Source organism: Nicotiana tomentosiformis, chromosome 2 (assembly GCF_000390325.3).
Source record: "Nicotiana tomentosiformis chromosome 2, ASM39032v3, whole genome shotgun sequence".
In the NCBI taxonomy this organism is placed as follows: Eukaryota; Viridiplantae; Streptophyta; class Magnoliopsida; order Solanales; family Solanaceae; genus Nicotiana; species Nicotiana tomentosiformis.
The window spans coordinates 109,618,523-109,690,611 of NC_090813.1; the positions used below are offsets into that span (position 1 = coordinate 109,618,523).

The 72,089-nt window shown below is 38.0% G+C and overlaps 5 protein-coding genes and 1 pseudogene across 9 annotated transcripts in view; 3 read left to right on the top strand and 3 right to left on the bottom strand.

Moving 5' to 3' along the window:
- The first annotated feature begins 4,791 nt into the window (after positions 1 to 4,791).
- Positions 4,792 to 6,289, top strand: LOC117277392 (uncharacterized tatC-like protein ymf16; annotated as a pseudogene).
- A 12,481-nt stretch (positions 6,290 to 18,770) lies between these two features.
- On the bottom strand, positions 18,771 to 19,874 carry LOC104098927 (uncharacterized). The gene has a single exon (XM_070193898.1). It carries the CDS (start codon positions 19,872 to 19,874, stop codon positions 18,771 to 18,773), a length of 1,104 nt encoding a protein of 367 aa, XP_070049999.1.
- A 147-nt stretch (positions 19,875 to 20,021) lies between these two features.
- On the bottom strand, positions 20,022 to 20,690 carry LOC138905380 (uncharacterized). The gene has a single exon (XM_070193899.1). The coding sequence runs from the start codon at positions 20,688 to 20,690 to the stop codon at positions 20,022 to 20,024; it is 669 nt and encodes a 222-aa protein (XP_070050000.1).
- A 3,820-nt stretch (positions 20,691 to 24,510) lies between these two features.
- On the top strand, positions 24,511 to 25,497 carry LOC138905381 (uncharacterized). Its single transcript, XM_070193901.1, has one exon. The coding sequence runs from the start codon at positions 24,511 to 24,513 to the stop codon at positions 25,495 to 25,497; it is 987 nt and encodes a 328-aa protein (XP_070050002.1).
- A 33,003-nt stretch (positions 25,498 to 58,500) lies between these two features.
- Positions 58,501 to 64,225, top strand: LOC104119853 (phototropic-responsive NPH3 family protein NPY3-like). Of its 3 annotated transcripts, none has more exons than XM_009631447.4 (5): positions 58,501 to 58,885; positions 59,587 to 60,086; positions 61,508 to 61,577; positions 62,037 to 63,212; positions 63,396 to 64,225. In XM_009631447.4, exons 2-5 carry the CDS (start codon positions 60,025 to 60,027, stop codon positions 63,969 to 63,971), a joined length of 1,884 nt encoding a protein of 627 aa, XP_009629742.1. In that variant the 5' UTR covers positions 58,501 to 58,885; positions 59,587 to 60,024; the 3' UTR covers positions 63,972 to 64,225. The 3 variants fall into 3 exon arrangements, with proteins under 3 accessions (XP_009629742.1, XP_009629743.1, XP_009629744.1); XM_009631448.4 differs by having other exon boundaries at positions 58,501 to 58,685; XM_009631449.4 differs by lacking the exon at positions 58,501 to 58,885 and adding an exon at positions 58,943 to 59,088.
- Positions 64,226 to 70,545: 6,320 nt separating this feature from the next.
- The window catches only part of LOC104119854 (probable N-acetyltransferase HLS1-like), a 2,369-nt gene continuing 825 nt past the window's right edge, over positions 70,546 to 72,089 (bottom strand). For 2 of the 3 annotated variants that reach the window (XM_009631452.4, XM_070195958.1), the window contains exons 2-3: positions 71,992 to 72,089; positions 70,546 to 71,668 (exon numbers count right to left, since the gene is read on the bottom strand). The exon at positions 71,992 to 72,089 is cut by the window's right edge and continues 114 nt beyond it. In XM_009631452.4, the coding sequence (XP_009629747.1) occupies positions 70,804 to 71,668; positions 71,992 to 72,089 (963 nt within the window). In that variant the 3' untranslated portion in view covers positions 70,546 to 70,803. The other variant, XM_018778929.2, reaches the window with a different exon arrangement.

Consider the following 72,089-nt stretch of genomic DNA (forward strand, 5'->3'; position numbering starts at 1 on the left):
TGGAAACTACTTTCTAAGACTAGGTAAGCCTATCAATGCGGAATAATAATAAATATCTGAATTAATTAAACTACAATTCAAATAATTACAACTCCCAAAACCCGGTAGAAATAAGTCACAAGCTTCTAACAATTTATTCTCAATGTATCTATATATCAAGGTCTAAAGAAAAATAAGAAAGCAACATAAAAATGATAGAAGGGAACTCCGGAGTCTGCGGACGCTGGCAGATATACCTTGAAATCTCCGTGCACAGGTAACTCACTGATGTCTAGTCTGATAAGATGTACCTGGATCTGCACAAAAAGATGTGCAGAAGCGTAGTATGAGTATACCACAACGGTACCCAGTAAGTGCAAAGCCTAACCTCGGTAGAGTAGTGACAAGGTCAGGTTAGGCCCTACTGAAAAATAATAATTTCATAGTAAAATGTTTAACAATATAGTAAAATAAAATGACAATGGAAATGAATCAAGTAGCATGTCACCATTTAATTATACAAAATAATGGCAAATAATATCTCGTGGAATCAAAACAGAATTCCTTTCAACTTTATGAAAATCACAACAATTAATCGAAAGCAACTATGGCCATAAATCAATATCAACAAGGGCACTACCGAGGTACCGACTCGTAGTCCCAATTAATAAATAAATTCACAATATCTCATTTCCTTATCTTACCGCGGGAGCCTTCACAATTTATTTTAAAGAAAAAAAAAATTTCGAAATAGCATCCCGCGTTTTAGTCATCCTTATCACACCCATGACTTCTAGTAGTTCACCCTACTAGCCACGCGTATCAAGCCACCCTTATCTCACCACATGCGTTTCAATACCCAGACCTTATACCACCGCATGCGTATCAATATCACAACATATCACAATTTGCACCTCAAGTGCCCAAATATTTCAATTTGTCAAAGTAAATCAACAACAATATTTTTCCACAATAAAGAGCTCAAGGCTCATGCCAACATAAATTATCAATAATATTTTCCACAATAAAGAGCTCATGGCTCATGCTAACATAAATCATCAATAATATTTTTCACAATAAAGAGCTCACATATCATGCCAACATAAATTATCAATAATATTTTTCCACAATAAATAACTCACGGCTCCATCACAATGAGTACAAAAAATCTTACAAAAATTTTCGAAAATAAATAATTTAGCAAAATAATATTTCAAAATCTTTAATACGTTGCTTCTATACCAAATTTTAAAATGTCAAATACTTCATATAAATAACATTTAATTTAAAAAAAATCAATTTCAAATAATGCATAGAATAAAAGAAACCAAGTTTAAACTAAACAGGTAAAACAATTAGCAGGAAAAGGTCAAGCAAATTTTAAGTATACAAATCAAATCAATGATGGCGAGTATAACAAGATTTAATAATTTAATTAATGTGCAACAGTGATCTTCACAATTTAAAAATATAATCCTTCATATTTAGTCTGTATACACATTCGTCACCTCGTGTACATGACTTTCATCACAATACAAATAATACCAATCCTAGGGGAAATTTTCTCCACACAAGGTTAGACAAGTCACTTACCTCGACTTGCTCTAATTTAACCAAGTAGTATGCTTTTTTCTCAATTTTTTGATTCCGATCGACTCGTATCTAGTCATAATTAATTTGATATAGTCAACAAAAATTATAGAATTAATTCTATAAGAAAATACTACATTTTTCAATAAAAATCCGAAATTAACTCAAAAATGGCCTGTGGAACCCACGTCTTGGAATCCGGCAAAAGTTACGAAATATGAACATCCATTTAATCACTAGTCTAACCATACCAAAATGACTAAATTCCAATAACAATTCGACGCTCAAATCTATCCATGAAAGTTTTTCAAATTTTTCAACTTAAATCACCAATTAAATGTTAAGATCAGTGATGGATTCGGGTAATCTAACCAAGATTTAGTTAAGAACACTTACCCCGATATTTTCTCTGAAAATCTCCCAAAAATTGCCTCAATCCGAGCTCCAAATCGTTAAAAATGGAGTCCCATTTTCTGAACTTAAACATTATATCCAGTGGTTTCTTCTTCGCGAAACCAGAAAAATTGCAGCAACAGATATCAGCTATCTCACCGAGGCCAAAAATGATCCGTTAACCATCCGGAACATGCCCGAGCCCCTCGGGACCTCAACCAAATATACCAATAAGTCCTAATACATCATACAAACTTATTCAAGTCTTCAAATCACATCCAACAACACTAAAAACACGAATCACACATAGATCCAAGCCTAATAAACTTTAAAACTTTCAATTTCTACAAACGACGCCGGAACATATCAAATCAAGTCCGATTGACCTCAAATTTTGCATGCAAGTCATAAATGACATAACGGAGCTGTTAAAATTTTCAGAACTGGATTCCGACCTCGATATCAAAAAGTTAACTCCCCGGTCAAACTTCCAAACTTAAATTTCTAGTTTAGCCATTTCAAGCCTAATTTCACTACGGAATTCCAAATAAAATTCCGATCACGCTCCTAAGTCCAAAATCACCATGCAGAGATGTTGGAATCATCAAAATTCTATTCCGGGGTCGTTTGCACATAATTCGACATCCGGTCACTATTTGAATATAAACTTTTAATTTTTCTTCAAAATTCTATATCTTGGGCTAGGGACCTCAAAATTTGATTTCGGGCATACGCCCAAGTCCCAAATCACGATACGGACCTACCGAAACTATCAAAGCACTGATCCGAGTCCGTTTGCTAAAAATATTGACCAAGGTCAACTCAGTTGAGTATTAAAGCTCTAATTCATATTTTAATTCATTTTACGCATAAAAACTTTCCGAAAAATTTTACGGACTATGCACGCAAGTCGAGTAATGATAAATAGTACTTTTCGAGGTCTTAGAACACATAATTAATTATTAAACTTAAAGATAACATTTTGGGTCATCACATTCTCCACCTCTAAAACAATCGTTCGTCCTCAAACGGAGTTAGAAGAAATACCTGAGCCAATGAATAAGTGTGGATAACAGCTGCGCATATCATGCTCGGTCTCCCAAGTTGCCTCTTCGACCGGATGACCCCTCCACTGAACCTTCACGGAAGCAATCTTCTTTGACCTCAGCTTTCGAACCTTCCTATCCAAAATTCCTAGTTTAGCCATTTCAAGCCTAATTTCACTACGAACTTCCAAATGAAATTCCGATCACGCTCCTAAGTCCAAAATCACCATACAGAGTTGTTGGAATCATCAAAATTCTATTCCGGGGTCGTTTGCACATAATTCGACATCCGGTCACTATTTGAATATAAACTTTTAATTTTTCTTCAAAATTCCATATCTCGGGCTAGAGACCTCGAAATTTAATTCCGGGCATATGCCCAAGTCCCAAATCACGATACAGACCTACCAAAACTGTCAAAGCACTGATCCGAGTCCGTTTGCTAAAAATGTTGACCAAGGTCAACTTAGTTGAGTTTTAAAGCTCGAATTCACATTTTAATTCATTTTTCGCAAAAAAACTTTCCGAAAAATTTTACGGACTGCGCACGCAAGTCGTGTAATGATGAATAGTGATTTTTGAGGTCTTAGAATACAGAATTAATTATTGAATTTAAAGATGACATATTGGGTCATCACATCACGACTATCCTTTCTGGGAATACCAGGCTTTATATGATCCAGTTCAGTGATCAGTATATTTTAATATTTTGGATCTGTATGTTCTTTTTTTGTTATACTAGCGGCGACAGATCTATTAGTAAACAGGAGCCTCTATCGCTCATCCAACTGGATGTCAATTTGGCGGATGGATTAGCGTAGTAGAAAAGAAAGGGTCAACTATAAGAGGAAGTCGAAGGAAAAAAGACGAGAGAGGAAGACTTAGGAGGCTTGCAGCTACCATGGCTGTAAGCACTCCACTCGTTTGTAATCCCCTTTAGAGATAGGGGTGATCCAGGAGCTTACTTCGAGTATTTATGACTCTGGTGGCAACACGTGACAAACGAATGACATGATTCTCGAGGATTTACACGACGGTCATGTGATGATGTATCAAATAGATACAAGGGTGGATGACTGAGTAGGTCCTTGTATGGACTAATTAGGTTCCCCACAGGGAGAGCTTTAGAGGAAATAAGAGTGGACATCTATATGGGCTTCATATGATTTGAAGCCAACAACTATGTATTGCAAGAAAGTCCTATGTATACCTAATGAAATCCAATAAGAGCCTCGTAACACTTACTTGCCTAAACCAATCAAGATTCACGAACCAATCCATTACGGCAAGATAGGATACGGCTTAGCCAAAAAAGGTGAGCGCCTAGTGCGAGCCTTGTTGAAAATGGCCTAGCTAACGAGCCATTTTTCTAACGCAAGGGTGGATCAGCTTCACAAAGTTGCTTTTTAGGACATATACGTTTTCTTGCTCGTTAGCGCTTGACTAATAAGATAGAAGGAGACTTTCTTTCTTATTTAGTATAGTCAAGCTTTGGCGGTAGGGTTGGGGTGTCTTGCTGGGGAACGAGTGCCCTTACTAGTTTTGGGGCTTTGATTGGCAAAATTGGTTTTTGCCTTCTAGCCAAAAGTTACCGTATTAGCCTTCAGACTTTCCTTAACCGACTTTATTTAGAAAGAAGAGAACTAAAGGTTGGACATCCATCATTGTTGTGATGACGCGGTTGAGTGTTCATTCGCTCCCGGCCGATCAAACCTATTCTTGGGTTCAATCCAGCAAGTGATTCCCTCCCCGAAACAGGGATAGTCATTAGGTCCTGAATGGAATGCGAGAAAGAGAGATATGCAGTTGGCGGGGACCATTCCTTATCGGTTCATATTGGGTAGATCTACCCCTTTCATCCTCTGATCATTTATCTATCATTCAATCTATTGATTTAATATCTTCTCGACTGGTCTATTATGCACTCGGGCCAATCTACTACACGCTAATAATGGTCCCGGAAACTATTCTAGGAGAAGTTTGAATCCGTTCCGTTCGGATATTGATTGGTCTTGGTTTGACATGGTTTATGCGTTATTGGTTCTCGGAAGAGATAATATCTCTATTAGCTAAACCTTGCCTTTGGATTCGTATTTTGTTCGTACAAAATCAATGGAGGCCTTCTCGACATATGTTGCAATGTCTTCAATAGCATGCTCTAATTTCGGCTTTCCCTTAATAAGTCATCAAATTTGGTGCTTTTTTATTCCTCATTGCTATGGGGAACAAAAGACGAAATACAATTGATTCCTCCATTTAAGTGGTTCTCGCTTTTCCTAACATCAACAAATTCGCTCATGATCAAGTTACAACCTAAGATCTATGACTATAATATGTTAACTGTTCGTATTTCATTCATTCCATCGGTATGCTCCCAGGTACCTATAATTATGATCTGTTCGCCAGAACCAAGGGGTCTTTCTGTAAAAACCTTCATGAATAATCGTCGTTGTTGTTATGGTTTTTTCGCTTCTCACACCTGCTCTTTCCACACGTACGGATATCTGGTGCCAAATTGTCGCCTCTTTCCTTATTTCTTTGGTAACATAGATGGCTATCTTCGTGGTATCAATTGTACAAGTTCGTGAAGAGCGCTGGATGAGTGGAATGAGGAAAAGTGGCTCGATCGACAAAAAATAAGATTAGCCTCCCTAGAACCTAGCAAAGTCATTATCAATAAATTCCCAAGCAATTCTCAACCAATATATGTGATTCATTCCCGTAAATATTATAACACAAAAGAAGACTCATTACCACTTTGTGGGGAGCGAGATGAGTGATACATCTAGCCAGTGCCGATGAAGAATGCAAGCAAAGCTGGAGCACAAGTATTGATATATTCCATCAAGATAAAGGAGGCAGACTGGGAAGAAGGCCGGCCACATAGGGGCCGAACCGAAAGACTCAGCTTTTCGGAGCAAACCAATCTATTGTGCCCCCTACTCTCTCTCTATAAAAAGAGACTGCGGGAAGCGCGAAGAGTTAAGCCACTAATGTCGCAGTGAAGGTTAGACCTCATAAAGTCAGCTAAGCTAAGGTTTCATATGTGTTATATCCTTTCGATCGAGCGAGAACTTATAAGGAAGGCCTTCATTGCCCTTTGAAAAGGTAAAAAAAAGTACTAGGGAAGAGAAAAAGTTGCAGAAGTGCTTCTAGATCTCATGGAATAAGGCAGAATTTCTAACAAAACTTTCCACCTCTTGCTTTAAGAAACAAAATAATTTAGGAGATGAAATCCCGATTACATTACTGCGGGCCAAAATTTTATTTGAAAGACAAAGCCAGAGAAAAGAAGTGTTTAGATAATAACTTTTATCCTAATCTCATCTACTAAAAAGGGGAGCCCTCTTGATCACCTGAAGAGATTTTTAGGCAGAATTGGCATAATTATTACCGTGAGTATTGAGATGCCAAAAGAGATTATCCTCCTTTGAGCTAGAAGAAAAGAGTTATGTAGTCCATAGAAAATTAAAAAGAAAAAAGTATTCCGAAGCCAAATGCTCTTGGATGGGTAGTTGAATAGGGGATAAATTATTTTTTCTTCTTTATATTGAATTTAGTCAATCACTTTGATGTCATGAGAACCTTGTGATTTGATATAAATTTTGACATGCATCTCTGAGGAGAGTGGCGCGGCCAAACATCATCCCAAAAGCGTATCAACTTACCATTGCCCAACCAAACTCTAGCCCAAGTTCTGCCTGAAAGTCTCTCTGTATAAAATAATACCTTTAAATATCCATTCTTTTTTTGGTAAAAACAATGTAAATAAAGCCATTAACTCACAAAACTATACACCTAAAGAGCACCCATCTTCCATATCCAGGAAGAGCAGGCCTCCGACAACTCAAGTAACATCTTATTACAACGTATTCTGTGTATTAAACTAAGATAACTTTTCACTTTCCTAGAGTTCTGAAATCTTTCTATTATATCTATAATCTCTCTTTTAATTTGCTCCAATACTATCTCAGTATTTACAGTTGTTCCCCTAAAGATCTTCCAATTTCTTGCTCTACATACATGGTATATCACTGCTCCCCAGATTGCTGCAATTAGTTCCTTTTGAAACTATTTCCATTGCCTCCTTTTGATACATTCAAGTACATCATGAACTTCTCCTTTCCTTATAGTGATCCTTGTCCATCGCCGGATTCCTTCTCGCACATTACTTATCCGGTCATAATTTGGAAATAAGTGCAGGGGAGTCTCCACAGCTTGTCTATCACAGAGACAGCATGTATCATCTGCTACTGGGATATGAAGGTGCCTCATCCTCACTTTAGTGAACAATCTGCCATGTACAACTAACAAGACCACAAACTTGTGTTTTGGTTGAGCTAGTGATGACTAGATTAGCTCAGTAGTCTTCAATCTTTCATGCTACCCCACCAGTGCATTGTAGGAGCTGGTGATCGAGTATTATCCATTTGGTGTCAAATTATATCTGCCTTGTATGTACTAGTCTTGCATGACTTCTTTTAGTGCATTTATCTTCTTCCAATACCAATTGCAGTCTTGAGGAAGTTTATGCATCCAAATGTTGATGTTGGTCTTCATATAGATGCTATGCACCCACTTCACCCACAGTGAATCTTTTTTCTCAGCTAATTGCCATAACAATTTACTAACAGAAGCCATATTCCAGCTTCGACAATTCTTGATATGTAGTCCCCCATATTTCCTTGGCCTGCACATTTTCTCCCATGCAACTACTGATATTTTCTTGGTATCATATGTACCACCCTATAAATATTCCCTACACTTCCTATCCACTTCTTTAAGAATACATTAGGGAAAGATAAAGGCAGACCCCCAGAAGCTATGGATGGAAAATAAGACTGCAAGTATGACTTGAAGTCTCCCAGCATAGGATAGATTTTTTGAATAAACAATGGTGATCCTATTAGTGATTTTATCCACTAATTGCTGACATTCCAACTTGTTCTATTTCTTGGAAGATAGAGGCAAACCAAGATATCTGATTGGAAAAGTACCCTGTGTAAATCCAGTTATGTTTAGAAATTGATCCCTAGTTTGGTCATCAATCCCAGACATAAAGATACTTGACTTATCCATGTTATCAACTAGCCCAGAAACATCACTGAATTGAGCCAAGGCCTCCATAACTCTTTTAACATAATTAGTGTTTGCTTTGCAGAAGACCATAAGATTATTTGAAAATATTAAATGTGAGAGCTTTACTTGTTTGCACATAGGATAGAAGGCAAAGTCTGGAAGATCACACATGCATTTTAGAACTCTTGACAAATATTCCATAACAAGGACAAAACATGAGAGAAGACATATGATCCCCTTGCCTAGGTCCTCTTTTTCCTTCAAAATAACCATGACCTTCCCCATTTACTTTGATAGTAAAATATAAGAGAAGTCACACAAGTCATCACTGTATGTATACATCTTTCAAGAAAACCATATCCCTTTAGGACTTCCTCCAAGAATTCCCAGCTTACCATGTCATAGGCTTTCTTGTGGGGTGCACCCTAAAAAGGCTGAGAAGAAGCTGTCGGCATGGACGTGTGCATTAGTTCGAAGGCGAGGAATAGAGCCCGACTTCGACTCAGACTCCGACTAGATGTTCAGGCAAGTTTTCTTTATCTTATGCTTATTAATTGTGTGTCATGGGGACATGCCACAACTTAAAGTTTGGGATGGGGGGGTAATTGTATATTGTATGTATATGTGTTAGCTTAGTAGGTTAGAGATAGAAATTAAAAAAAAAAAAAATTGAAATAAATTCGATTTATCCCGACGATTGATATCATTCGACGGGTTTCTCGAGGGAATAAAGTCGAAAGAAAAAAGACAAAAATATTTTCTTTTGTTAGGTAGTGTAACAATCTCCCCTTGATTTTTCTTTGGGCCGCAGTTCTTTTCAAGAGTTTTAGTTGAACCGAGTGTAGTTAATTTTTATTTTTGTTAGGAGTAGGAAACCTTGTGCTATGATTTGAATTGAAAGCAATATCTCTTGACTTTATTATACCTTGAGAATAGTGAGTGCTTTAGTTGTGATGCTTAGGCTCAGCTTTTGACTCTTGTATAAGTACCTTAAAGTGTATGATCTTAACTTTACTTAACTGCTTTGACTAGAGTGTCTTGATAGTATAATCCTGAGTGAGTTATGTGCCATGTGTGTGTGAGGTTTTGTGTATTCTGTGTATTGCATTTGATGTCTAGAACTTACCCCGTGTGTTTGCAAAGCGAAATAGTAGTTTTATTCAATCTTGGAAGTGATTTAGGCATTTCTTTGTTGAGCCAGTTATATGCTTTTACCCACCTAATTGTTATGTATCTTAGTTAACCCTGTTGAGCCTATAATCCTGTTTCTTTGGCAACCACATTACAAGTTTTACCTAATTGTTCTAATTGACCATCTATTTGAACCTTGTACCTCTCGTGAGCATTTAAAATTTGTTATGAACTTTGTAAAAGTTGAAGTGTGAGGTGGTTGGTTTAGCTTTTGAGTAGAACTAATAAAATAAGGAGAAAGGTGCACTATGTTAAAAAAGTAAAAGTCACTTGAATTGAAAAAGAAAAGAAAAATAGTTGTATTGTTGTGAAAAAAATAATACTTGATAGTGGTAACTCTTGATATATTTGTGCTTAAAGAAGTTGGGAGTTAACGTATATTGATGTGAAGGTGGAGTTATGGTTTGACATAAGTGTGGGGTTTTTGATATATGTATTAAAGTGCTTAGGGAGGTGTAGTCACTCTTATATCTAAATATATCCTATCTGTCCCGCAGCCTACATTACAACCAACTAAAGTCCTACTTGATCCTTGACTGAATGAGCTCAATTAGTAGAGTAGTACACTACGGGCAAGCCTATGGTGTATCTTTTGTGGCATATGAATGTTGCTTCTGAGAGTGAGTGAAATTTTTCTATCTTGAGTTCCTAATTATTCTTAAATTATATTGTGTGTGGAACTACTCTCTATTGTTGTGTGAGGGCGCTTAATTCATGAAGGAAAGGTAATGCTGGTGACCTCTATGTTAGAGTAAGTGAGCGGGTTATAAATAATGTGTGGTGCTTTTGAGTCAAATCTTGAGGCGATGATTTTACGTTAGACTGTTTAATCTATTTTAAGTATTATTGGTATGATGAGTTATGAGAGTTGTTTAAAAAGGTCATGTCAATATGAAGTGTAGTTTGATTGCTCGAAGATGAGCAATGATTTAAGTGTGGGGTGTTGATGGTAGGCTATAATATCGTGTTTCAGTCGCTTATTGCACTCTAATTCACTACACTTTATTCGTGTTTGAGCTTTAATTGATAGTGTTTTGTACTTATTATGTGTTTTATGCCTTGTAGGAGTGATTCCTATCTATGTAGATGTATGGAATGAATTCGAGCTTTTTGGAGCTTTGAAGTCTGAGTAAAAGCCCAAGGGATTAAGCAGGGATCGCGTTCGGGGGTCGAGGACCAAGTTTGGACATCAAAACGCTAGAAAAATCCGTACTCTGAAAAAACTTCACTAGTGCGGCGCGTGGTGCATCGCGGCTGCCTATTTTTCTGCTATCTGACAGATTTCAACTCTCTGGATTTCCTCACTAATGCCCTGCATGGCGCGTATCCCCATGCGGCACGTCTGCGCAAAATTTACAGAGGAATTTATTTATTTCACGTAGGAAAAGGTGATTTCATTTGGGTCCGACCCTACTTGATATAAATACATGGAAAAATGTTATTTCCTGGACTTTTTGACATATATTAGACCTAATGAGGCGAAGAAAGAGTGGGAGAAGCAAAAGCACAAGGAGTTCATCATTCAATCCTCACTCCAGACTCGAGTTTGGATCGTTTTATGTTTTTCTTTACTTTAAACATATTTGTGATGAATTACTCCATATCTATGGAGTAGTTCTCTTTAGGGTTTGATGGATTTGATGTATTGATATTTGTTTGTGGATTATAACTCTAGTTTATGTATTGAATCGTTTTGGATGATTTAGTTGTTGCATCTATATTCACATGTTCATGTAATCGAGAGAGGCATAACTTGTGATATCTTTGCATTATCTTGTTGGTTGAGTTCATTAATTCTTCTTAGTAATCGAAAGAGGCTAGTTGAATCATTGATTAAATATAGTTAGGAGGATAATCGAGAGAGGTTCTCCTAAAGACCAATCCATTACGTATTTTTGCATATCTTCAGAGAGCTTAAATTGGTTCATATTGAGAGGTTGAGACTTAATTGAGAGAGGAGTTTCTACTAAATAATTGTACTGAAAATTAAGTGAATTTGAAAGACTCACTTGAATATTACAAGTGAATTATCTAGATTTAAATCCCAGACAAATATCTTACACTTATCCTATCAAAACCCTATTTCCTCTTATTGATATCTTCCTTTGCTTAGTCCTTGCTTCGATTGTCATTAGTCAATTAGCTCTAGATTTTTAGTTAATTTTAGTATTAATCACATAAATCTAAATTGTTGATCATCTTAGATATCAATCTAGCTACAAACTACGATAATATTATTTAACTCCAATCATGTGGATACGATATTATATTATACTATATTCGACTAGCGAGCATATTTAAGTGTGTGTTTTGTGCTCGTCAATTTTCAGCCACAATTACACTAATTGCCTCCTTAGGCCTACTACAAATCATCTTAGATATGACCTTGTATAGGATATTGCAACAAGCTATAGGCCTATATTGACTTGCATTTCAGGTACTGCAATCTTTGGGATCAATGCTATATTTGTAGAGTTTATCTGTTTCAGAAGTTTGCCATTATGAAAAAATTCCAAGATGGCATCAGTGATATCTTTACCTACAATATCCCATGTTGCCTTAATAAATCCACTGTCATAGCCATCAAGCCCGGACTCTTGTTTTGATCAATGTGGAATATGGTTTGTTTAACCTCCCTTTCAGTGTATGGCTCCAATAATTTAAGATGATGTGTGGTATCCAGCACTGGCCCATTTCTCATGATACTAGCAAATGCCTTAATTATATGATTGTTCTTCCTTCCTAATAGTTCTTTTTAATATTCCACAAAGATGTTGGTTGTGATATCAGGGTCAGTCTGCCAGTTGCCTGCTGCATCCTTCAATTGAGTGGTATCTTACTTCAGTCTTCTGCGTTTAATCATTGAGTAAAAGTACTTGGTGTTATCATCACCAAGTTTCACCCATGTGGCCTTGCTTTTCTGTTGCAAGTGCATCTCAACCATAAAAGAAGATTGTATGAATTTATTGTATTTCTCCTTCTCCAGTTCCTGATAAGTTGCATTCAAAGGATTAGAGTATATTAACTCATGGGTTTGCCTAAGAGCCTTTCTGTCTATTTTTGATTTACTAAGAATGTTTCTAAAGGCCTTAGCATTTAATTCCTTTATCTCTCTTTTTAGAAGCTTCAGTCTTCTAACTACTTGTAACATGTTGCACCCTTGAATATGTACATTCCACCCTGCTTCTACCTTATCTCTAAATTGAGGATGTGTGACCCAGATATTGCAGAATATCAATGATCTCTTGAACCTAGGATTCTCATTTAGGAGAGCGATCTTTACTAGGTTATGATCACTTATACCTTCAGGGAGGACATTTGCTTTACTTAGTGGCATTATGTCTAACCACTCATTGTTAATGAAAACCCAATCAATTTTTTTAAAAAATCTCTATCCACTAATACTTATGTTATTCCATGTGTATCTCTGCCCTACATGAGGAAGCTCAATCAACCCACAAGTGTCTGCACAGTGAGGGAAGTATGCAATTTCTTACCAGATTATTGAATTTCCTCTCACTCGATCATCTCCATTCAAAACTGAATTGAAGCCTCCTGCAATTATCCATGGTTGTTTGCATGTTTTGCTATAGTTCATCAATATATTCCATAGTTCCTTCATGTCCTCTTTTATGTTAAATGCATACACAAAAGACATAACAAGATCCAATTTCAAAGGTATATTTCGCACAACACTGGTGACAATCTGAGCTGTTGTTTCTAATGGTACTACAGTATAGTAATCTGGCCTCCATGTAATCCATATTCTCCCGTTATAATGGGCTGCTAAATTGGTGACATAAAGCCATCCTCCAAATATTTTTTCTTCCATAATTTCAATCTTATTGCTCTTTATTTTTGTTTCTAGTAATCCCACTAAACCCACTCTCTCATTATTGCAAAGGCGTTTGACTTCCTTTTGCTTATTTGGACTGTTAAGCCCTCCAACATTCCAGCTTAGACAATTAACCATTCTCTTGATCGGGAACCTTTTGACTACCCACATTGACATCACTTTCTTTTGTTGGTTGTTTGTCACTATTGTTCATATTACCTACACTGCTAGCAGCACTGTTGGTACTCTCTGTTGGACTGACCACCTTCTGTTGCTGATGATTTCCTACTTGTTGTTGTTGCTGCTTACTTTGCTTACGCCCATTTTTCTAAGGGGTAATCCATGTATTCTCTTTGGTTCCTTGTTTCTTTGCATTTATCACATTTCCCTCATTTACATTTGTCACATTTCCTGTCTTCTCCAATGGTAATTGCTGAGTTACATTCTCACCATTTGTGGCTTTCCCATTCTTATCATGTGCTACATTGTGTTGGCCCTTCTTCTTCCTACAGTTGACCTCACCATGCCCGTACTTATCATAATACTTGTATAAGGTAGCATTCATTTCTACCTCTACCAAGAATCTAGAAAAGTTCAATCCAGACTTCTTCTTAGTATTTTAATCAACTATTAGTGGTTTTCCAACCAAACTTCCTATCTTGCTCAAACTCTTAGGACTCCAACATTTGAAATCAAGCCTAGAAAATTTGATCCAGATTGGTACTGTATACAATTCATCTCTTGTAAACTCTATTTCAGAGCTCCAAACTTTCACAATGAAGGGTTTATTATCAAAGTGATAGATCTCACACTGAATTACATCATTTTTCCCCACCTCAGAATCAAATCAGACTAGAAGAATTTTATTTTTTAACATGGCAATTTTATTGATTCCATGCTTTGCCCACATCCTTTAGATATACCCCTGTAACACAGCAAAAGGTGGGTGTGCACCTAGAACATAACACACCACTGCCGTCTTCTAATAATCAATTTCAGAGCTAATATCTTCTAATTCAATGTCAATGATCGGAGAATCACTATGCAGGGAAGGAGCAACATACTCCAATTTGAATCCGACATTTGACACCTTCGAGATGTCAAAATTATCCCAAATAGATTGTTTCTTCACTGGTTCTATCCTTTCTTCTTCATCCATCATATCTGCCCATGATTTTCTCCCACTACTTGTTGGGGATTGTACCCCAGCACTTGTTGAAGCTTGCACGACATTGTTCCACAAATTCTGAGCTTGAATTTGGGATATCTGCTCACTCTCTTTTGGACGAGTTACTATTTTATTGATTTCCGATCGAATCTCTTTCCTGTATGGCTATAGCTTCCTTATTCTTCTGCCCTCGAAGGGCATTACCTTGTGTAGACATCGTCTGAGCTTGAAGAGCTTTCTGCGACGGCATGCATGCCCTCTTCCATGGCCGACGCAGGTTAGCAAACGTGCGCCGAGATAGAATACATGCCTCTTATTATGAGATAAAGATAGTTAATTATTAAAAATGGCAAAAAGCATATAATCCCTATGCTTTCTGGAAAAAAATACCTTTAGTTAATTTAATTACTTTGTGGTATGGAAATACGCTTACAGTTCCTTTGAGGTTCTAAAAGGTAATATCTTTTCAATGAGGTATTTAAACAATAACAGATGGAAGCACGATAGGAAGTAAAATGCTAACTTTTTAAATTAGAAAAAGTTTTACCGTATTTTAACTCGGCAGGGAATGACAAAAAAATGCAAATTCAATTCATATGGTTCTTTGAAATCCCCTTATATTTTTTTGGAATTTGCATTTGAGGTCAACGTACTAATGGAAACTAAAAGGGCTAATGAACGTGTTTGAGACGTTTTCTGCTTATCACATCACAGCTGATATAAGACAAAGAATTGATAAAAATGTAGAAATTTCTTATCGGCAAAAGCAAATCTGTAGCTTAGCTTTGAAAGCTACTTTAATAGTACAACTAATAGGTAGTTAAACTTATTACGTATAGCATATTGCATTGAAAAGGTTTCAGAAATTCCCATATATTTCATCCCTCACGTCAAGCATCTTAGCCTTAAACATGTACTACGACATAGATAACATACAAATGCACTTTTTATAACTTGCACATGCCAGGGCACGGTGTATAGTTAGAAATCTTACACTTGTTTCTTCTTTTATCTTTTTTTCCTTTTTGGAGTGAGGAAGGCTCAAATAAGAGGAAGAAAATGAAAAAGGTTGGTGAGAATTGAATGTCGCACTTGTAAATACTTATTAGAGAACACGCTTTTTGCTTTTTCAAAGAGGGAGCGGTAAAAGTAATGATAGGAATATTAATAACCATTAAGGAAACAATCAAACTAAAATTTACTAATGAATTGAAGAATTGACTGTGTCCCATTTGAGTATTCGAGAGAATACCAATTTGGTAGTCAAATTTCTCGGATCGTGACACACGTTAAATGAATTGTAGCTGACGTGTATGGTGGGGGCAGCAAAAGTATTCAGTACGATTAGGAGCGACTTGAATTTAGACACACCTTTGAAATTTATGCTTTTATTCATGTGATTTTGCACCATTTGGTACTTGTTCTTTGAACACCGTCCCTTGTCCTTTCACATAAAACGGTCCTGGGCCCAATGAAAACCAAAGACAAAAACAGAAAAACAAGGCATCTATTACTTTCCATCGTTTTGGTGACTATTATTTCAAATGGATGATGAAAGATATGATGTTTGGTGGGCGAGATTCTTGCTTTAGTTAAATAGTACTCATGGGAAGTAAGGGGAGTAAATTGTAATGTTCCCTAATATATATCATCGCGTATAAAAGCTGTGCGGTGAAAAAATAGAAGAAAAAAAGTGATTAAAATGATAGCGGAGAAGTTAGAATAATGAACAAAAAAAGGTTAACACTTAAGTTTGATTACTTAAAAAGAATTTGAACTTTTGAAACTTGTGAAAATGTTATACAATGACATTATTTTAATTTATTGATATAAACATCTAAAACTATAAAGATTATAATGTAAATAAGAAAAGAACGTATAACACAATATGGTGCTAATTAACTACTCCATATACTAATTAATTAGTCCCTTTCTATAAGAGAACAGATATGAGGGGAATGGCAGATTGAGATTGTACTGAAATATTTTTTTCCAAATTTACTACTTAAAAGGGTAAAAGACAATGGGCTGGACTGCACCTATTCTGTTGCATCAAGTGGCCTAAGAGTACATACATCCAGCAACAACTAGCTAACGTCGATATCGTACGTGATAATGATATTGGGCTCTCTTTCCTGTTAATTCTGGTGGCAGCTGCTCACTTTTCTGCATTGGACTGCAGCTCTGTAATCCAAAAGCAAAAGCAGAACTACAACTTGATGCCTAAATCTAACGCTGCAAAATCAACTTCTTTATATGTAAAATGTGTAATTCTATGCAAATATGTATTGGATTGGAGTATGTCTGTTTTGGGCCTTGGCTTCGCAGGAACACACATTTCCCATTTCCCATGCCCAATTCGTTCTTCTCATGGAGGTGAAATTGCTGCAATAATAGCATGGGCTCAGAGTGGGCTGTAGTATGGATAGAAGCACTGCAATGTGATCAATACTGACCCAAGTGCACACGTTTTTTTAAAATCACTCGTGCTTTGATGCGTGAATTTAAGCTAGCGTTTGGATATAGATTTGGTTGAAACTTAAAAAAAAATATTTTTGAAGTTGTGTTGAAAAATAATTTTTGGAAGTTGAAGTTGTGTTTGGACATGCATTTCATTTGAAAAAAGTTAAAATTTTGTGAGTGGAAGAAAATATTTCACTCAAAAACTACCCTAAACAAGTTTTTGAGAATTTGAATTTATTTTTTTAATTTTTATATTTCATGAACAAACAGTGTTTTCGAAAAAAAATTTGAAAAAAGTAACAAAAATTTATGGCCAAAGGAGCTAAGCTATAAGAGTGACAGTGCTCACAATATTTACATAATCAGTTACTTAAAAAGTAGTTATATGTAAATCTATATTATAAACGTTTACATAGTAATGTTCTTACAGTATTAAACTAAACTACACTGATAGTGTTCTATATACTTTTTTTGTACCAATTTATGTGTCATACTTTTTTATAGTTTATCCTAAAAAGAATATCATATTTTCTTATTTAAAAATAATTTAACTTAAATTTTCTATTTTACCTTTAATGGGATGATTTGTCGCCATACAAATATCTATAGTTTGTTTTAGATCAAAAATTTCAAAAGTCTAATTTTTTAAAAATAGTTGTGCCGTGTCAAATACCGCCATTTAAATCCTTGATATGTAGTGCTTTTCTTTTTTCTATCACAATTCACAAGCTTTAATTTGTCTTGACTTCTGCCACAGATACTCCTCTAATACAGAATGTTTGTAACTTATTTTATGGATGCAGCAACTAGCTCAACTAAATCCAAAAGTTTCGATTATTGTAACAGCAGTATATGATTTTCAGGACCACATATCCACAAGGGAAAAGATATAGTCCTACTTGTGTTAGGGCGGTCCATACCTATGGTGTATAGGCCTTCTTTTAATAAGTATATACATATTAGCCCCAAATCCAAAGCCATTTTTCTCTCGAATGAGTGCGCAACTGCCAAAACTCCATAATCAGAATCCTATAACTATAAGATAGGGAAAGAAATTGACGGCACATGAATTACTTGGGAAAGTAAGTGTTTGATAGTATCAAACGATATTTATTTTTTTTCACAATAGATATGAGTTTCGCTCTTCCATATTACTTCCTCTGCTCCTTTCTTTGTATATGTAATAAAATTTAAAATTAGAAAAGGTTCTCTTTCCAGAAACTTTTTGGTGTTCGTAACCCCTGATCAAATATCGGCAAGCAATAATATTCTGCTCATAATCAAGGAATCTTCAACAAACTTATCTTATCTTAAACAGGCATATTCCCTCTAATTTGGGGTGTTAAGTTTAACCCAAAAAATGTATTTATTATCATTTTTAGCCCACACCAGACACTATTTATATCTGGTGGCCGAAAAAGTTTATAAAACTTGTATAATTTTTATATAGCACATACACAATGTATATATATATACAAAAAAATATATAAATTTTATATATTTTTTCGATTATTATTTTTACAGCGACTATATGGTGTCATTTTTCAAAAAATGTAATACATTCAACTTGTCAACACGTCCAAATTTGACCCATGCACCAATTTGATACCTAATGGTGATTATTTTGAGATGTTTTTTCTGACTTGCACAATTAAGTTGGATAGATTAAGTTACTGCCCGTTGTAATTCACTCACCTTAGCCAATTAAGACAGGTTAAATTACGACTGCTTATTGATTGAAAGCGTTTTAATCTGTACAAACTTGACAATGTATATCTGTTCAATAGACACCGTTATTTGTGATAATGGACTATTCGGTATTATCTCTAGCTCAACCATTCTTTTTGCAAGTTCACAGAATACATGACATCATGATCACTTTGTATGTTTAATGTACTGCCATGGTTTCCTTTTGTTAGCATGTGGACCCAGTGGCGGACCAAGAATTTTTATCAAGCGGGTTTAAAATACGAAAAAGTAAATATATAAAGAGGTCAACAAAAAAATATATTAATAAAATATATTATTACAACTGTCCTCTACGAGTTTTCATTTCCTGAAACGTATTAATAATAGTCTCATCAGAAATGGTGTTAAATATTTTTCTTTCTACATAAGGTACTAAATAACCGCTCATGAATTCGTCATTCATTCGTTTTCGCAATTCACTCTTGATCAACTTAATCGTCGAAAAAGTTCTTTCAACGGTAGCAACAGGTAGAAGCAAAGCAAATTTCACAGGGCGAAACACAAATGGATAATTCAAATGCTTCTTTGTCTTAACTAGTGTTTCAGAAAGATCAACAAGTTCTTGTAGATTTGAGAACCTTTCATCAACATCACGAGCATCAACAATATAAGTTTCAAGCTGATTCTTGAGTGTAACCGTTATATTCTCATCAAAATCATCAGGATATAATTCAGCCATCCTCAATATCTTGTTTATGTCAAAACTGGAAAATGAGTCAACTGGATTTAAGCAAGCTACTCCAACAAGCAAGTTCGCTGTCACCTCATTAAAACGAGCATTGAGTTCTTGAACTTGCCAATCAATAATCTTAAAAAATATATCAACACGATAGTGATGTAAAATAATATAATCAGCAACTTTACGTCGAGATCTTCCAGAGTTAACATAGAGGTCATCAAAGTTTGGTATCAAAATATTATACTTGACACAAAATGCAGATACCTTATCAATAAGTGAATCCCATTCTTCTTCTCTTAGCTTTTGCAACCGTCTCTTTGCCACTTCAACAAGTAGAATAGCATTTGCAATATCTTGCTCCTTTTTTTGTAAGGATGTATTAAGCTCATTTGTGATCCCCAATACATCTCTCATTATGTGCAACATGAAAGAAACCTCAAATGTTTGACAACTGCTAAGATATCCCTTTACCTTAGGTCTTTCTTCTAAAGTCCGGACATCAACAACGATAGTATCAAGAACATCAATAATTGAGCCAAACATAGAAATAAAGTTCTTAAAAGATTTGTAGTGCGAACCCCAACGAGTATCTGCAGCTCTAGCAAGACCAAGTTCTTGATTCAAACCCCTACCAGTTTCAAGTTTACCCATGTCTAATGCCTCTTGAACTTTTTCTGCTTGAGATTCTCGAAGATCATCCATACGTTTAAAAGAACCTCCCACTATATTCAATACATTATAAACCAACAATACAAGTTCTCCCACTTCAAGATACTTTTTGGATACCGCAACAAGAGTCAATTGAAGTTGGTGTGCAAAACAATGAATGGAATAAGCAGATTTACTTTCTTATTGAATCAAAGTTTCGAGGCCACATAAATCCCCTTGCATGTTGCTTGCTCCATCATAGCATTGTCCACGCACATAAGATAAACTCAAAGAATGTTGAGCAAGGTAATCAACAATTGCTTTCTTTAAACATAAAGCAGTAGTATTACTAACATGAACGATCCCAATAAAATGCTCCACCACAGATCCGCATCTATTAACATATCGCATGACAATAGCTAATTGCTCTTTGTGTGATACATCACATAATTCATCAACTAGCAATGCAAAAAAGTTTTTATTTAGATCGTCCATAATTGCTTTAACTGTTTCAATTTTACATGCAATGATAATGTCTTTCTGAATTTTATGAGAAGTCAACTGATCATTCTTTGGAGCCTTTTTCAATACAAGATCATGAATTTTATCGCACCTCTCTGCATACCATGAAAGAATCTCAAGAAAGTTACCCTTGTTTAATGATGATTCATCTTCACGATGTCCACGAAATGTCAATCCTTGATTCAATAGGAGTCTCACCACCTCAATTGAAGTCTTCAAGCAAATTTTGTATTCGAGCTTGGTTTGAGTGGATTGCCTATCAAATGAAGTTTGAATTGACTGTTTTTGTTTTAATAGATCTTTACATTTCCTTTTTGCCTGATTATGAATATTGCTCGACCCATGCATATCTAATCTATTCTTTTTGTGCCAGCTCTTAAATCCTAAACTTGAAAATACATCACCTCCACCTTGATGAATGCCTTCATCTTGAAATAAGTAACAATACAAACAGTAAGCTGCATCTTCAATCACACTATACTCCAACCAATTATGATATCCTTTAAACCATTTAGGATTGAAACGACGCTTTAAGCCCGAAAAATCTCTTTGAGGAAACTTATGATATCGGGGTTGGCAAGGACCTCTTCGGAGGTATTCTCTTCTAATCTCATCACGCTCATTTGGATGAAAGTCTCTAATGGGTAATCTCTCCTTTGGATCAGTCTTTAAAGAATCGAGATCTATTCCTTGTCTTTATTTTTTAGAGGATTGAGATTGTTCTACTAATTGGTTCAAATTTTCTTCCACGGGAGTAACAATTAGAGAGAATGAACTTGATTGTGGCAACTTGGAAGATACCGGAGGATAAAATCTCTTCATTGTAACATAAACTGGATTACCAAATTAGAATTCGAATTAGAAGAATAATTTAATTAAACTTAAATTTAAACTAACATTTATTCATTCTTCACCAATAATTTAATTTTCTTTTATTTTACATATCATTATATTATAAAACAGTTAGATGAGATTTTAATCATCATTAAATAGCTTTGGACCACAACTTTGAAAGTTCAAAATGTCTTTACAAGAGTTATTGTTTTTATCATAATTTTTCTTGAAGCAACAAAGAGAACAAATAAAAAAATCAGCAATGTAAATTCTAGTGAGGGGCAAGTATTTTAAAGCAGACTATTTATATCATGGAATAATTGAGTTAATTGAAAAGAACGCCTATATAATGCAGTTAGCCAAACACATATACATAATACACTCATACACTTAGAAAACAAAATTAATCTGAATCCAATGTGTTATAGTCAATTAGTCATCCCTAAATCACTTAATGATAATTGATAAGATAGACCTAATTTATATGTACAAGAAAAAAAAATAGAAATCAGAGAGAAACCTGATGGTGATAGTTGATGGTGAGAGAGTGAGAGGCTAATGGCAAGAGACAGCTATGGAAGGAAGCAATATGACCTTGAAATTGAACTAAAAGATTCAGTAGAGAGAGAGAGAAAGGGAGGGAGAGAGAGAGAGAGAGAGAGAGAGAGAGAGAGAGAGACAACAAGCATTTTTTATGAAATATGTAGAGAAATAGAGAAGGGTTTCGGAATTGGGGCTGTTAGTTTGGGAATGGGTTGGGTCACTGTATTTTAGACATAAACGACGTCGTATTTAAATAGAAAATACGTATTAAAATAAAATAATTCTGACTGGTTTCGAACTCAAGACCTTGGGGAAAATTTGAACCCACTTTGCCAACAGGCTATTCGTCATTAATGTTTTAAGCGGGGTCAAAATAATTTTTATACATAAAACGTTCTTAAAAATATAAAATATACTTATATATACAGTGTTATTTCTCGACGAAGCGGGTTCATTTGAACCCTCTTGACCCTACGTGGGTCCGCCCCTGTGTGGAACTACCTAGGTTTTTTTATTGTACATGTATATCTGATGCAACAATTTTCTTTTAAAAGTTCAATGCAAATATATATATCAGTCTCTATTAACGTGTGTTGCACGATAATAATGACACGTAAATTAATTAATAAAAATTAATGTTTTAATTAATATTATTACATTAGCATAATAATCGAATTTAAAGTGATGAAAATATTATATGTACTTATATTTTAGAAATAATTTAATTTTATCTTATTTTATAGTCGATGTATTATATGTTATATATATATATATATATATATATATATATATATATATACTTTTGAATCATTTGATTGAACTCTGCATTTTGTACATCATACTTGTAGACTGTATACGGTGATTTTGTATGGTTAATCGAGACCGAGAAGGATAGAGATATAGCGAGATCGAAGGAAGCCTGTTAAGTCGAATAACATAAGTCGAGGAATCCGTGATCGGACGAGGATTGTGGCAGAGATCTCGACATATATCAAGTCATGACCGGTTGATTAGCCAATTAGGAGATTTCTTTCTGTATTTAGAATTGTACCATATGTAGAACTCCTCTACTATATAAAGGGGTTCCAATCATTTTGTAAGGGGGACATTCACGTATAACAAAGCAATATATTATGTTTTCTCTCTTAAGCTCTCTTATTCAGTTGTTCAGTTCTTGCTTTTTAATAATATACTCAGTTGATTCGAGGGCGACCTAGCTCGAGGGTCAAAGTTGTGTGTTACATTGGTTTGCTTCATTTTACAATTAATTTTTAACTTCAATTCTCATATTTCTCAGTTTGTGCCAAGTGAAATCACATATCCTTAAAACCACTTACAAATTTAATTATTTTCCGATTTTAAGGGTAAACAGTTTGGCGCCACCGTGGGGCTAAGGATAATAGTGATTGCCTCGTGCTAATTTTCATAATACACATTGTTTTACACTTGTTCTTGTAAGCATTTTTGATTCCAGGATCAGCATGTCGAACTCTCGAGCAATACCCACACACATCGACAATGGCCTTGGTTTTCATGGCGAAAATGACAACGTAGCCGCCCCAGGAAACGAAGTGCCTCCAGTTGACCTCGAAGGAGTACCAGTTGCAAACCCCATCGACGTCAGTTCCCATGTTGCCCTGAATGAAAATCTGGGCATCGACCCCGAAAATAGCATCCGCGGAGACGTTTGATCGGCCGGTCAGAACGCACAAGGCAACGAAGAACGCAGAATCAGCCTTTGAATAATATTGATGCATGCTCAACAAGCTGCAATAGCACAACTTCAAAATCAGAACCACGAACCGAGTAGGGTCAAACCCGAGCCATCACTGGAAGTTGTTCGCAGGGCCGAACCAGTGTCGGGGAGGTCAAATGTGAATGAGTCAGGGTCCGACCCCGCTATCTTAAAAATGTTTGAGGAGCTGACAAAGTACATTGAATCGGGGGAGAAGAAGATTGAAGCGAATGACAAAAAAGTGGAAACATATAACTCCCGAGTTGATCAAATTCCGGGGGCACCACCGATTTTGAAGGGTTTGGATTCAAATAAATTCATATAAAATCCCTTCCCCCCGAGCGTGGCTCCTAAGCCCATTTCGAAGAAATTCCGCATGCCAGAAATTTCCAAGTATAATAGAACTACCGACCCCAACGAGCATGACATACGCAATAATGGGGAACGATCTAGAGGACGATGAGATTGAGTCCGTACTGCTGAAGAAATTCGGAGAAACTTTATCAAATGGGGCGATGATATGGTACCATAATTTGCCACCTAACTCTATTGATTCTTTTGCCATGCTCGCAGATTCCTTCATTAAAGCACACGTCAGAGCGATAAAGGTCGAGACTAGAAAGTTGAACCTCTTCAAAGTAAAACAGAAAGACAACGAGATGCTCAAGAGAGTTCGTATCTCGGTTCCAAATGGAGCGTATGGATCTGCCCTCGGTCGCCGACGATTGGGCCGTTCAGGCCTTCACTCAAGGACTAAACATATGAAGTTCGGTAGCCTCACAATAGTTAAAGCAGAACTTGATCGAATATCCAGTTGTAACCTGGGCCGATGTGCATAATCGATACCAGCTAGTTGATGACCAGTTGGGGGCTTCTTACGGGTCCGTTTATCCAAACAGGACCATCGACAGAGTTAAAAGGGATATTGACCAGGAACCACGGTAAAACAGAGATCGATATCAGCCATATGGTGGGGATCCGAGAAACAACGGGCCTGGACCCAACCCCATTCGAATTGATAGAAGAAATGATCGATGACAGAGCTCTCGAGGGCTCATGAGTAAGAGCGGTTTCGACAGAAATGTCGAACCCAAAGAAGCACCACGACTATCAGAATACAACTTCAACAATGGTGTGTCAGCTATTGTATCGGCCATTGGGCGCATCAAAGACACGAGGTGGCCCCGACCTCTGCAGACCGATCCAGCCCAGAGAAATCCTAATCAAATGTGCAAATATCATGGCACCCATGGTCATAGAACAGAAGAATGCAGACAACTGAGGGAGGAGGTAGCTCGTTTGTTCAACGAAGGGCATCTTCGAGAATTCTTAAGCGATCGGGTTAAAAACCACTTCAAGTATAGAGATTCAAACAAACAAAATGAGCAAGAAGAGCTGCAACACGTGATCCACATGATTATTGGAGGGGTCGATATTCCTCAGGGGGCCGTATTCAAACGCACCAAGGTGTCGATGATGAGGGAAAAAGGGACTCGAGACTACGTACCAGAAGGGACCTTGTCTTTCAATGATGAGGATGCAGAGGGGATCTTACAACCCCACAATGACACATTGGTAATATCTGTCCTTATGAATAAAATTCAAGTTAAACGTGCTTTGATTTATCCAGTTAGCTCAGCCAACATTATTCGATCGAGGGTCGTAGAACAGCTCTGCCTACAAGATCAAATTGTGCCTGCAGCCCGAGTACTTAACGGCTTCAACATGGCAAGCGAAACCATCAAAGGTGAAATTACTTTGCCAGTGAACGTGGTCGGGACCATCCAAGAAATAAAGTTCCATGTGATCGAGGGTGATATGAGGTGCAACGCCCTGCTCGAAAGGTCGTGGATCCATAACATGAGGGCACTACCTTCGACCCTTCACCAAGTTCCGAAGTTCCCGACATCAGAGGGAGTCAAAACAGTGTACGGGGAGCAACCCGCCGCCAAGGAGATGTTTGCAGTCGGTGAAGTGATACCGGTATCGGTACTCTCATCAACGAAGGGATCAGATTCGAATGGAAAGCAGGAGGCCAAATAGCAACCATAGACACCGGCCTCGACCCAATTGCAGGAGTTAAAGATTCTTTCTTTATCGTTTGGGTTTGTTTCCTATGGTATTATTTGATATTTTGAGTTGCTTTTGGGTAGTTTCGAGCCATTCAGATTTTGTGGCACTTTTTGTACGGTGTCCCTTGTGAGGTCTACACCGATCACCAGACTCTACAACATCTGTTCAAATAGAAGGATCTTAACTTGCGACATCGGAGGTGGTTAGAGTTGCTTAAGGACTATGATATCACCATTCTATATCATCCCGGGAAGGCCAATGTGGTGGCTGATTCCTTGAGTAGCAAGGCGGAGAGCTTAGGCAGTTTAGCATATCTACCGGTAGCAGAAAGGCCATTAGCCTTGGATGTTCAGGCCTTTGCCAACCAGTTTGTTAGATTGGATGTTTCTGAGCTGACTCGAGTTTTGCTTGTGTGGTTTCCTGGTCTTCTCTTTATGATCGCATCAGAGAGCTTCAGTATGACGACCCCCATCTTCTTGTCCTTAAGGACACGGTTCAACACGGCGATGCCAATGAGGTCACTATTGGGGATGACGGTGTGTTACAGATGCAGGGCAGGCTATGTGTGCCTAATATAGATGGTTTGTGTGAGTTGATTCTTCAAGAGGCTCACAGTTTGCGATATTCCATTCATCCGGGTGTCGCCAAGATGTATCAGGGCTTGAGGAAACACTATTGGTGGAGGCGGATAAAGAAGGACATAGTGAAATATGTAGCTCGGTGCCTAAACTATCAGCAAGTGAAGTATGAGCATCGGTGTCCAGGTGGATTGCTTCAGAGGTTATAGATTCCAGAGTGGAAATGGGAGTGGGTTACTATAGATTATGTTGTTGGGCTCCCACATACTCGAAGGAAGTTTGATGTAGTATGGGTAATTGTGGATAGATTGACCAAGTCAGCTTATTTTATTCCTGTGGTGACTACTTATTCTTCAAAGCAGCTGGCTCAGGTCTATAGTCTTGAATTTGGGTTGCGATTCATGGAATTTACGTTGTTTGATGTGATTTTTGGCCTTGAGAAGGTCCGTTATTTGTTTTGGAACTTGTCGGTATATTCGGACGGGGTCCCGGGGGCCCCGGGTGTGAATCAGATTGAAATCGGATCATTGTTAGACATAATGTGTTGCTGAAGTGCTGTTGTTCTGGTGTCATCGAACCTGCGGAGGGTTCGGTAGGTGCTCCATGGTCATAGAAGAAGCGGAGGAGCCCAACCAGGCCTGAGTTCGCAGGTGCAGACGCCTGAGGGCAGATGCGCTTCCATAGGCGCGACCACTTTCTCTGCAGAAGAGGAATTTGGGGACGGGTTTGGGACAGGACCGCAGGTGCTGTCTCCTTCTCTGCAGAAGCTGGCTCGTAGGTGCGAGCCTTGGTCCGCAAAAGCGAAACCCCTGGGCTTAAGTGGAATCCATACATGCGGTGGTTTTTCCGCAGGTGCGGCGTCGCAGAAGCGGCACAAGGGTCGCAGATGTGAGGATCGCTGGGTAAAAATATGAAATTTCGAGGGTTTTGATTCATAATTCGTTTTGGACTTAGAGAGCTCGGTGGGAGGTAATTATTCGAGGGTTTTTCAGAGAGATCATTGGGGTAAGGAATCCTAACTCATTTTTGGTTAATTCCTATGAATCTAATGTTAATTTCATCATTTAATTAGTGTTTTGGAGTTGAAAATTGGGGGGAAATGGTAGAAGCTTCTTAGACTAAACTTTTGAGTTTTGAAAGGCGAATTGAGGTCGGATTCGAATAATTCTTGTATGGTTGGACTCAATATCGAATGGGTGTTTAGATTTTGTAATTTTGGTCTGGTTCCGAGACACGGGCTCAGGTTGACTTTTTGGTTCGATTTTTCAATTCTTTGCAAAGATTGTAATTTCATTGTTTGAATTAGTTTCCTATAGTTATATTTATTGTATGAAATTATTTTGGCTAGATTCGAGCCGTTCAGAGTTGGAAAATCGAGGGAAAGGCCTTCTAGTGGATTTATTTAGCGCGGTTTGAGGTAAGTGGCTTGCCTAACTTTGTGTGGGGAATTTCCCCTTAGTATTGGTGTTGCTTGTGATAACTGTGATGTGTAAGAGCCGTGTACGCAAGGTGACGAGTGTGTACACGAGATAAATTTGGAAATTACCGGTTTTTAGCTATGTAGATTCCTTTCAAGCTTTAATTGAGTTACTTTAACATGTTATAGTCATCATATTTAGTCTAATTTCACATCTCTACTTGTCTTGTCTCTTACTTGCTAATTGCTCTACAAGTTTAGTTGAAATTCTTGTTTCCTTATTTATTATTCATTATTTAACTGTTGAATTCTTACTTGAAATTGCTATTTTCTTGGAATATTTGTTGTTGAAATTAGTATTGAATTGCAAAGGCCGCAATTCCTATTGAGACAAAGAGTTAAGTTATGAAATATCATTCCATTGAGTTATTCTTCTGGTTATTATTGTTGAGACTTTGTGTACATTGTGGTTGAGCCGTGGGCTCCTTATTGCGAAATTCTGTTATTGTTTGGTTTTTCTTGCAAGTTGTGATATTGGGTATTTGAGGTACGAATTGTGATACGTTGTGATATTGATATACATGTGGTGGTATAAGGTCTGGGTGTTGAAACTCATGCAGTGAGATAAGGTGGGCTTGATACGCGTGGCTAGTAGGGGAACTACAGAAGCCATGTGGTATGATGAGGTGGTCTAAAACGCGGGATGCTATTTCGGGAAAAATGATTTTCAAAACTAAATGTAAAGGCTCCCGCGGTGATATAAGGAAAGATTGTGACTTATTTTTGTGATTTGAGACTACGAGGCGGTACCTCGACAGTGACTCTTGTTGACATTTCCCCATTCGTTTATACTTGTCTTTGATCGTTGTTTCCTTAACATACTATTAATTGTCTTTCTCTGTGTTGCACTATTTGCTTAGTTCTGTGTAGCTAAATTGTTATACTATTCGTTGTTTAAATTTCATTACTGTCTTTATTACACTGCCTATATTTGTTCAGTCTTTTATTATTTCCAATAGGGCCATGACCTGACCTCGTCACTACTCTACCGAGATTAGGCTTGGCACTTACTGGGTACCGTTGTGGTGTACTCATGCTACTCTTCTGCACATATTTTTGTGCAGATCCAAGCACTTCTTACCAGCCCAGGCATTAGTTGGGATTCTACTGCGAAGACTTCAAGGTATACCTACCGGCGTCCGCAGGCCTCGGAGTCCCCCCTCTCTCTAGATTTCTTATTTCAGTATCCTTTATATATATTAGACATGATGTATAGGACTATCCATTATTCATACTTAGAGCTTGTGACTTGTATTACGCCGGGTCTCGGGATCTGTATATGATGAGTTGTAACGTTTTTTTTATACAAATGATGAGTTTAAGACTTATATCTATTGTTATTTTAATTATTTCACATGTTGTTAGGCTTACCTAGTCTTAGAGACTAGGTACCGTCACGACGTCCTATGGAGGGAAATTAGGGTCATGACATTTACTGTGAAACTGAGTTCTTGACATATATATCTGACATGTAGACATAGAGATATACCTTCCTTATGGTAGACTGTGACATGACATCTGATAACTTGACATGTATATTTGACGTGTAGGCATAGAGATTTACCTTCCTCATGCTAGATTGTGACATGATATCTGATTACTTGACATGTATATTTGACATGTAGGCATAGAGCTAACTGGTAAATGAAAATTCTTATCTGATGTTGTAAAATTGGGGAAAAACACAGTTCTTTTGATAAACTCATGTTTAATTGATTTCAGTGTTAAGATTTAGACTGGGACTGTTATACTTGAAAAGCATATCTACTTTTCCGTATATGTGAACGAGCTGGGCATTACATCTCCTGAGTTATATACCTTGACTATCTTCACTATACTATTATGAACTGTTATTGGCTATTGATGTTGGACTCCTACTATCTTCCGAGCTCATCACTGCTTTCAACCTAAGGTTACGTTTGATACTTATTAAGTAAATGGGGTCGGTTGTACTCATACTACACTTCTGCACCTTGTGTGCAGATCTTTGAGCGGATGTTGCTGTGTATGGTGGAAGCTGGCATAGAAGATGTACATGCTTTTTCGGATATAGTTGCCACTTGTCCTTGGTAGCTTTGGATTTTCAAATCTGTTTATGTATATTTCAAACAGATGATGTATTTATTCGTACCATCTTTGTAAATTCTAAGTCTTAGAAGCTTATTATTTGTACTACCAATCCTTGGAAATTTGTATAGAAATTTAGTTATTTTACTCGTTTGCTCTTATTATTCTCATTTGAGTTATGTTGACTGTTACTTGGCTTACCTAGCGGGATGGGTTAGGTGCCATCACGACTAGATAGATTTTGGGTCGTGACGATGACAAAGGCAAACCAAAGGTGGAGTCTAAGGAGGGAGGTAACAATTCTAAACCTTACTTCCAAAATCTTAGCTGTAATAGGTGCTTTTAATGTCAAGGTTATGGTCATAAAATGAGTGAATTTCATAATAGAAGAATCATAATCCTTATGGAAGAAGCTTATGAAAGGGAAGAAAGTGGAGAACCATATGAAGAAGAGGAGGCCGAATGTCACGACCAAAAATCCCAACCCATCGTGATGGTGCCTAACATACCGACTAGGCAAATTGTAACTTAACAATAAAGAGCCAAGACAACATAAATTATAGCAATAGCATAAGTCCGAAACCTCAATATAACTAAATACTTTCAATACAAGATAAATCCCCCAGAAACTAGTAAATACAGAGTCATGAGCTCTACAATGGAGTACAAGTCTGAAAAACTAAATAACAATACTGTTTGAACTGAAACAACAATACATAAGAAAAGACAAGTGAAAACTGCAGCCAAGGATGCAGCTCTACCTCGCCTCTCGAAGCTGGGTCCAACAGATAAATCTACTGCTGATAACTGGTCCCCACACCTGGACCTACATATTTAAGTGCAGAGTGTAGTATGAGTACAACCGACCCAATGTACTCAATAAGTATTGTAACTAACCTCGGTGAGGTAAAATAAGCACGAATTATAAATGATACTGGCAATAACCTGTACATTTTCATCATTTTAACAATTATAGAACAATAATGAAATCAAGTCATAAAGCATAGGAAGAATTAAACCGAGAAATCAAAATTTTAGGTATTAGTTGAGAAAAATACGTTTGAACATATGGGTTCTTTTGAGAGTCCAAAACTTATTATCCATCTTAAGGCTGAAGCCCAATAGTCCAATACCCATTTAAAGCCCACCCAATTTACCCAAACCTAATTACCTAAGACTTAGTCTTACTGATATATTCTCATTTCCCAAACCTAAATTAAAAATTAGATTTAGGGTTCCTCTGTGCGACTGCTGCCTTCTTCCTCAGCTCTGTGCGACTGTTGCCTTCTTCCTCAGCTCTGTACGACTGCTGCCTTCTTCCTCAGCTCGACTGTAATGCGTTCTTCCTCAGCTCGTCGCTCATCCTTCTTCCTCAGATTATTGCGACTTCTTCTGAGTTTTGAGTTCCTTTTCTATGTTCCTCAGTTCATTCGATTTTGGTGAAAATTTCTTGTGTTGATTATTCCGCTAAGTGAAAGTCAACATGTAACTTTCTTCTATTGATCCCTTTCCATACAATTTTGCATGGACTCCGGAATGCCAGTAGGCCTTGGAGGAACTAAAGCAATATTTATCGAGCTCGTCGCTGCTTCATACCCCGAAAGTGGACAAACAGCTTTACCTGTACTTAGCAGTCTTGGGGATAGCGGTAAGTGGAGTCCTGGTCCGAGAAGAACAAGGTACGCAATTCCCTGTCTATTATGTTAGTCGGACCTTAGGTGAGGTCGAAACTAGATATCCACACTTAGAAAAATTAGCGCTTGCTTTAATAAGCGCCTCTAGGAAACTAAAGCCATATTTCCAATGTCATCCAATATGTGTTGTAACAACTTATCCTCCTCGAAATATTTTGCACAAACCCGAGCTTTCGGGTCGATTGGCCAAATGGGCCGTAGAAATCAGTGGGTACGATATTGAGTATCGACTCCGAACCACCATCAAGTCTCAAATCTTGATGGACTTCGTGGATGACTTTACGCCGGCCCTCGTACCCGAGGTTGAAAAAGAACTACTGATAAAATCAGGTACATCTTCGGGAGGCTGGACTCTCTTTACGGATGGTGCTTCGAACACAAAGGGGTCCGGACTAGGCATCATACTAAAATCACCCGCAAGTAATGTAGTTAGACAGTCTATCAGAACTACAAAATTGACTAATAATGAGGCCGAGTATGAGGCCATGATTGCAGGTCTCGAACTAGTTAGAAGCTTAGGAGCAGAGGTCATACAGGCTAAGTATGATTCCCTCCTCATGGTAAACCAAGTTAACGGGACTTTTGAAGTCTGAGAAGACCAAATGCAGAGGTACTTGGATAAACTACAGGTGACTCTACATTGATTTAAGGAACGAACCTTGCAACATGTACCTCGAGAACAGAACAACGAGGCCGACGCTCTTGCAGACTTAGGTTCATCGGTCGAAGATGACGAACTCAACTTGGGGACTGTCGTACAACTCATGAGATCGGTAATCGAAGAAGGTCACGCCGAGATAAACTTCACAAGTTTAACCTGTGATTGGAGAAAAAAATACATAGAGTACTTAAAGAACAGGAAGTTTCCATCAGATCCAAAGGAGTCAAGAGCTCTGCGCACAAAGGCAGCACGGTTCACTTTGTCTGAAGGCGAAACGCTGTTTAGAAGGACGTTCGATGGACCGTTGGCAGTATGTTTGGGATCAGGATATACCGACTACATCCTACGGAAAATTCACGAGGGCACTTGTGGAAATCATTCTGGTGCCGATTCGTTGGTCCACAAAGTAATCAAAGCATGGTACTATTAGACCGATATGGGGAAGGATGTGAGGGAGTTCGTTCGAAAATGCGATACATGCCAAAGGCATGCGCCCATGATTCACCAACCTTGGGAAATACTCCACTCGGTCTTGTCCCCATGGCCCTTCATGAAATGGGGAATGAACATCGTTGGACCTCTCATGTCGGCCCCATGTAAGGTTTAGTTTATTTTGTTTATGACTGATTACTTCTCTAAATGGGTTGAAGCACAAGCTTTCGAGAAAGTCAGAGAAAAGGAAGTCACAGACTTAATTTGGGACCACATCATATGTCGATTCGGGATGCCCTCCGAGATTGTATGTGATAATGGAAAATAATTCATCTGTAGAAAAGTAATTAAATTTCTCGAGGATCACAAGATCAAAAGGATCCTATCAACACCTTATCATTCCAGCGGGAACGGACAAGCCGAATCGACCAACAAAACCATCATCCAAAATCATAAGAAGAGATTGACCGACGCCAAAGGAAAATGGAGAGAAATACTATCCGAGGTTCTATGGGCATACTGCACAACATCAAAATCCAGTACCGGAGCAACACCGTTCTCGTTAGTTTATGGCACCGAAGCTCTGATCTCGGTCGAGATAGGAGAACCTAGCATCGGGTTTCGATATGCAACAGAGGAGTCGAATAACAAGACCATGAATACGAGCCTAGAATTGTTGGATGAAAGACGTGAAGATGCTCTCGTCCGATTGGCCAGCCAAAAACAACGGATCGAAAGATACTACAATCGAAGAGCCAATCTTCGATATTTTAATGTCGGGGACTTGGTGCTAAGAAAAGTCACCCCCAACACCCAAAATCTAAATGAAGGGAAACTGGGTCCGAACTAGGAAGGACCGTTTTAGGTTCTCGAAATCATCGGAAAAGGATCCTACAAGCTCGGCACGATGAACGGCGAACAACTACCGAGCAATTGGAACGTATCGCACCTAAAACGATACTACTGCTAAGGTACGGCCCCTCCCATTTTCATTTATATTTTAAACTAACGCTTGTAGGTGGTCGACCAGAAACAATGATGGATTCTTCGACACGAAGCCTTTAGGTCTGAAAGCACGCGTTTCACTCTTTTTGCCTTAGATCGGTTTTGTCCTAAATGGGTTTTCCGATGAGGTTTTTAATGAGGCAACCATTGATCGTGCTAACTTATAACAATTCAACAGTATCTGAGGTTCTTTATAATCAACCTTGAATACTGGGGGGCATTGCCCTCGAATGTTAACTTTGATGCGAGGAAGTTACTTCATGGCAGCAAGGTCTCGATAGAAAAAATTTGTAAGGGCTAAATGGTTAAACGAACCGTGCCCGCGTAGTTTGCTCGAGCCCTGGCATAGAACATGCACGTATGTATAATCATTTATAAAGAGAAGTATTTTTCTCTACAGATATCTCATGCCTTAAAAAAATTTCTACTTTACAATTTCATACTCTCGATCTATTATGTAAATAGGCTTAAGGGCCGACCACAACCAGAGTTCGGATAATTACCCCCAGCTCGGGGACTGCTGTCCGAAAAATAAACGAGATCGAATTATTAAAACTCCGAGATCATAAGAACTTTTAGGCAACCCTCGATTTTTATAGGCCACGGGCACCCCATTCTGGGACTGACATTTCGGAAAAGCTTGAAGTAAAACGGGAAAATAAGCCCAAGGGGGAAAATCCCGAATTAAAGAAGCTACGGCAGAATTAACACGGGTCAGAGACGTACGAATTCTATAACAAAATAGTCCTTCGAATTCTTTCATAAACCGGTTAAAAAGGCTACTCCAGACAAAATCATAAAAGGTTTCGATAATATCAAGCCTCGAAAACTTTAATGAGTACAAAACTGTTCGAACTCTCGCACAATTCCTTATTTCATGCTAAGGCATTACAAGTTTTGCAAATACAAATGATAAAAAACTTTTTCAAGCCAAAAAGGGGAGAAAGCCATAAACAATCTTTTTACAAAAGCCTAAGGGCTGTTTTTTGCTTTGAGTTCGAGAGACCATCCTCGCTCAAATAAAAAACCTAAGGTTTACCTTACTTCGAGTTGGAGCAATCACTCACTCGATCGTAAAGCCTAAGGGATATACTAGTTCGATTTCAATCAAATTGTCTAAACCTCGTACCTTAGAATACAACGTCATAATTTTATACGGAAGAAAGAAAGAAAGTTTATATATATATATATCACAAATCATTTATAAGGGCAGCATGGCCCGATTAAATTTTTCTACAAAAGACCGAAACGATCTTAAAAGAAATACAAAAAATACTAATCCTAAAGGACTTAGTCTTCTCCGGGAGCAGCATCTTCGCCCTCGAGGCCTTCTTCGCTTTCAGATCCGCTCATACTCCCAGAATCATCATCATCAGGAAAGGCTAACACTCTGGCTTCAGCTTCAAGCTCCTTAGCATTCTTGATCTCGATTGTAAGATTGAAGCCACGAGCATGGATCTCCTCGAGAGTCTCCCTTCGAGACTGGCATTTAGCATGCTCGGCAACCCAGTTTGCTCGAGCCTGAGCAGCTTCGGCAACCTACTTTTCTCGAACCTAAGAAGCTTCAACGTCAGACCGGTAGATGGCCACCATTGCATCAGCGTTAGCCTTGGCTATTTCGACCTCCGATTTGGCTGCTGCAAGTTCTGTGGCCAGCCTCTTCTCTCTACTCACTGAGAAGCTTGAAGGCATCTCTCTCCTCAGTAAGCCCTCGAATTTCGGCTTCGTATCGGCTTTAGCTCCCCTCAGGATCGGAAGAAAGCCTCGTGATGAAGCACAAAAGCCTGCAAAAATAGAAAGAAGGAATTATACAAAGGGGAGAAAAGTACAAGTATGAAAATTGACAAAGAAAATATGAACTTACCCGGTTCAGGGCCTGTTGGGCTTCGTTAAAAAGATAAGGCGCTCCCACCTCGTCCATCTGGGCTTGGTCTTCTTCTGTGACCAAACATCGGAGGTAGCTAGCCACCCCTACGGGGGCAGCAAGAACCCTCGCATCCTTTGGTACCGTGATAACGATTGTTCGCTTACGCTCGGGATCGACACTAGGGGCTGAAAACTGATTGGTTAGTTTAAAACTCAAGGAAGCCTCGCCCAAGCTCTTCTTCGGAGCCTCCAAGTCACTCAGACCGGTGACATCTTCTACCTCAACAAAATAACCACGAAAATGATCTTCCTCTCCGTGGGCTCCCTCCCTGTAACAAGTCTCCACGACCTGAGCGTCGCGTATCATTGACTCAGAAAATGAAGGGAACGAGGGGAAATCCCCGATCTCTATTTCCCCAAGTGGGTCTTTTGGGACGCCGCCTCCATCTTGGGGAGCCTCAAGCCCAGTTTCTGCACCGGCATCCACCGCCTCTTCAACGGTCTCGTCGCCCCGAGATAAAGAATCTTCGGTTCTTCTCGGCTCGGGGACTTGGGCCGAAGTCTCCTCCTCGACCTCATCAAGCCTAGACGGAGCAGTATCAACTCCCACCGGTTCCGAAGTTCTCCAAATCTCGGAGCTAGCTCGCACATGGGCCACCAGCCCGGAATCATCTTCTTTCTCTTCTTCTTCTTCTTCTTATTCTTCCCTTAGTCTTTGGACTGACTCCATAGTCAGTGGGATTGTGTTCCCCTTGGGTTTACGAGTTATTCTCTTCTTGGGCTTTTGACCTTCGGAGTTCGAGGCCCTTTTCCTCTTATTTTCCTTCGCCTATTTTGAGATAGGTGGTGAAACTTCTTCATCACCGGACAGGGGTCTCATAGTCACATCCTTTCCGAGACCTACAAAAGGAGAAAGTAAGTAAACTCATGTTTGAAAAGATTCTTGAACGATAGGAAAATAGGTAAGTCACGAAGAAGGCTTACCATGAGTACCAGCCTCCCACCGGCACTTTGATAAATCGCGCCATGCACGCTCGGCATATGTTGACATCGAAACCAAGCTTCTAACCCAGTTCTCGAGGTGGAGAACCATTCCCGGTATCCAAGCAACGGCTGCATCGAAACAAACATTGATAAGAAAGGATGAAGAAGTAAAAATAACGAACAGAAATTAAAGACAGAATCTTACTTACGTTTCATATTCCATTTCTCAGGAAATGGCATGCTCTCAGCCGGGATTAGGTATGTGGTCTTCACCCGAACGAACCGGCTCATCCAACCCTGATCTTTGTCTTCATCTATACCCGAGATGAGTGACTTGGTGGCCCGGCGTTGAAGCTTTATCAGCCCGTCTCGATAGAGTCGAGGGCTATATAATCTTATGAGGTGGTCAAGGGTGAAGGGAAGCCTGTCGATTTTGCTCATGAAGAAACGGAGCAGTATCACGATCCTCTAGAAAGAAGGGTGAATTTGGCTGAGGGTCACCTGGTATTTCTTGCAGAAGTCTACGATGACCGGATCGAGGGGACCCAACGTGAATGGATAAGTGTAAACACTCAGGAACCCTTCCACGTAGGTGTTGATCGCTTCTTCTGGTGCCGGTATCACAACCTCTTTGTTTCCCCAATTGCAATCTTTCTTCACCTGGTCAAGGAGACTTTTGGATATCGAGCATATATATCTCGGCTCGCATCGACCAAGAATTGGTGAGAGTTTCTCGACCTTAAAGTCGGAATCAATGACACACACCCCAGGAATAAGTTCTTCAGGGCGTGGCTCCACCACTGGTTTCTCGCCGGCCGGCCGAGATGAGGAAGCAACCTCTTTGTGCGGAACAATTTTAGATGTTTTGGCCAATTAGTTTTTGTGGTCAAAGAAGAATGGAGATTGTAGTATTTGGTGTTTTAGGAAGAACAAGCAAAGAAATTCAAAAACCTGAAGATAGGAAGCTTTGGAGAATGCAAAGAACTATGGAGATTGGAATGAAAAAGAATTGAAAGTAAAGTTTGAAATAATGAAGAAGAGGGCTATTTATCAGTTTTACAACGACAGTTCAAAACTGGTAATGGTCGACCGTCGACTGACGCGCATTAAATACCCGAAAAACTGTACCGACGAGACGTTTCGGTCACTCCTGCTACTTATGTCACGTCGATTACGTCATGATGTACAGAGGTGAAGATCGAAGGCTCAAATCGTTTCTTGTCATTACTCTCCAAATAACGAGGGGACTATCTATATACACCCGATTTTATATGGTTAATCGAGACCGAGAAGGATAGAGATCTAGCGAGATCGAAGGAAGCCTGCTAAGTCGAATAACAGAAAGCCGAGGAATCCGTGACCGGGCGAGGATTGTGGCAGAGATCTCGCCATGAATCAAGTCAAGACCGGTTGATTAGCCAATTAGGAGATTTTCTTCTGTATTTAGAATTGTACCCATATGTAGAACTTCTCTATTATATAAAGGTGGTTCCAATCATTTTGTAAGGGGGACATTCACGCATAACAAAGTAATATATTACGTTTTCTCTCTTAAGTTCTCTTATTCAGTTATTCAGTTCTTGCTTTTCAATAATATACTCAATTGGTTCGAGGGCGACCTAGCTTGAGGGTCAAAATTACGCGTTACATTGGTTTGCTTCATTTTACAGTTAATTTTCAATTCTCATATTTCTCAGTTTGTGCCAAGTGAAATCACATATCCTTAAAACCACTTACAAATTTAATTGTTATCCGTTCTTAAGTGTAAACATAGACTTAAAATATAAAATGGTCTAGTTTCTTATTAGACTTTAGTGTAAGATGTTTTTCCTAATGGGACCAAACCACCAACTTTTTAGGAGTCTTTTAGTCCTAACAGAGATTTTATAAGTATAATTTATCCAACTTGTAATTTATTTATTTTATTTTTTTGTATAATTGAGGTAAATTGAGATGCATCTTAATTGAAAAATATAGTTAGTGAGGTTTTATATAAGCTAATTCTGACTTGTTGTGACCGAACCACCATATCAAACTCAGTTCTAACTTTCTAGATAGCAATAATAGGAATATATAGACAATAATTTACTAAAACTAAAGCCTTTACAAACTCAAAGTGACTCATCACCAGATCTAGTCCAGAGGCTCGGCACTTTTTTAAAACTGGTCTTTGAGAATGTTGTTTTGACTTTTTGAAAGAGCACTTTTCCAGTTTATTAATAAATATCCCGTTAATCTGTGTTTTGCTGTCGAGTCTTAAAAGTTGATATTAAGAAGGCAGTTGCCTAATTCTTGCATATTCATTGAACCAATCTCTTATTCTAAAAACCCTAATATTTAGAACAAGCAAATCGTGATGATGATTGATCTTTGATAATGATAAAGACCATAATGACGATGAATGTGAGCTACAAGATATTCTTTATTCTTCTTAAGCTGATCTGCCTTTTAAACATACTAACCATCATCATTGTTCAATGGCCCTCTCCCTCACAGAAAATTAAATGGATTTAACTGCATTACTTTTTTTTGTTCTTCTGCTTTTGATTTGCTATCCGGTGTTCGATATTTGTATTGATGTCCGACTAATTCAAACTCGAAACATCTGATTAATTATTTAGAAATATGTCACCACAAATCTTTGGCGGTGATTCACTGCCACTGCGTTGTCCATTGCAGTCCATATGTGTGAGACAGTAGTAATAGTTGTTTGACCAAGAATATAATTTTCGGTTTAAACTATTAAATTTATACAAGGAAGGATTAAATCTAGCAAGGGTAATAACTCTAGATATTTAAGCACTAAGACCCATGTTAGTTGAGACAGATTCCATATACGACTGGTGGCAATAGATATAGGATACACTTAAAGCAAGAACATTAAAGAAGATATAACTAACAATAAATGTCAATAAATGGTATTTATTTAAATAAGAAGAATGATTCACCCAACAATTGATAGGTTGAACGAATAATTTGCCTGACAGTGATGAATGACACATAAATTTACGATTCGAATGAGCGGTCCTCGAATCTGATAGAAAAGTGGGGAACAATGTCAACAAGAATCCGTTGCAAAAAGGTAATCTTTGTGTTTTTTATAAGAGAGAAAGTTTCCTTCTCAAAAGTGTTCTTATCAGAAAATAAATATTATATGGCCCTATCATTGTCTTTTCTTTCTATATATATGGGGTCTTTTTCCTAAGAAACCTTAATAGTACAAATGAAGGGAATATTCACTAGAATATTTTCTTTTAGTACCCATCTTGACAAATTAGCCGTTATAAGTCCTGTCATCAACAGTCGATCTCGACCCCGACCCTTGCTGACATATTGATTGCGATAATCGTCGATATCTTGACCACGGCTCATGTCGGCATCTCGGCCATTGACTTCGATGCGTCTTGGGCGAGCTCGACTGATAACTTTCTTTAATGTCATATTACGCTAAATATTCAGAAGATGGATTTTGACCTATACAATAGTGATATATTAACCAAATAACCAACAAAAACCTTATGCAATATTACACGATTTAAATCAACCTTCCGTAGAACCATAGTTTCATATTAAGCTTATTGGATAAAATGAGGTGATTTGAATGTTCTATTTAACTTCTTTTTTTCATTTTTTTAAGGCAACTCGTTCTGTTCAGTTTACTATGGGAACTTACTTTATTTGGTTACTAATTGTCGAGGCCAATGTCATAGAGATATTGTACATACTAATTTTGTTTTAGGAGCCTATACGAAAGTAAATTAGAAAGAACAGAATGGATCATCTGGTTGTTGAAATAGACACATGGCTACAACTTATAAGTAGGTAATAGATATTCGTTCAATTAATCACATGGATGAGGAAATGATCTCATATGCCCACCTACAATTTTGATAGTGAAAATTGAACCTACAAGAATCTCATAGTATATTTTCTTTACAAATCTCTTATGTTATTATTTGTTGATCTCTTGTGATAAAGAGTCATATAATTAAAATAACATTTATAATTGATTACAAAATCAAATCTTCCTTAAAAATTTATCTGAGTACGGGTAGAATCAGGGATAAAGTTACCCTCAATTTCCCGTTAAGAAGCGAGGAACGACGTTACTCGTTACTAGCTCGAGTGAGACCGAGGGTGCCCGCAAATTGGAACCGGACGGAATCGAGCATGGCTAAACCCGGAGAGACTCTAACTCGAGCAATACGTAGAATCAAGGGTAAAGGAAAAAACGGTTAAAGAAGACAAACGGAGAAACGAAATATCTGCCATCAGCCGGATATTACGGAGCGGATCATGCTCGGTATTGGTTGTAGATCGTGTTTTCGTGAGAGAAAATAAAGGAAAGGATATTTACCTTATTTAGACTTGTATTTGAGTTAAAACTCCTCTACTATATAAAAAGGAGAACCCTTTCATTTTTGGGGGATTGTTACTGGCACACATATCAATGCAATAAAATTTACTTTGGCTTTTAGTAATTGTTCAAGTATTCTTCAATGGTTCATCCATCTATTGGAATCAGAACCCTATCTCGAAGGCTCATGCGAGACTGGACATTGGAATTTAAGTTAAATCCAAGGTTTATTATTACGTCAATTCGGTTTGATCATTTCATTTCATTTCAATTCAATTATTTACTGTTCTTTGATCATTTGTGTTAAATTAAACTATATATTATTTAAATCGCGTATAAATTTAATTATTATTCGTATTAAGGGTAAACAGTTTGGCGCCCACCGTAGGGCTAAGGATAATAGTGGTAATTTAATATGAATCTTGATAACACACACTATTTTACACTTGTTCTTTAAAGTTTGATTTCAGAATTGTTCAATATGTTAGATTCTCAATCTGCTCACTTAAGTGTTGACACCGAATCAGGCTACCATGGTGAAAATAACAACGGGGTGCCAAATAACGGCGTCCTGTATCGGCTAAAAATTATCATAATTATATGTGGACCAAGTCAACATCAAGAAAGCCTTCGAAGGTTGCCACGCATCATCGATTTGGTTTCAACAGAGGACGAAGGCAAGGTTAAAGTGATCTAACAAAGGACGAAGGCGAGGTCGAGTAGACTCGACAGAGGATAAGGACGAGGACGAGTACTCCGTTTAGCAGAGCAGTAACGACTAGTACCTTATAGAGAATATTCTAGGGAATATTTCTCACATATGTACTATTAGGATTTTTATGGCTAATGTGCTCTTATAAATAGAAAGAGAGAGGATTGTAGAAGGGATTGGACACTCATTGTAAAAAAATAATACATTGACATTCTCTAAAAATTCTTGTTTTATCTTTGACATACAAAATATACCTTTTCTTGAGATCTTTATCTATCTTTTCTCCCACGATCCAAGGAGGATCCGAATATTCTAAGGCTTATCATCATCCATCTTTGGCAGAGGGAATATCAAAGAATCTCACCATTTTCGGGTGACTCCTGTGCATTTATTTACATAAATGTCATTCATTATTATTTATTGCTATTTAATTCTACCATCTTAGTTCTTGGGTCATTGAATTTTGCTTTATTGTCACCATTTATTGCTGCTCAAATAGTACTCGTAACATCTTGCTACAAAATTGGTTAATCAATCTTTTGGGTATTAATATTGGCTAAGATTAACTCTATTCTATTAGAAAATCTAATTATTTAAACCTAGATCTAAATTTTGGGTCAAACAGTACCCCTTGTCGACCCTAATGTCGTTCTGCTCGCTAACCAACTTGATGCCAATTCACAGGTTGTTGTTAACACTAACCTACCAACTGACCCCAATAACAGTGTTCACGGGGTACCTCAGTCGGCGGTTCGCGGGGCACCCGAAGGGTGAATGATGGAGTTAGCTTGCATTTGATTTTTGAGATGTTGCAAGCCCAACAAATTGCCATAGCACAACTACAGAGTCAATCACAACGCGACTGAACCTGAACGGGTTAGAGAAGATGCTCGGAGGGAAGAACGGATGTCACAGAACCGAACGGGCCCGCGTCCGAGGAAACTTTTGAGGTGATGAAAATGCTTGAGGCAATGACAAAATGGGGTAAAATTCGGCGAAAAGAAGATAGAGGCAAACTATAAGAAAGTGAAAACTTACAACTCAAGGGTCGATCAGATCCTGAGGGCACCTATGATAGCGAAGGGACCAGATTCCAAAAAGTTCATTCAGAAGCCTTTCCCCCCGAGCGCGGCACCAAAACCTATTCTAAAAAGGTTCTGAATGCCCGATATCCCAAATATAATAGGACCACGGATCTAAACGAGCATGTGACCTCTTACACATGTGCAATAAAAGACAATGACCTCGAGGATGATAAGATCATGTCGGTATTACTAAAAAAATTCGGGGAAACCGTGTCCAAGGGAGCGATGATATGGTATCACAATTTACCTCAAAACTCTATTGGTTTGTTTACTATGCTTGCATATGCCTTCTTTAAATCTCACGCTGGGGACATCAAAGTTGAAACAAGGAAATCAGACATGTTCAAAGTCAAGCAGCGGGATAACGGGATGCTTAGGGAATTTGTATCGAGATTTCAAATGGAACAAATGGACATGTCACCGGCTCTAGACGATTGGGCCATTCAAGCATTTACTCAGGGGCTCAACCCCCAAAGTTAGGTTGCATCTCAAGAGCTGAAGCAAAATTTGGTAGAGTATCCAGCGGTTACTTGGGCCGATGTCCATAACAGGTATCAACTAAAGATCATAGTCGGGGAGGACTAATTAGGGACCCCATCGGGGTTGGTTTATCCCAATAGAGCAAATGACAAGTCTAAAAGAGTAGTGGACCAGTAGTCGAGTCCATCTCTAGACCGATACCAACCTTACAACTCAGATAAGATGGGAAACAAACCCAGTCGTTATTCGACCAGGAACGACAGAAGAAATGATCAAGGTCTAAGAAATCGAGGGTTGGTGAATAGAAAAGGGTTTGACAGATCAACCAGAGTCAGAGATGCCCCGAGGCTATCAGAATATAACTTCAACATAGATGCGACAAGTATAGTGTCGGCTATCAGTTGCATTAAGGAGACCAAATGGCCGAGGCCGCTCCAGTCCGATCCAGCACAGAGAGATCATAATTTGATATGCAAATGTCACGACACTCGTGGGCATAGAACCGAGGATTGTCGGCAGTTAAGGGAAGAAGTGGCTCGTTTGTTCAACAATGGGCCTCTTCGAGAATTCCTAAGTGAGTGGGCCAAAAACCATTTCAAAAATAGGGACGCCAACAAGCAAGTCGAGTAGGAAGAACCCCAACATATGATTAATATGATTATTGGAGGAGTAGACGTTCCCCAAGGTCCAATGATGAAACGCACCAAAGTTTCTATCACAAGAGAAAAACGAACTCGAGATTATGTTTTGGAAGGATCTATCTCGTTTAGTGACGAGGATGCTGAGAGCATCATTCAGCCTCACAACGATGCACTTGTAATATCTGTACTCATTAATAAATCTCGAGTTAAGCGTGTGTTAATTTATCTAGGTAGCTCGGCCAACATCATCCGATGGAGAGTCGTGGAACAACTGGGGCTGTTGGATCATATCATACCAGCAATTCGAGTACTGAACGGGTTCAATATGGCGTACGGGGAAACGAAGGGAGAAATCACCTTAATGGTCAACACGGTCGGAACCACTCAACAAGCAAAGTTTTATGTGATCGAGGGGGACATGAGGTACAACGCCTTGTTCGGGAGACCGTGGGTTCATAGCATGAGGGAGGTATCAATCGACCTTGCACCAAGTGTTGAAATTTCCAACCCCAGGAGAAATCAAAATGGTCTATGGGGAACAACTGGCCGCAAAGGAGATATTCGCCGTCGAAGAAATGATCCTTGTACTCGCGATCATGACCTCAAAAGATAAGGGACCGATCAGAGAGAAAAGAACCAAATAGCAATCACAGGTCTCAGCCTCAACCGAGTCGGGAAAACTGGAGGACCGTCCAACATATGAGGAAGATGACTTCGGGGTCCCGAGATCCTTCATAGCACTTGATGACGCCGATGCCACCAAGTCAATAATTGAGGAACTGGAACAAGTCATATCTTAAAGCTAATGCCGATTATTTTGCCTGGCCGCACTTAGATATGAAAGGAATCCCACGGGCGATAACAACTCACAAATTGAGTTTGGATTCGAATTTCCATCCGATTAAACAGAGAGGAGGCCACAGTCTGAGGTCAAACACGTATTTATCAAAGACGGGGTATCTAAACTTTCAAAAATAGGTTCTATTCGGAAATTTAAATACCCGTATTAGCTAGCTAACGTAGTCGTCGTACCTAAAAAGTAAAACAAACTTAGAATGTGTATAGATTATAAGGATTTGAATAAGGATGCCCAAAGGACTCATTTCCTTTGCCTAACATCGACCGAATGATCGATGCAATGGCAAGGCACGAGATGCTGAGCTTTCTCGATGCCTATTTCGGGTACAACCAAATACGGATGGACTCGGGCGACCAAGAGAAAACTTCTTTTATAACTAGGTTCGAAACGTATTGCTATAACGTGATGCCATTTGGGTTAAAAGATGCTGATCCCACATACCAACGCCGAGTAAACCGAATATTCAAGAAACAAATAGGAAAATCAATGGAGGTTTATATTGATGATATGTTGGTTAAGTCCCTGCGAGCAGAGGACCATTTGAAACATTTGCAGGAAACCTTCGACATACTGAAGGAATACAATATAAAGTTGAACCCAGAGAAGTGTGCCTTCAGAGTTGGCTCGGGCAAGTTCTTCGGTTTCATGGTATTTAACCGAGGAATAGAGATCAACCCGGATAAGATAAAGGCCATAGAAGATATCACCTTGGTTGACAACATTAAGGTAGTGCAAAGGCTGACCAAGCGAATAGCCGCATAGGGCCGATTTATTTCCAGGTCATCGGATAAAAGCCACCGATTTTTCTCATTACTAAAGAAAAAGAGTGACTTCGCTTGGACCTAGGAGTTCCAAAAGGCTTTGGAGGAACTCAAACAATTCTCATCAAGCCCTCCTTTGCTGCACACCCCGAAGGCGAACGAGTAGCTATACCTTTACTTGGCAATTCCCGAGGTAGCGGTAAGTGGTGTCCTGATCGGGAAGAAGAAGGTACGCAATTACCTATATATTATGTTAGTAGAACCCTAGGTGATGCCTAAATGAGGTATCCACGCCTAGAAACACTGGTGCTTGCCTTACCAAGCGCATCTAAGAAACTAAAACCATATTTTCAATGTCACCCTATATGTGTCGTGTCTCGTATCCATTAAGGAATGTCATGCATAAACCCGAACTCTCAGGCCGGCTAGCAAAGTGGGCCGTAGAGATTAGCGGGTACGATATTAAATACAAACCTCGAACAATTATAAAGTCCCAGATATTGGCAGACTTTGTGGCCGATTTTCACACCAGCCTTGATTCCCAAGGCTAATAAAGAATTATTACTTGCCTCGGGGACTAGCTTGGGGGTTTGAACCCCATTCACAAATGATGCCTCCAACGCGAAAGGGTCCGGGTTGGGTATCGTGCTAAAAAACCCCACAGGTAACATAATAAGGCAATCAATTAGAACTGTGAAATAGACTAACAATGAAGTCGAGAATGAGGCCATGATTGCAAGCCTGGAATTGGCTAAAAGCCTGGGGGCTGAGGTTATCAAAGCCAAGTATGATTCCTTCCTCGTTGTTAACCAGGTCAACGGAATATTAGAAGTCAAAGAAAACTAGATGTCGAGGTACTTGTATAATTACAAATAGTGTTGCATCGGTTCAAAGAATGAACGCTACAACATGTAACTCGAGATCAAAATAGTGAGGCCGATGCATTGGCTAACTTAGGGTCGTTAATGGACTTCGAAGAATTTAACTCCGGAACAATAGCGAAATTGATGAGCTCAGTAATAGAGGTCGGTCATGCCGAGGTAAACTCAACAAGTTTGACTAGGGATTGGCGAAACAAATACATGGATTACCTTCAGAAGGGGAAACTATCATCACATCCAAAATAATTGAAGGCCCTTCGAACTAAATTTGCCAGGTTTTGCTTGGTTGAAGGCCAACTATACCGAAAGTCATTTTTTGGATCGTTAACAGGATGTTTGGGGCTTGGAGAGACTGATTACATGATGAGGGAAGTCCATGAGAGGACTTGCGGAAACCCCTCAGGAGCAGAATCGTTGGTCCAAAAATTGATCAGGGCTAAGTATTACTGGAATGAAATGGAAAAAGATGCAAAGAACTTCGTTCGAAAGTGTGACAAATGTCATATACATGCTCTGATGATCTACCAGCCGGGAGAGTTGCTTCACCCGGTCCTTTCCCCTTGGCCGTTCATGAAATGGGGAATGGATATCGTAGGTCCTTTACCATGGGCACCCAGTAAGGCTCATTACATATTGCTTATGATTGATTACTTTTCGAAGTGGGTTGAAGCACATGCATTTGAGAAAGGTAAGAAAAAAGAGGTTATCGACTTCATCTGGAATCATATAATCTGCTAGTTCGGGGTACCAACCGAAATCACGTGTGATAATGGGAGATAATTCATCGACAACAATATCAATAAGTTATTTGAAGATCACAAAATCAAAAAGACTTTATCAACCCCTTATCACTCGAGCGCAAACGGTCAAGCGAAGTCGACAAATAGGGCTATACTGTAGAACCTGAAAAAAGATTGTCCGACTCAAAACCAAGGTGGAAAGAAATTCTACGTGAGGTTTTATGGGTGTATCATATAACTTCGAGGTCGAGTACTAGAGAGACTCATTTTCTCTAGTCTACGGCACAAAAGCTTTGATTCTGGTAGAAGTAGGACAACCGAGCTTAAGGTTCCGATATGCTACAGAAACATCGAATGACGAGGCCATAACCATAAGTTTAAATTTAGCGGATGAAAGGCGAGAAGCCGCCCTCATCCAGTTAGTAGCTCAAAAGCAGCGAATGGGAAAATATTACAACTGAAGGGCAAACCTTCGACACTTCTAAGTCAGGTACTTAGTATTGAGGAAATTCACACTACATACAAGAACCCGAATAACGGGAAACTAGGCCCGAACTGGGAAGGACCATATAGAGTCACCGGTATAACCGAAAAAGGCTCGTACTAGCTTGAGTTCGAAAATGGTGTACAACTGCAAAACAACTAGAATGTGGCACACTTGAAGCGGTACTATTGCTGAGGTATGAATACCTAAATTTCTTTGAGGTTTACTATCCTTTGAACTAACCCGTGCAGGTACTCAATCAAAGTCAAGTCCAAGAATTAGGTTTGAAAGCACGTGTTGCACTCCTTTTCCCTTTGACCTATTTTTTCCCGTAATGGTTTTTAGGACAAGATTTTTAATGAGGCAACAATAAGCGTGCTACTCTAGTTTTGAAGACCAGTCAAGCATCGGGGACTGGGGACTACTCGCATCAGATCATTAGTACTCGAGCCCTCAAAATTCAGCCTCAAGTACTAGGGGACTATCACACCCTGAATCAAGATTCGAAGATATGAGGTTCAAACGATCAAATGAATCGTGCCCGGATAGTTCATTCTCGCCATGATAGATAATTTTTGTATCTTCAGTTACTTACACTACATTTGATGTAATTAAGTGAGAAACTTCACCTTCTATACTTCATCGGTTCATGCTTACATGAGCAATGTTACCTTTATGTCACTTAGAATAAATATTATGTTCAAAACCTTCAAAGCCTTCGGATCATCATTAACCGGAGGCATGAAACCAAAGGTAGTAAGAGTCAGCAAGACTGTGCCCAATTATCTAAAGACCCCTAAGCCTACGGGTCGCCTTGAACCGGGAACTGTTGTCTGATAATAAGATCGGGCAAATCGGGCTACTAAACCTCGAGGGAACCGAGCCTACAAGGAAGGGCCTAAATACGAAAGGCCACAGCTAACTTAAGGTGCAAAGCCATTGGAACTTCGATCCCAATATATAAATGACTCAGAGACATCTGAGTTCATAAATATAAAAAGTAAGGTCCTTACATATTTTATGTCTATAAAGACTATGTCTGATCTGATCAAATCAATCAGTTTCGAATCACGGCCAAAGAAAGGGCCACTTTCGGCAAAGATTAACTGTGTCCAGATAAATTATTCAAATAGTTTAATTAAGACTTCATTTCATTTTTGTTAGACCCTCCGAAGTCAAAGCAACTCGGAGCCGTTGTTTGACCCGGACCCTATTCAAGTTTTGGAAGTAGAACAATTTGAGCAATGTCAAACTTTATGCTAAGGCATTGATGATGTATTAAGTTCGAGACACAAGTTATATATCCTAAGTCCTAAACATAAGCAAATGTAGAAAAGTTAAAGGACACAATATATAGCCGAAGGGTAATTTCATATATTTATTCACCAAAAGTTATTTACAGAGGCACAAGAAAACCGCCCCAAAGTACAAGCGTACAAATACAAGAAAAGACAAAAATAATATAAGCCAAGGCATTACCTGCCTAGTCTTAATCAAAGCCCAACTCGCTATCCAAACCCTTACGCTGGTACCTCGCTTTGGCCTTGGCTTCGTACCTTTTGGCCTCTTCGATCTTGGCCGCTAAGTCGACCCCCCTGGATTGGATCTCCTCGAGAGACTTCCTCCAAGATAGCCACTTCACCTACTCAGCCTTCATTATGATCCGGGCTTCGGCTAACTCGAAATCGGCCTTATATTGGGCCAAAATATCTTGGGCTTTCTAGACCGCGTTCGAAGCCACCTCCAATTTGGACTTCAACGCAATGTACTCTTGGACAAGAGCATCACGCTCTATGTTAGCCAATGCGAGTTATGCCGGGAGTTCCTCGTTCAGCTGAGCCCATTTGTTGGCCTTCTCTTTCGCCACTTGGAGCTGCACTCCGGTTGACACCGAGTCCTCTATGGTGGCATTCTGCTCCGATGCTGGGCGATCTATTTTGACTCTCATCACATTTGATTAAGTCTTGACTCTATCCATCTCGCTGAGCTGGTCGATCAAGGTTATCTTCCCTTGGACCTACGAGGTTGAGACGTTAGCATTAGTGTTTAGCCTCTCATTATCAATATCGAGCACTCTTACCTTCTCGACCAGAAGAGCATGGTCTTGTTTCGCTTTCGAGGCCTCCTTCTGGGCCTTCTCCAGTTCGTCCTGAAGGGTAGGGAGCTCGGCCATGTCCTTAAGGACATCATCCTTCTGCTCACCGAGAGCTTTGTATATCTCTGTTTGTTGGACCTGCTCCTTGAGCTTGAACTCGAGGTGGATCACCTCCATCCTAGATCGATGAAAGCTTTCATGATGAAGTTGTCATGCCCCGAGCCTAGGGGCGAGACCGGCACCCGGTGCCTCATCTATCCTTGCGTACCAACTTGCGACTAAGGGGCTCTAAACATATAATGTCATACTTTGGCCATGGGCCACATTGCAAAACAATTTGCATAGTAAAATATAAAACTGAATGGAAACCAACACAGACTAAATATCAATATAAAGCTGGGCCGGCAAGGCCGTCATAACTATTACAGCTGACAAACCAACAAAATATACATACAAGGCCTACAAACCCAACATACTACACTAACTGACAAGTTATGTCTACAAGCCTCTACTGCTGGATGTAATGCGATCGAAATAGTTCCCCGACCTACCCATAACCTATATACGTATATACACAAGATGTACACAAAACTTCTAAACCCGGCAACTCCGAAGGACGTGAAGCTTACCGATAAAGCTGAACTCAGGCAACACCTACTGAGGAGGTCTACCCGTCTGTCTGTCTGAACCTGTACGCATGAAATGCAGTGGCCCTAGAAAAGGGGCGTCAATACGAAATAATGTACCGAGTATGTAAGGAAACAGAATAACTGAAAGCTGAAACTGAACTGATAATATAATAACTGAAAGTAACTGGGAGTCAAAGAAAATTTGAATATATGCTTACTTGCTGATACTGACTCAACTCTCTCAATATAGTAAGTAAAATAACTGTCCGACCCTATAAGGCTATGTATATATGTAACTGCTCTGTCGTAGTATGCTCGCTCATAGGCGTTCAGCCATACTAGGCTCTGTATCTCTGCCATGCTGGGCTCACTCATTGGCGCTCGGCCATAGTAGGTTCGGTATATAACTTACCATCTGATCAGAGGTTTCCCAATAGGTGCCTGCCCATCGATTATAGCTCGATGGTAATGAAAATACTGTAATACTGTATATATAGGTTCTCTGCTCTCTTGACTGGAAGAAAAAAATACTCAATTAAATATGAAGTCCCGGTAAGGAGAATACTATAATTTATAAGACTAGGATAATGTATATAAATTCGGGAGTATGAACTTCTCTTTATGCCTCGTTATCAAACACATGTAATTACGAGATCATGCCAAAATGAATGAGGGGCTAAGTCTTAACATACCTGAGTCGGTTCTCTGGACAATCCTTCTAACACACGACAATTGCGACAAAACTTGTGACGGCAAGATCGGAGTAGAAAAAAATCTGTATGATATTCTTGAGAAAAATTATACCGGACTTATTTAGAGTCACGTTGCTAAGATGCTTAAGGAATTTTCTTGCTTGAATTCTTGAATCCTTGAATTCTCGTCTGAATATTCGTTTCCTACTTTGATATAAGACATTCTCCTAGATCAGAGAGGTGTTAAGCTTTAAGTAGTATGACTAAGCCACATATTACATAATTATGCCACCTTTTCACTCATAATGTAAGAGTCATCATTTGGACAAAGTCTTGCTGCCACGTTAGATCCCTTGGTCTTTATCCAAAGACCATAATCTCCACCAACTCCTTAATCAATTTATTTATTCCCCACTAATCCATTATTTAACCAATTACCCACATAATTAAGAATTATCTCAAATTACTTATAATACTGCTCATTTTTAATACACTTTATACATCATACTATCATGGTCATATGGTACCTAGTATGACACTAGTTCATAAATACTAGGTATTATATCTCAGACCGTATTTTATCCCAAATTGCCAAACTTTGACGAAACTTATTTTCTTCGATTCGCTTATCCTCTAACCTTCACGAATTTACTTATCCCTTATTTGAAATAGCATAATACTTGTAATCTCAAAATAATTTCCTTCCCGAACTTATGTCGATTAACTTACGACGAAACTTTAACGTATGAAAACGCGAGATGTCACAAAAGCACAGAAGCCTAAGACATAGAGAAATAAAATTGTTAAAAACAGTTAAGACTACGGGAACTCGTTAAAACAAACAGGGAAAAGGATATACCCGATTTAGCGTCTGCCGAGCTTTATTGAAAAGACTTAGCCCATCTACCTCGCCCATCTTCACTTGGTTTTCTTTATTTACCGAGGAACGTAGATAGTTGTCCACTCCGACTGGCCTGGATAACATGCTAGTATCCACCGGCATCGTGAACATGACCATCCTTTTCCGTTCAGAGTCCACACTCGGGGCCAAAAATTGCTTCTCGATCTTTGAGCTCAAACTCGGCCCATATGATCCCGGTTGTACGACCTTTTTTGGGATCTCTCGGTGGCCAAAGCTAGAGTAATCTTCCAGCATACCGACATCCACACCCTAAAGAAATGAGTTAAGGGCATCGTCCACAGCCCGGGACGTTTCAATTAGTTTCTCTTCAGCAGCCCGAGCTTCATTTAAAATGGCCTCTATACGAGGCGGTGACTATTGAATGTGGATGACAGCGTCGCCTTCAGAGGCAGCCTTCCTCGGGATCGGAGGGGCTTCTTGCAAAGCATTAGCCACATGTTCTTCTTCGAACCCCCGAGCTGAGGAGTATTCAGCCTTACGAGCATCCCCCTCCGGGGCCACCAACTCTTGGTAGGCATAGATCGGCTCTTGGGTGAAGAACTCCATGTCCTCGTCATCATCGGGAAAATTATTGAGCCAAGGAAGAGCTTCAGAATCTGGGACCCGGGCATCCCAAGTCTTTTTGGTGCTCTTTCTAACCCTGAGCACAATCATTTTTCTCTTCTTGGCCTCGGCAGGAGCGTCCGAGGAGTGAGGGGATCTTTTCTTCTTTGTTTTCTCCTTCTTCTTCACAACAACTTTGGCAACGGGTTGTAGATAAGTGGAGGATTTTGTAGATGGGGTTGAGGTCACGTCATCGGTGGTTTCCCGAAGTTAAGTGGTCTTGGGAAAGCCTATGAAAGAAGGACTTAGCCATGATAATAACAAAATGAAAAATGACCAGGAAAAAATTCAACCAAAAAAAGGCACTCACCGTGAGAACGAGCCTCCCACTTTCCCTTGGAGAGCTTATGCCACTCGTGCTTGGAATAGGTTAGCTACTTGCATATACCCTCGACCCACTCCCTAAAATGCGATACCGCGTTAGAGACTCGGGGGACAGTTGTATATCAAATAAAACATGTCATGAGAATGAAAAGTATATACAAGAAAGGACTTTGACAACTTAAGAGGAAGTAAACTTACGATTCAGGTTCCATTTCTTAGGGATCGACATGAACTCAAAAGGAATGAGGTAGTTGGTCTTTATCCGAACAAACCTACCCTATCAACATCGGTCCATGTCTTCGTCTATACAGGAGAAAGGAGCCTTCTTTGCCCGACGGGTAAGTTTGATTAACCCCCCTTGGAAGATTCGGGGGCTGTAAATTCAGAGCAAGTGATCGATCGTGAACCGAGACTCCTCCATATTATTCGCGAAATGACGAAGAAGGGTCATGATCCTCCCATAGGATAGGCGAACTTGCCCAAGGCATATTTTGTACCTCTTGCAAAACTTAAGGACCACTGTATCAATAGGACCAAACGTGAAAGGATACGTTTAAACACTTAAGTATCCTTCCACGTGCGTCGTGATATCCTCGTCAGGACTAGGAATGACTATGCCCTTGCCTTCCCATTTACAGTCATCTCGGACAGCCTCGAGTGTCTCCTCGGTAATGGATCAAATGTACCTCCACGCCTCCTCACCCCGATCCCCTTGTGCGGAGGCTTTCTCGACTTTAAAGTCATTATCTATGGAGCAACCGCTGGGGATGAAATCTGTGAGGGGAGGTCCCTGGGCTACCACCAGAGGCACTGCCTCGGTGCCGTTGGCCGAGGAAGTAGTCATCGGTGCAGTGTTTTGGGGTACCGATTTCGAGGTCTTTCGCCATTTCTACCTAAGTATATAAAGATTTGAAGACTAGATTTGAAGATTTGGTTTGAAGGTTTGAAGATGAACTGTGAGGATATGAAAAATATGAAGAACAAGTTATGAAGATTTGAAGGATTGATGAACGGATGATGAAATAAAAGGCTCAAGGGTAACTTAAGGAAGTTTGAAATCAAAATGTAAAAAAGTGAAAATAGGAAACCAGAACTTTTATAGGGAAAGAGTAATGAACGCATGACGTTTCGAATTCGGTAACTATCAGGGGTGATCAACCAACATCTAACGCGTGTCCAAAATCAGAGCGACGTGACTGATGGGACGTTCCGGTTCCTCAACTTGCTCATGGTGTGCGAGAGAAGGAATCGGGGTCAATTAGTCACTTCTCATCGCTCATATAATCTACTATCCGAGAAGTGAGGGAATTATCCGTGTACGGGTAGAATCGGGGATAAAGTTACCCCGATTTTTCGTTAAGAAGCGAGGAACAACGTTACTCGTTACTAGCTCGAGTGAGACTGAGGGTGCCCGCAAATCGGAACCCGGAGCGGACGGAATCGAGCATGGCGGAACCGAGAGAGACTCTAGCTCGAGCAATACAAAGAATCGAGGGTAAAAGAAAAAATGGGTAAAGAAGACAAATGGAGAGCCGAAATATCCTCCATCAGCCGGATATTACGGTGCGGATCACGCTCGGTATTGGTTGTAGATCGTGTTTTCGTGAGAGAAAAGAAAGAAATAATTTTTACCTTATTTAGACTTGTATTAGGGTTAAAACTCCTCTACTATATAAAGAGAAGAACCCTTTCATTTTTTGGGGACCGTTGCTAGCACACATAAGGTAATAAAATTTACTTTGACTTTTTGCAATTGTTTAAGTGTTCTTTAGTGGTTCATCCGTCTATTGGAATCGGAACCCTATCTCGAAGGCTTAATCGGTCATTGGCAATTAAGTTAAATGGAAGGCTTAATTACTACGTCAATTCGGTTTGATCGTTTCATTTCATTTTAATTTAATTTACTGTTCTTTGACCATTTGTGTTAAGTTAAATCATATATCCTTTAAACCGCATATAAATTTAATTGTTATCCGTTTTAAAGGTAAACATTGTCAATCTTAAATTTAATTAAGGAGGATGATATGCAATCCTCAGTCTACTCTATTCAAATTCATTTAAATAATTCATCTGAATTAAACTACTTTTACGCTAACCATAAATTGACGATAACATTAATTTCTCTTTGTTCGGGATTGAAACATTGACAAGAGGGGTTGCTCTGATGGTAAGCAACCTCCATTTCCAATCAAGAGGTTGTGAGTTCGAGTCACTCCAAGAGTAAGGTGGGGAGTTCTTGGAGGGAAGGATGCCGATGGTCTATTGGAAACAGTCTCTCTACCTCATGGTAGGGGTAAGGTCCCCAGACCCCACTAGTGAGATTGTATTGGGTTGTTGTTGTTGTCCGGGATTGAAACATATCATAATATACAAAGCTCACACAAGAAGAACTGTACAATTCACTAAGATCCAAAAATTAGGAACTATAGTTTTTGATCTTCCTGTGACGAAGGAAGGGAGACATCCACAAGTACCACATGTGAAGCAAAGTGCACTGCACTCGTGTGATGGCAAGAAAAAGTTTGTTAGACCAAACATTGTCAATTGTTCATTGTCATATATTGCAAGAAACTCTTAGAGACATCCGACCAACTGTCGTGGATAGTATCTTTATGAAGATTTCCTCTAAAATCTATGTCAGCTTAAACCACTTCTCAATGCTACTAAAATATTTCTATCGCATCTTTACATAGATCTTATTGATGCAAAACTATAATAGCCACTGTATATAAAAAAAGGAAGAAGACCAGAGAAGTTTATACTAGTAGTAAAAGAATGTGTTGGGCGAAGAGATTCCTTACACAATGTTAGAATTTATTAATTAATTCAGCAATCGGAGCATTATTATAGGAAAGTGTAAAAGGGCAAAGAATATGGCATGTCAGAAAATGTTATAATATGGATTTTAGGTGACATTGGAAGAAGAGGAGTTTTGGAGTTTGGTACATGGGCATGTGAGAGATTTTAGAGGAAAATTTAAAACGAAAGACGTTTTGGATAAGAGAAAAAGGATGTGGTCGCAGTTTGTCCATAAGGTGAAGAGGGGATGCCCATTTTTTGATTGGACTACTCCATTGCATGGTTCAAAAAACTCATTTAATCAAATTCTGGAGTTACAGTGAAATAACTTTAATTTATTCTTTATTCGGAAATATAACAATTCAATTTGATGCCACTTACCTAGATGTGGTGCTTGTCCCTCGAAGTGAAGGGGGCATCTTAATAATTGTTTGATTGGTTGATTTTGCTCGATATTGTGTTGGATTGACACTACAAATCTAATTCATAACTTGAACTTAGCTCCAATTTTTTTAATCAATTTTTTAATTAAAATTTTAATTTGTGATGGAGGGAGGCCAAATATGAAATAGGTAGCTTGGACTATGCTATGTATTAATGATCTTTTATAATATAGGAGATCTTGATCTTTTATTTATAGTTATTGTATTAACTGGTCGAAAGCATTTATGTCGCTACAATATTTCTCATGTCAAAATGGCTATAGAAGTTTATTAAGGGTCAAATTTAATTTGGCTCTTGAGAGCAAAAAGTGATACTAATAAATAGTTTGATCGCATTGAATAGCTCTGTGCATAATTGTTAAATTAAAAGATGATAAGTTCAATATTTACAATCCATTAGTTAACGAGAATTCTCTCAAACTTTTAGAAAAGATTACTACTACCTCCATTCCGTTTCGATTGATGTGAATTTAATTTTTTTGGGTCCGTTTTAAAAAGAATGATTCCTTTTTAAATTTAAAAATAATTTTGCTTAAACTTATAATTCTACCCTTAATGAGAAACTTTTATAATCATACAAATACTCTTGCCCCTTTTTGAATTATTTAGGACCACAAATTTCAAAAGTCTTCATTTTTTCTTAAACTCCGTATCCAGTTAAATATGTTCACATAAATTGGAACGGATGGAGTAAGTACTAAGTTTTCTCGTTGGGAGAAGTTGGTTGACCATTAACATGTAACGTGGAAATTACGCTGAAATGGTTCTTTCTTCCAAGTCTTCTGAGTATACTATAAATTGCAAAAGCGAGGCAAAGTCTAATTATCTACACTAAAAGAAACGCAGTCCTAATTCCAATGTTTTAAGCCATGAGTGACCCATGTGTCACCCACAGTATGGTCCAGTCCTTATTTCATACTAACAAAATATACGAACCTTACGCAGAAGAAAGCAGCCAAAACAGTAGAGAAGATTAGAGACGGGTTTAGCGAGAAAATTATCTTACACTTATCTTTGATGAAAGAAGCCGCAAGTTTAGATAGAATTTACTGACTTGAAATTTACTTTGATGTAACAGTCCCAATCAATCAACACTTCAAATATTTTATATAGTTTTGTTTGTGACATTCGCGTGACCAAATTCGCAATCTTATATCTCTCGTTTTAAAAAGTTTCACTTAATAAACACTCAACTAATTAGAAACTAAAACAAATTTGAAATAAAAGTAATTAATGCGTTTCTGTTTGTTTTTAAAATAGTTAAATATAATTAGGTCAATTTATTTAAACCACTAATATTTGGGACTGTGGTGGTGGTGTTTGGGGGGCGGGGGGAATTAATCAACCAATTATGTTTTAATTTTAAAATTACTTTGGGTCAACTATGTGTAATACTTCCTTGTAATTATTAAAGCCCGTTTAAGTCTGCTTTGTCATTTAAACAACTCAGCATAATCAGATTACTTTTGCACTAATCCGTAATCTATCTTGAGATTAATTATACTTTGCTAATTCCACATTGAAGCAGCTCAATAATTATAACTATAGCCTTACATTATATAGACCAATGTTTCAAACCAACAAAGGCCATTCACAGGCTAACCTAGTTCCACCCCCCAAAAAAAAAAAAATCAGACTTTACTGACGCTATTTTTCAATATATATATATATATATATATATATATATATATTGTAAGAGAAAATGAGATGGAAAACACTGTTATAAAAGTAGGAGAAGGAAATGGAGGGGTCGTCATCTTATTGCTATAACTATTAACAATACGGATAAAAGAGAGCTTTGTTTAATTGGGAAAGAGTTAGTGCCCGTTTGGATTAGCCGATAAATATCAGGTGCTGAAAAATACTTTTAAGTGCTGGAATTGATTTAATAAATAAGCAGTTATGTGTTTGGATACAAGTGATGAAATTGATAATAAGCTGGTGCAGTATTTGATAAAAAAATGTTGATAAGCTCTTTTTATGTTAAAATGACTTAAATAACCTTAGAAGTGTTTACACTTATTAGGACGTAATTTCTTCAAAATTTTAGATTCCAAATCGATCCAAATACAAAATATTCTATTTGTCATTTTATTTTAAATACAACTGTGCTTAGATAAGATAACTTTTATGATAAATATAATTTATTTTATGATAAGCATATAATCATAAGTTATAATAATTAATAAATTGATAAAAGTTTCTCAGTAAAAAATAAACCTAAATAGGATAAAATATTTGAAGAGAAACAAACACTGTCTTTATTACCACAACACTTAGAAAGCAACACACCAAAAATTTGATATGTCATCATTTATTACATACAGTTCAAAGATTAATACACAATCACATCGATATAAATATGCAAAGGAATAGAGAATTTGCTTATCTTAAATAGTCAATGAGTATTGGAAGAGGCGGGGGAGGGAGGTTTAGGTTGAAATAGTAATTGAGGCGGTGAGTATCGATGTAAGAGTTTTGTTCTAAAAAAGAATATTTTAAGGATAAAATATTAAAAATTTTGGTCAAACTTAAAGTGATTATAAACTAAAAATTTATAAGATGGGGGCGACTAGCTTATGACTTATCGCTTTTGACTTATTTTTGACTTATAAATACTTTTAACTTACGAAACGCGTATATAAACCGAAAAGTAATTATAAACTAGTTTAGCCAAACACCCCTCTCTTAGACAACAACAAAGTGAGTAGATTGTGTCAGATTGGCGTGCGTAATACTGTAGCCAATACTAAGAGGAGAGAAGAAAGGATATAATTAGAGATTGCAGGAGGATGTTTCTTAACACCTTTATTTGCTCAAAAAAGAAGCCACCCCCACTTTCCCGTTTCAGCTGATACACACTTTAAAAGAAGCTAAATACAGCTAGGTAATTTGTAGAGTAATTAGTACTTAGTTTTTCTTCGTTTTCTGTACTGGGATTTCTGAGAAATAGTGGTGGTGGGGACGGTGGTGCTGATTCTCAAGTGTTTGGAAACATTCTTGAGATTGGCATTTTGTGAATACACGGTGTTGCTTTGGTGGCTGGCAAAGATTAGATTAGATTAGCGACAACTCATCTTTTTCATGGTTGGTTTTTTGTGTTCTTGTTACTTCATCTTTTTCTTCTGATTGCTGGTAGCGGTTTGTGCCCTTTGGAATTTCCTCTTGGCTTTGTCCCTCAAAATTGTTCTTCTACTTCCTCTTGTGCTTTTATACTGTATTTGCACTCTTTCTGTACCTCAGTTTGATTGATTTGCCTTTACTTCGCATGAAATTTCGTAGCTATTGCGGTGAGTCTTGGAGATTAATCACTCAAATAAAAAAAAATCCCTCTTTCTTTTGTGTCTTAAAATGCACGTTGAATTGGTTTATTTTTGTTGTTCTCTCTTAAAGATACTTTCTTTTTTCTGATTTTTGCTTGGCATTGCACTTGGGTATGTCAATCAACTTAGCTTGCTTAGATCGGGATTTCTAGATTATTTCTTGCTTTTTTGGGGGAAAATATGGCTTTGGTGCAATGTGGGACAATTGTCTTTTGTAATTGTATTGGTGGTTTTCTTTTGGCATGTTTTCAGTTTGATTTTTTGTGTCAAGTGATATGTTCAATGTGATGCTCTGTTTTAGGCAATTTTGCTTTTTTTTACCCTTCCAGTTCAGAACACATTTTTGGGTACTTGTGCATGTTTGTTCATATATATGCGACACTTGCAAACCAAATTGATACTTGTTGCCTGCAATTTTGTTATGTTCTTGAAAACATACCCAGATGATGTTTCTTTGTATTACAGGTCCTTCAACTTCATTGGTGAGAGGGGAGCATTGAATAGAGGAATGTGGATTCTGGTGTTTGCTTTTTCAGAGAAAGCACGGGAAGTTGTTTAAATATTTATATATTAGCACCAGGAGTGGAGGGATAAACAATTAGAGGAAGGGCGGTGGTCTCAGTGGTGAGCATGTGGCAGTAACACTGGTTTTGAGAGCTCAAAATTTGCATTTTTTAAGGTATTGAGTCGGTTGGTCAAATATCTTGGACTGGCATTTTGTGGTTGGTTGTGGTTGAGCTTACAACTAGAATCAGTAAAGAAGCCAACCCTCTTCCTTCTTGAAAGCTTGTGAAGTTTGGAAATATAGCACTTTTGGTTTACCCTTTCCTTAGCTTTGTCTTCTGAATTATTGAAAGTTTAGGACTGAGATACAGTAGCTGAATAGATACTTTGAACACCAAGATGAAGTTTATGAAACTTGGATCCAAGCCTGATCAGTTTCAGACAGAAGGAGATAATATCAGGTCAATAATTCATCCATCTTTATGAAATTTTGTTTATTTCCCTTCCCAGCATTCCCCACCTTCCTTTTCCCATCATTCCAATTAGATAGTATTGTTTTTGTTCTTATATGTCATATTTTCCGGATGATATACTTTTATATATTTGTAGTGCTATGCCTGTTTGAATCTGTTGTCTTTGTTAATGCTTGGTTTTCCTCTCATATAGTTACTATGTTAAGCACATAAAAGGAAAACGGTATTTATTCACTTCTTTATTCTCAAGCATTTATTCACAAGAGGTAGATGGGCATGGATCATTGGTTAGGCAGCAATATTCTTGTGCAGGAAATGGTTGTGAAGGTCAGGATTAGAACAAACAATTCTCTTAGTTGTACCAGGATTTACTTGCCTCAAGCACTTAGTTTTGATTCCCCTCTTCTCAAAAATATCACAGACGCATGTGCAAAGTAAGATGAGACTTTGAGACTTACCCTGAGCGTAATTTCTACTCTATTTCCTGCCAACCTAATCTTTAAGTGCTACCAAATTCACTGTGTTGGTGTGTGCTCTTTTCTTTTATAGCTTATTAGGTATCTCAAAAGCTCGTCTGCTTCACCATTTTCAGTTAGTTGCCAAAAGTAGTACAATTGGGAATGATATATTTTACTTTAAACTAGGATAAAATAGACTGCAAACTACCCAGTGACATTTATAGCACCATTTTCTCACTCGAAACCGTATCATGAAATAGAAATGTAGAATTACTTCAGAAAAAATGGAGTAGAGTACATACTCTTCTTTTTTAGCATATGAGAACTAGATATGAAAAGGTGCAACATAACTTAGCGCCTTCCAAAAGAAAATCCTCCCAGGACACAGTCAAGAAATAATGAATGTTACATTGCCAACCATCTACCTTAGTTCATTTCCAGATAAGTAGCTTAGTAAGCTGAGGGATTTCTTCTTCCAACATTTAATCAGGTTTGAATGAAATTTCCTCTAGGAAGGAAAATATTCTCCATTTTAACATGAGAGTTCACCCCCCCCCCCCCACACCCCCCAAACTGAAACTTATAAACAGGGGAAAACCTTACTACAAGCACTTAAGATCATATATTAATTACACTGCCTTGGCAAAAGCTAGCCTTTCGGCAACAAATGATTTCAGATTGTCCTTTATTAAGCCAGGAAAATGTATCATCTCCCCCCCCCCCCCCCTTTAAAACCACCCAGGTGTGCCCTGAATGAATTTTTAATAATAAGTACCTCAAAAAGAGACGTACAAGTAAGGGGGGCTAGACCTTACCTTACTAATCCAAATGAGGGGTGTATCATCTCAATTTCTTACTACTAGTTTTTTTGTTGATATATAACATGCTGGCTATGTGCATATTGTTTGAAATGGTTTCATCAAGAACATGATGCATAAGATTCCTATGCAGGTATGTAGCAACTGAATTGGCAACTGATATGGTCATCAATGTTGGAGATGTAAAATTTTATGTCCACAAGGTATGTTCTCCATCTTAGGGCCATATTTGTCACTCTTTTCTTGGCGTGTTTAACATATAAAATTTTGAAGTACATGTTTTAGATACTTTTAGACATGATATTCCAGAAATACTAGCCTAAGGTCTATTAGTTGTCCATTGACATTGACATGTCGACACCGGTTATCAAAGTGGTTAAACCATAAGATTGTATTTACGGTGTCACTTTCAGCATGCATCAGCCAGACATTGCATTCAAAGTGCAAAGTTTCTTAATTCCATCTTGTTATTTCTGAATGTTCAGAAGAGAGAGCCTAGCAAAGGAATACTCTCCATGAGAGAGAGCCTAATCCTTCATTATATCAATAGTGCACATGCTGATACTTGCAGACCAATACTCATTTCCCTGTTGTTGCCTGCTTATTATCTTATCCATCCGATACGTTACCTGTTAATACTAACAGGATTATATTTTCTCCAGTTCCCGCTTCTGTCCAAGAGTGGTAGCTTGCAGAAGCTGGCCGCACATACAAATGAGGAAAGCAATGATGAAATCAACATCCACGATGTACCTGGTGGACCTGCAGCTTTTGAAATATGCGCAAAGTTCTGTTATGGTATGACAGTAACTCTGAATGCGTACAATGTGGTTGCAGCTCGCTGTGCAGCTGAATATCTGGAAATGTATGAAACTGTAGAGAAGGGTAACCTTATCTACAAGATTGAGGTCTTCCTTACTTCTAGCATCTTCAGGAGCTGGAAAGATTCAATCATTGTTCTCCAAACAACAAAATCCTTTCTTCCCTGGTCCGAGGAATTAAAGATTGTTAGTCATTGTCTAGACTCTGTAGCATCTAAAGCTTATATTGACACCTCAAAGGTGGACTGGTCGTATACGTATAACCGTAAAAATCTTCCATCTGAAAATGGAAGTGATCCGCTATGGAATGGTATGAAAATGCAACAGTTTGTTCCAAGAGACTGGTGGGTTGAGGACCTTTGTGAACTTCACATTGACATGTATAAACGGGTTATAACGACAATAAAAACTAAGGGAGGAATGTCTCCAGAAGTAATAGGTGAAGCATTGAAAGCGTATGCCTACCGAAGGCTACCGGGATTCAGCAAGGGTACACTACCAGGAAGCGATCCTGTGAAGTATCGGTACTTGGTTGATGCAATTACTTCTCTGTTGCCGACAGAGAAAAATAGTGTTTCTTGTAATTTCTTGATCAGATTGTTACACACTTCTATCTCTTTGGAATGCGGAGAAACAGTAAGAAGTGAACTGAAGAGGAGGATTGGCTTGCAGCTGGACGAGGCATCGGTAGCTGACCTCCTCCTTCGAGCCCCAGCTAGTGAAGCTACTACATACGATATTGACATAGTACATGAGCTTGTTCAACAGTTCATACTGCAGCAAAGGAGTGGTCAGAGCGATTATACTGAAGATAATGAATTGCAGGAGATGCCCCCTGCATTTGCATCAGATGCTTCCAAGGTTAAGGTGGCAAGGGTGATTGATGGATACCTTGCGGAAGTTTCTCGAGATCCAAATCTACCTTTGCCTAAATTTGTCAATCTTGCTGATATGGTTTCTGGCTTCCGTAGACCTTCCCATGATGGAATTTACCGTGCTATTGACATGTACCTTAAGGTATCCATTTTGCATTTATCTTTTTCAAACATCATGTTTATAGTTTTTGGGCTTCAGGTATTTGAAAAGGAAAGCAATTAATGGGTAAAAACCACTCTGTCTGCTCCTTGAGAAGCACCAGAGGCACATTTTTGTGGCTGGTTTATCATCAAGAGTTCTGAATAATCATTTTCTTTTTCTCAGGAACATCCTGAGATCACCAAGAGTGAAAGAAAAAGAATTTGTAAACTAATGGACTGTCGGAAGCTATCAGCTGAGGCTTGCATGCATGCTGTGCAGAATGAGCGCCTTCCTTTACGCGTAGTTGTACAAGTGCTGTTCTTCGAGCAAGTCAGAGCAACAACATCATCTGGTGGTGGCAGCACTCCTGACCTACATGGAACAATTAAAGCCTTGCTTCCAGTGGAATCCCATGGGAGCTCAAGATCTGCTACTACCAACACAGAGGAGGACTGGGATGCCGTTCCCACAGCTGAGGAGCTTAAAGCTTTGAAAGGGGAGCTTGCTACTCTAAGGTTAAGAGACAAGGAAGGGAGCAATGATAGTAATTTGAAAGACATGAAACTGAGTGCCGAAAAGGTGGCTGGTGGCAAAGCAAAGGGTTTAATCATGTCCAAGAAGATCTTCTCAAAACTGTGGTCCAATAAAGATAGACTAAGTGAGAACAGCAGCTCGGATACATCAGAAAGCCCGGGGTCTTCCAATGCTGGGGAATCAAAGTCCACCCCATCAAGAAGTAGGAGGCATTCCCTGTCTTAATATTAGTTGCAGATTAACCAGTTTCTCATATGTTATGTTAAACGTTTTACCCCCTATTGTTGCTAGGAAGAAGCTAAGTCTGCCACTAACCTTTGAAAAGGAAGAGAGAATTCCCCCTAAAAAATTTTGAGCATTTGAAGAATGTATTTGCAAGGTAGATGAGCTTGAAACTGAATTGGATCCTCTAGTTTGATAGTTTTTTCATTGTATTCAATTGTTCCCCAAGAGAAATATACGTCTCCTCCTTTATTTAAGGCCCTCTTTTTACAAGAACAGAATTGGTTTTAGATATCAAGCACAATATATCTTCTTCTGGACCGGACCTTAAAGAAAGAAGTCCTTATGTAGCAGTGGACATGTATTGCAGTTAGTTTGTTAATTTTATGGTGATAACTGACTAGGCCATGGTTAATTAGGGAAATAGTTTGACTGGCATGGTAACATACTAGGCGGAAACGATATAGAGAAGACATGAAAAAGAATTAGGGGGATACAACACGAGCTGTTGAACACTAAACATTTTGAAGTAACAAATATTATATGTATAGCCTGAATTAGCCTAACATTAATTACAAGAAGCAAAGGTGATTGTCAAGAGATTCAATTAGCCTATATAACTATTTCATAATCCATAGATCTTAATGAACCTTTTTTTTCGTCTTCTACTTTGAGTCTGAATAAGAATAAAGGATTGCTCGTTACCTTAACTTTTTATGGGTAGGGTGTTGGTGGAAATGACGTCAGGTAGCCACTCTAAAGTACTTCTATTAGGAATTAGCAAATGTGTTCTAACTTTCAGTTTTTTCGGGATAAAAATGTTTTGAATTGTCCTGAAGTTACGATATCTAGTTTAACATTTTAGGACAAAATAAGTACTGACTAATCTTTAAATATTATCTCTAAGAATGGATGTTTGTGCACCTACCCAAAAAGGTGTAAATTGGGAGCCTTGGCAATGTGTGCTATAGGTACGTACACTTTGCTTTGTACAGTTGGATAATATATCTGGTTATGTTTTGGGCCTAACTGTTGAATGACAGCAGCTGTAAAGGGTTTATCAACAAATTTTATGACTGTCTTACTTATTATTATTTTCAACTATTATTAGTACTCCTCATTTGTTCTTCATGTTAACCCGAAAACTGATCTTTTCTATTCGCAATCGTATGTCGCCGTTTATTTAGGTCGAACTTTATTGGCATTTTACACTACATTCTGGATAAATATTTTCTTAATTATTTGAGATGTATTATATATCCTCCCACTATCTTAATTTATTTGAAGTGTCACTATTTGGATTTCAAATAAATCTTTCTTTTACGTTGCTTTTCTCAAATAGTTCTTAAACATTTTACTATTTTCTGAAAATTATGTCTATACCTGATTTTTTTTTTTAAGTTTCTAAAGTACGTCAAATTATTTTCAGAAAATCAAGGAACCGAAATAATACCCGTAGTCCAAATTCTGTAATTCATTTTTTTTGACAGAGAGTAGTTTTTAGTTGACTGCATAAAGGGAGTTTGGGAGTGTAATGGAGTATAAGATTTCTCAGAGTTCATACCATAAATTTTGAACTTTAGAAATAATACATTGAATTTTAGCATATCTTTGTCTGGTCTTTGTAAACATAGACATTTCAAATTGACAATGGGATCTTTACACAAATAGCCAACCGAATTCATTATTTTCTTTTTCTAGCCGGTATTGATTATACATCAATTATACATGATTATATACAAATTGTATATATATATATATATATATATATATATATATATATATATATATATATATATATATATTTGCCGGCTATTTTTAGTTTAAGTGGTTGGGTGAGCTGCTATTTGTGTTAATTGAAGTTCCAACAATTGAAAGGGTTATACAAAATACTTAAATGGGTTGTCAAAAATCTCAATCTTATAATTTCGCTCACAGAGATATTCTTCTTATTTGTACCGCCACATTTTTTTTTTCAAGACGACTACTTTACTTTATTAAGTACTCCTATAATATATGTACGAGTATAATATTTCCCAGGTGAATATACACAAGGACAAAAAATATAAGTAAAACAAAACATAATGAAGAGAGGATTTGTACAAATATAGGAGTAGTGGGCAAATATTGAAATGGGCCACAAAATCCAACTCTCAGCCCCACAAACCTGGGCCTTTTCTTTTAAGGCCGTACTTACACATACAAAACTAAGTAAATGGATTTATGCATCGCCTACCGACATTCCATTATGGTACTTTGTTTTCACATTGGAATGTTCTCTTAAATCATGATTCTGCCTCTGAAATGTTAGTTCTCTAAATCTGAGTTGTTGTCATTCTTTTTCGTGGTCCTCTAGATTTCAATTGAACTACAAGGACAAAAGCAATGCTTTCAGATTATTGAGCTTTCACTTCAAACTGTCTACTATTACTACGTACGTACTGCTTTCAATCAGTCTCAATGAATTATGGCTTTGCATACTATATCATTTAAAGTATACCATTTGCATCAATTTCTTATGTTGTGACACTTGCAAAGAGGAATAGCGAGAGCACTATAGGGTATGTTCTCAATCAAATGAATAGTTGAAAATCATGGGAAATCAAGGTTCAATATAGGCAAAGAAAAGAAATATAGTTGATTCCTTGTCATCTATTAGTAAGAAAATTCATTATTTGAAATACATTAAATCTTTGACTAAGTACACAAAACTGTAAAAGCAATCAAGGCCGACCAAACTTGACTTGTATTAATTTGTAAAAATAAATGCTGCTTTTCTCCCACCTTACCTAAACCAACTATCGAGGATACAGTTAGGCTCAGTGTGGAGTTTTTTACAAATTCAAATGTTGGGCGCCGTTTGTTTCTCCTGGTATTGTTTATTTAGTAGTATAAACGTAATTAAATATGGTTAGGATCTAAGTTTCACACTGTCTGAGTCAAAGCTTGCCTAATTCGTTTTCTTTTTACCCTATTGACACAGACAAGGGAAAATATAATAGTATTGAACAAGATAGAAAAATGTAGAGTAATTAATGATCTATATCCAATCTGAGATTGTGATTGTGCTTATTTTGGTCTTGAACAATGACGTTGTTAATGCGATGACTGGGACAGGCGCGAGGCAAAAATGATGCGCCATTTGGATTCTATTTTTGTTTGGAAACCAAGATTTTGGGAAAAAGTTTTTTTCTTTTAAAGAAGGGTCAATTCACACTGAAACATAAAGTACTAAAATCACAATCTTGTGACCTTGCATTATAGGGTTCCAACTCATCATCCTCATCTCAAAGATTGGCTGGCCTTTTCTCTACCTTGAAAAAAAGAGAGAGGGCAATTTAAGATTTACTAAACTACAAATAAGGCTCACGCTAAGCACTTATCTTTTTTATAAGATGGGACTTTTAGATAAAGAAAGGACTATCTTTGGAGAATATTCGTATTAATTTTTGTTAAAAAATATCTTTATTGAAAAACTTTTTGTTTTAATGAAAATATATATTTCCTCTATTTCATTTATGTGGAACATTCCTTACTAGTTTGTTACAAAAAAATTATATATTTTTATATTTTTTAATAATTTAATTTTACATTCTCATTTTACCTTAATAATATGTTTTTGTAGTCCAGATATATCTTGACATGTAAGCTCCGTACGAGTAAAATTACATCACAAAATTGAAATGAGGGACTATGGTATTTTCAAGTAAAATATGGTGCTGTTAGTTTTTCCTAAAGCAACACATATTCACATCCAACTAAGGACCCATTTGTCCATAATTTGTTTCGGTTTTTTTTCTTTCAAAAATGAGATTTTCAAAACAAAAAAAAATTTACTCACAAATCTGCAATACTTATTAAAATGAAATACATGTCCAAACACAATTTTAAATTTCAAATACCATTTTTAACTTAACTCAAAACACTACTTTTTTTTCAAAAATTATAATTTTTAATCCAAACGCCTGTTAATAGTATGGATAGATTGGGCCCTTCTTTCCTCCCGAAAGCGTTCGCCTTTTGCTCTCAATTGAAAGACGGTCAAAAGGGAAAATACATTATGATACAGTTTTTTCATTGGATTATATATTGTCTGAAATTGACTATCCATAATGACAACTAACACTTGATCTCACACATAATTAATCATCACCAAGCAAAGCCAGTCATCAAAAGTAACCTTGGCTTCATGAATTGTATGATCATAAAACAACTTTTCCAACTGGATAGATTAGGATTCCCCGTGAAGTTTTGATATTTAGATGAAACACACATGATTTGACACATAACTTTCAATTTTTATTCTAGATTCCATAATATTATTGCTTGATAATACAAAAAAAAAAAAAGTTGAAAATTTAAGTGTGATTACTTGCAGAAGAAATTTCAGGGAAATAATATTAATGGTGAACTGCATATACGTGGTATTATTACTATCCATACACTCAAACTTGTTAGTTTCAACTCCATACTACACGTAATTCTTATGAAAACCTTGCCAATCATGACAAGGAAAAAGTTTTAAATTGCATTTTCACTTGGCACATACATTATCATAGGGTTTAAGTGGGAGAGTAGGAATTTCATGCAAGAAAAATATATGATCGGCACTCAATTTATATTAATAGTCACGACGAACAAAGGGTTTTTAGTTGCGTTTTCCTTTCTTTTAATTTTTGACTCCATCTTGCTCCTTTCAATATTAACATAATATCAAATCAATTATGAGGACCAAAGTGTCTAGTTTTATGTCTAAGATTCGATGGTGATTGATCATGTAGAACAATATGATGGTCTGATTTTAGTATCCAACTCCCACTACCCTCTTGATAGGTACCCCAATAGCCAATATTGTATGCAGATCAAAAAGACTATCTTCAGACTAAACTCTTTTCTGCAACGCCAAAAACCTATTATATGCTCCATATTACTCAGATAGTAACGTTACAATTTCTAGCACTGCCAAAAGGAACAAAATTAAAGATTGTATAATTTACTCCCCCACCATCCAATTATTACTTAGATAGTAACTTCCGTAATATATGTTTACAGATAGTAACTTCAGTACAGTGCAGTCCGATTCATAAAGTATCTCGTGTTCACGCATGGTTCAGAGAAATGCCATAACTTAAGGGTATATATATGAACAACTTACTCGAATATAAATATTAGTGGTTACTTCAACAGCTCCAATTCCGTGAACTATAAGTCACCCGTAACAACTTTACATACATTACCAATGGAAGAAATTCGTGGCTTGTCCTAATCTAATGGAGACCACAAAAAAGTAGCTAGTGGAAAGAAATGGTCCCTCATTTATTCATGTGCAGTTGAAATAAGTGGAAGTCTGATCCCCCACCCCTCATCAGTTCCAAGTGATCCCTAATCACTATCTTTCTAGTTCCATTTTTGTTTTCTGTTTTCACAAAGAAACAAACATCCCTTGCACAGCTCATACTTTTTAACATAATCATAACACGAAGTAGTGTATTTGTTTTGAAAAGACAACATGATGAATAAGAAAGAAACCAAGCCAAGAAAAAGGTACTTGGCTAGCTTATCTTAATAACTTCACACAAATGGATATATATCTCCTAGCTCTAGCACATCAAGTTATTCCATGTTTTTAAGAAGGGTCCTCCAAATTTGTCAATCTCACATCCTCTTTAATTGTAGTCACTTGAAAATACCACTTATTCCTTTACACGTACAAGCACTAGCACAAATGGTATACAAATTTGTGTGATTGCCTACTGTGGAAAAACTAAGCCAAATGTAAGTGATCATCATTCCAACTTGCACACCTCTCATGTCTTCTTTCAAACTATAATAAGACGAACATATTTTGTACAACAATTTTTAAAATGGTTTATCATAGATCATGATAGTGCCTTTCAAGTTCCATGTTCACATACATTATGGTGATATATGACTTGACTATAGAGTTTAAGATATTAATTTATCACATACTTTATTTAATGATTGTACAAAAATATTCAAATAAACCCAAAAAATTATTGGGATAATAAATAAATAGTTTAGTTAATTCTTAAAAAAATTATTAAATCGTAAATAATAAGTCAGTTTTGAACATTTTTGACATATGGAGCAATACTAGTGAAAGAAAACGCGTGAAAATGATAAAAGAATTTTCTTGTTAATTGTTAAGTTGTGCAAAATAAAAATTCATAATAAATCATTTTGGAATCCAAAAATTAAAAAAAGTGATAATTTCATTTGTACGTCAATAATCAAAATTTACTGTAATTTCAAAATCTACAATAAGTAAAAACCAACATCCAGAACTCTCGCTTAAAGTTAGATGTGACAACCTTTGCACTATCGAATCTCGCTATTTCTATTTAGACGGAGAGGAGTATTTATAGTAGCATATTCTGTGAAATATAATTTCAAACCTTTTTAATTATATTCTCTTTTCTCAAGTCGTTTACTTTGCTCCTAAACTTTAGAATAAGGAAAGACAAAAAGGATGGGATAGACTATAGAGAGAAGCCAAAAGATAACAAATTCCAGCATTTGACAACAGAAACATCTTCTCTTTGGCCGAAAGAGGATCTAAAAAGCCACATCCATTTACATAAAATGTGGGATATTCCCCCCCTTTACAGCAACCAACCAACAACAAAAAGTGTTCTCTACCCATATCTTCAACTTATATAGTTAAAAGTTTAACTGGCTTCAACCAAAAAACAGAACCTACCAAAAAGGAAATATCAACTTTTTCACCTGCTTTTTCTTTGAGCTTCTAAAATTAGATTTCACTATTCCTTGTGCGAAAGGACATGACATATATGAAACTACTACTACTATAAAGTTAGACTTCTCTAGGATCAACAAAAATAGAAAGACCAGGTTGTGACTTTGTCCAGTCACCTAATGACCCGTCACTATAGTCTTCCCCTAGTCGTTTCATGCACCATAAATCCTCTGCGCAAGATAGCTTTTTCCAGTGTGGAATTGCTAACCTTAACGGTTCACGATTTGCCACCTCCGTCGCCACCACGCTACACCGCGACTCTTTAGCTAGATTATGTGCAAAATCACACAGGGATTTTGTTAACTTTTCAGCTAATGGGCCTTTTCCACCAAGCCCATACAAAAAGTGAAGCCCAAATGGCCTGAAAACCTCCGGCACCGACGGTACTTTGAGCCAAGGAAAAGCCCGGTCCACTATACGAGTCGTCTTAGCAAGAATCTTTGTCATTCGCGACGCGCCACGAACCTCAAGATTGAACACGTCCTTACAGTTCCACACGCTGAGCACAGCCCATGACTCGGGCTGACTCGCCAAAAACTCGTCCACTCCGGGCCAAGTTTGGGCCGAGTAAAGCCCCTTTGGAACCGCTAGAAAAGTACCCAGATTGAGTTTGTTGTATAGAATAGAATCAATATCGCGTGGGAAGAACTCGGTAGTGGAGAACCGGCGGCGGTATAGTGTTTCAGCGTCAGTTGGGCTGAGCTTGATAATAGTGACCCGACTTGATACCCGGGCCCGATGAGCGAAAACGGGCTGGACCAAAATGGACGGGGTACGGAACTTGGAGTAACCGCATTTGTTGGTGAAGAGCTTAATGGAAGCTTGGTTGTCGTTTTCAGTAGCTATGTACGAATATTCAGCACCATTAACTCTGAACCACTCCTCCATTTCGCACACCAATTTTAACCCAATTCCCATTCTCCTGCAAAAAATATCAAACATATCATTATATTGTCGCTATATTGAACAAGATTCCAACAAAAAATGGCCTATCTAAGGAGTAGAATATTGTTAAAGTTGTTTGAGTTGAGTATAATAATATGAAGACAAAAGTGATACCTTTAGAATGTGTCCACACAATGAACCATTTTTAGCAAAAACTAAACTATCATTGGTCGGGTGTGTACTTAAATGAAGATCTAACATAGAAAACTAAATAAGCTTTACTATTACAATCTCTATTTATTTGGATTGTCGGCATCAATAGATAAAGAGAAAAGGAATATGAGTAGTAGTAGTAGTTACCGGTGAGAAGGAGAAACGCGGAGGCCTAAAATATAGGCGAGTTTGGTGAAAATAGGAAGGGGTTGAGGATGAGGTTTAGTAGAAACAGAGCTGTTTTT

Bases quoted from the DNA above. Each gene is read 5' to 3' on its own strand.
- LOC104098927 (XM_070193898.1), bottom strand. From the start codon at position 19,874: ATGGATGATCTTCGAGAATCTCAAGCAGAAAAAGTTCAAGAGGCATTA.
- LOC138905380 (XM_070193899.1), bottom strand. From the start codon at position 20,690: ATGCATGGGTCGAGCAATATTCATAATCAGGCAAAAAGGAAATGTAAA.
- LOC138905381 (XM_070193901.1), top strand. From the start codon at position 24,511: ATGAGTAAGAGCGGTTTCGACAGAAATGTCGAACCCAAAGAAGCACCA.
- LOC104119853 (XM_009631447.4), top strand. From the start codon at position 60,025: ATGAAGTTTATGAAACTTGGATCCAAGCCTGATCAGTTTCAGACAGAA. The intron at 60,087-61,507 runs GTCAATAATTCA...ATTCCTATGCAG, and splicing joins ACAGAAGGAGATAATATCAG to GTATGTAGCAACTGAATTGG. The intron at 61,578-62,036 runs GTATGTTCTCCA...TATTTTCTCCAG, and splicing joins TAAAATTTTATGTCCACAAG to TTCCCGCTTCTGTCCAAGAG.